The sequence below is a fragment of the Liolophura sinensis genome, chromosome 10 (genome assembly GCF_032854445.1).
Source record: "Liolophura sinensis isolate JHLJ2023 chromosome 10, CUHK_Ljap_v2, whole genome shotgun sequence".
Taxonomy (NCBI): Eukaryota; Metazoa; Mollusca; class Polyplacophora; order Chitonida; family Chitonidae; genus Liolophura; species Liolophura sinensis.
In genome coordinates, this window is record NC_088304.1 from 31,463,647 (window position 1) to 31,535,735 (window position 72,089).

The 72,089-nt window shown below is 39.5% G+C and overlaps 5 protein-coding genes across 6 annotated transcripts in view; 1 reads left to right on the forward strand and 4 right to left on the reverse strand.

Moving 5' to 3' along the window:
* Window positions 1-1,664: 1,664 nt before the first annotated feature.
* On the reverse strand, window positions 1,665-9,469 carry LOC135476579 (meiotic nuclear division protein 1 homolog). Its single transcript, XM_064756651.1, has 6 exons — window positions 9,429-9,469; window positions 8,901-8,966; window positions 7,977-8,150; window positions 6,641-6,748; window positions 3,602-3,761; window positions 1,665-2,116 (listed from the first exon to the last, which is right to left on the reverse strand). The coding sequence occupies exons 1-6, from the start codon at window positions 9,429-9,431 to the stop codon at window positions 2,010-2,012; spliced, it is 618 nt and encodes a 205-aa protein (XP_064612721.1). The 5' UTR covers window positions 9,432-9,469; the 3' UTR covers window positions 1,665-2,009.
* Window positions 9,470-9,790: 321 nt separating this feature from the next.
* Window positions 9,791-28,686, forward strand: LOC135476260 (uncharacterized). Of its 2 annotated transcripts, none has more exons than XM_064756231.1 (13): window positions 9,791-9,943; window positions 12,046-12,140; window positions 13,556-13,668; window positions 16,434-16,617; window positions 19,549-19,653; window positions 19,949-20,025; window positions 20,895-21,011; window positions 21,338-21,434; window positions 23,031-23,199; window positions 23,588-23,679; window positions 24,307-24,474; window positions 25,051-25,284; window positions 26,244-28,686. In XM_064756231.1, exons 1-12 carry the CDS (start codon window positions 9,859-9,861, stop codon window positions 25,273-25,275), a joined length of 1,527 nt encoding a protein of 508 aa, XP_064612301.1. In that variant the 5' UTR covers window positions 9,791-9,858; the 3' UTR covers window positions 25,276-25,284; window positions 26,244-28,686. The 2 variants fall into 2 exon arrangements, with proteins under 2 accessions (XP_064612301.1, XP_064612302.1); XM_064756232.1 differs by having other exon boundaries at window positions 26,249-28,686.
* Window positions 28,687-29,502: 816 nt separating this feature from the next.
* On the reverse strand, window positions 29,503-34,117 carry LOC135477113 (protein ANKUB1-like). Its single transcript, XM_064757267.1, has 2 exons — window positions 34,077-34,117; window positions 29,503-32,349 (listed from the first exon to the last, which is right to left on the reverse strand). Exon 2 carries the CDS (start codon window positions 32,268-32,270, stop codon window positions 30,177-30,179), a length of 2,094 nt encoding a protein of 697 aa, XP_064613337.1. The 5' UTR covers window positions 32,271-32,349; window positions 34,077-34,117; the 3' UTR covers window positions 29,503-30,176.
* A 7,445-nt stretch (window positions 34,118-41,562) lies between these two features.
* Window positions 41,563-57,132, reverse strand: LOC135476098 (polymerase delta-interacting protein 2-like). Its single transcript, XM_064755995.1, has 11 exons — window positions 57,033-57,132; window positions 56,646-56,706; window positions 56,069-56,169; window positions 54,861-54,963; window positions 53,045-53,114; window positions 50,870-50,977; window positions 49,796-49,932; window positions 47,530-47,556; window positions 46,792-46,917; window positions 46,304-46,383; window positions 41,563-45,530 (listed from the first exon to the last, which is right to left on the reverse strand). Exons 1-11 carry the CDS (start codon window positions 57,128-57,130, stop codon window positions 45,413-45,415), a joined length of 1,029 nt encoding a protein of 342 aa, XP_064612065.1. The 5' UTR covers window positions 57,131-57,132; the 3' UTR covers window positions 41,563-45,412.
* Window positions 57,133-68,946: 11,814 nt separating this feature from the next.
* Window positions 68,947-72,089, reverse strand: part of LOC135477114 (cyclic nucleotide-gated channel rod photoreceptor subunit alpha-like) — a 45,938-nt gene continuing 42,795 nt past the window's right edge. The window contains exons 9-12 of the mRNA XM_064757268.1: window positions 71,748-71,929; window positions 70,615-70,846; window positions 69,930-70,037; window positions 68,947-69,129 (exon numbers count right to left, since the gene is read on the reverse strand). Coding sequence (XP_064613338.1) covers window positions 68,947-69,129; window positions 69,930-70,037; window positions 70,615-70,846; window positions 71,748-71,929 — 705 coding nt within the window. The remainder of the gene's footprint in view (window positions 69,130-69,929; window positions 70,038-70,614; window positions 70,847-71,747; window positions 71,930-72,089) is intronic.

The following is a 72,089-nucleotide window of genomic DNA, read 5'->3' on the forward strand; positions in this document are numbered from 1 at the left end:
GCCAGGAACTACCAAGACTGCGAACTTTCCTGTACTGGGCCAGAGCCCGAGCCGACTTGAAATAATGACTGTAGTTTAAAGGAATAGATCTCTACAAAATCGAAGTAGGCATCACTAAATAGACCACTTTAAACTATGCATAAATATATTTTTATTTATTTTTTGTAGATTTTTGTGAAAACAGTTTAAGGCACTCAAACATTTGAATACTGAGGTGGGCTTTATGAACCATACTGTCAGAGGTTAGGAACTCTGGCTTCACAGGAAGTTTAGCCAACTCTAATCACGACAATGAATGTTGGAGCAAATGTATTTAGCCATGAGTAAAAAATTACTGAAATAATCTTCCCAAAAATTCCTTCCTTCTGGTGATCAGGAAAAAAAGGCGATGTGAAGTTTTTAGATATCGTCAGTGTATCTAATAATGCCCAACATAGTATTCAAATATCTGAATGCCTTTCAACACTCTGCAAAAATAAATGAAAGTATTTTTAGGCACAGTTTTCAGCTGTCTGTATGATGAATCTTACTTCATATTTTAGCTTCTTTTGCTGAAAGTTACTTCTTACAGGGCCAACAGAGACAACTGAAGTCATAGTTTTCAATAGCATTTGATTAATATCGCCTCATGAAGTGATACAACTGCCACATCCTCAGGATAGAAAACTTTGATCTTAACAGGTAGAAAAGATGTCTAATGTCAAATCTGAAAACAAATTTTTTTTTGGACAGGGTCTCTACCCATGAGAGAAAAAGTTTTGCAGGGACTAAGAACCCAGTATCCTGGTAAGTCCAAAACCAGATGTTGTGGGGATCCATAATTTACACATGCTGTGCATTTTGTTCTGTTATCTAACATACTGTAATTTCCGTTTATTATCAGTTCTCAGAATATTGTCTAATATTGTTCATTTCTCTATACCTTCCGACGATATTTTTTATAATTGCCGTTTGCTGGCGTTGTCGTATGTGATTGATGTACTGGGATGTGTGCGTGTATGAACAAGCACATCCATTAACAATGACATGCCCGAAGTACAAACCTTCATGAGGAATGAAAGTTATGGATACTATTTTGGTAGTTCACTTATCCCTTCATTTTAATCGCAGCACGATATGCTACTTAACACTGAAAAAACTAATACTTTCAAGGATCTATCCCAAAGTACAATTTTCAAGTACTTTGCAGGATTTTAAGGATTGGTGGACACCCTGTTACATAAGATACCATGAGAACATATCAATTTATTTATTTATTTCATTGGAGTTTTACCCGGTATTCAAGAATATTTCACTTATATGATGGCGGTTAGCATTATGGTGGGAGGACAACCACAGCCATGCAGGTAGCTGGCCGACCTTCCCATGTACATGTAGAATCGGAGAGGAAGCCACTTAACATGAGCTGGAGGTGAACTCACAGAAATTGGTATGAGAATCCTGGGTCATTGTGCTGCGCTAACATATTAACCACTATTCCACGGAGACCACTGAGAATACGTTGCAAATGTAATTCTACTACACTGCTCATTCAACAGAAGGTCCCCTCAAAATGAATGCAGGTAAATTTACATAGGTTTTTGACATTTTTGAATGTTTATGGACTATACACGTAACAAGAAGCCTTCTTAAAGTTCTTACCACCTCTAGAAGACACATAAAAATCACAAATCGTGTTGCTTTCGCACGTCTTAATTCCTCAACCATTTCACATATGAAATTTATGCAAGTTGCGGACAACTTGAGGATGAAACTACATTGGTTGGATTGGTCATTTTCAGGGATCTACAAAAAGTACAATTTTATCAGTCAACACTGACTAATTCACTCAGCAAATGCTTAAATAAACACCTTGCAAATATACGAAATGGTTGAAGAATACAGTACATATGTACTAATAAAGTTATAGCATGGCTAAGAAGAGTTCACCATGCACCAATGCACTATACACTAGTATACCAGTATCCATAGCACTGTCAGGTTGGTGAACACATATGTCCTCTACAAACTTAATCAAGGTAATCAAAGGTTTCAGGGATACCGAACTGTTTGTCTATCACTGATTCCTCAAATGCGAATTTCTGTTTGATCCACGATTTTATGGAGAACACATTATCTGAAATGGAAGAAAACATTGACATGAAATTATTGCAAAACTTATATTTGTGCATCGATTTATGTTTCAAGACACAATCAAGACTCTTTGGATTGGACCTGCTGCTACAGCCATATTGATGAGAGGCTCCTGAGACACTGTGCTGCGCTAGCACGCTAACAGCTTGGCCACAGAGTCCCTCATCAAGTCTACAGTCTAGGTACTGTTCAAAACTTTTACAGCACAACACTACTCAGCTTATACTGCCATCTGACCTGAACTTACACTTCTTTATCCACATGATCCACAGAGAAAAATAATTTGACTCATAAAAGTTAAATTTGAGATGGAGAATGACTAGAGTTCTGCACAAACTGCCCTTCAAGGAGGAGAACAACTGGAGCTCTGAACAAACTGCCCTTCAAGTTGGAGAAGGAGAATGACTAGAGCCCTGAACAAACTGCCCTTCAAGTTGGAGAAGGAGAATGACCAGAGCTCTGAACAATCTGCCCTTCAAGTCGGAGAAGGAGAATGACCAGAGCTCTGAACAATCTGCCCTTCAAGTTGGAGAAGGAGAATGACCAGAGCGCTGAACAAACTGCCCTTCAAGTTGGAGAAGGAGAATGACCAGAGCTCTGAACAAACTGCCCTTCAAGTTGGCGAAGGAGAACCACTAGAGCACTGAACAAACTGCCCTTCAAGTTGGAGAAGGAGAATGACTAGAGCGCTGAACAATCTGCCCTTCAAGTTGGAGAAGGAGAATGACCAGAGCTCTGAACAAACTGCCCTTCAAGTTGGCAAAGGAGAACCACTAGAGCACTGAACAAACTGCCCTTCAAGTTGGAGAAGGAGAATGACTAGAGCGCTAAACAATCTGCCCTTCAAGTTGGAGAAGGAGAATGACCAGAGCGCTGAACAAACTGCCCTTCGAGCTGGAGAAGGAGAACGACTAAAGCACTGAACAAACTGCCCTTCAAGTTGGAGAAGGAGAACCACTAGAGCGCTGAACAAACTGCCCTTCAAGTTGGAGAAGGAGAATGACCAGAGCTCTGAACAAACTGCCCTTCAAGTCGGCGAAGATCCACAGACTGCTTGACATGAAGCCATAGCTGACAAACTGCTTGACATGAAGCCATAGCTGACAAACTGCTTAACACAAAGCCATAGCTGACAAACTGCTTGACATGAAGCCATAGCTGACAAACTGCTTGATGTAAGCCACAGCTCACAAACACCTTGACGTAAGCCATAGCTGACAAACTGCTTGATGAAGTCATGGCCGACAAACTGCCTCAAATGAAGACATACAATGAAGTTCACAAGTTGCGTGACACAAAGCTATAGCTGACAAACTGCTTAACACGAAGCCATAGCTGACAAACTGCTTAACACGAAGCCATAGCTGACAAACTGCTTGACATGAAGCCATAGCTCCGCCAGTCTGTTATAACGACATAACTCATGAACCGTGCATTAAACGGTGTTTATCAATGCTTGAAAACTCACCTGTCCACCTGTTTGCAGCTTCCTTGGCTATCTTTGTTTCTTGTTTCATCTCTTCCAGCACCTCTGGATCACATTCCTTATACCTCTCTAATTCTGCTAAAAGCTGTTTTTTCTCATCTTCTCTTTTCCTCAACATAGATAAAACTTCTGATCGCTCCTCCTGTAAGTAAACAGTTGTTTCACTAGTCAGCGATGTTACCGTAATGCGTCAACCTTTTTGACCCGCAGGCGTCAAGCCACAGCTGTGTGCCAAACCATGAAATTTGCCACTTTTACTTCCCACGATCGAAAACGATGCCGAAGTGGTGGTGGGGGGGGGGGGGGGGGGGGTGATTGTTTTCTTGCCTTGACTAATGGCTAGACAAACATCGCCATAGAAGTGCAGTGCACATGCTTGGCGAGATGAAAGTAGTCCAGTGGATACAGGCTTGAAGAATCCCAGACAACACCTTTATTCATATCCCTGAATTAGAAGAAAGTATCAAGCCACAGTTGTTTAGAAGCCTGTTAATTCTGAAAGTGTCTCAAGGCATATTCTTGTCAAACTGGCAAGCTTATAGCTTATGGCTGCTTCTCCAGGTGTCAGTCACACTGCATCAGTGAATGCATTATACAGAGAACAGTGTTGTCTCTTCACAGTTCCATAAATAAATGTAACAAATCAGCATGCAGATGTGTTTCAGCAATAAAAACCTGACTGACTAAAAACCTCACATAAAATACAGGGGGAAGCCTCATGCACGTTGTGTTTTGCCACCCCATTTTATAAATGTTCTATGTTCCCGCCATTTCACACGTAAACATACTCGAGACAAGGCTTCCTAAACTGACACATGTTCAACACATCATCCTCGCATTATTGTGACAGCCAATTGCCATGTCTGTACATCAGTAAATTTGCATTGAGCCCATATAGGTAGACAAGGACAATCTCCAGACATTCCTCATTTCATAAAATGGTGATCATAAACTCAACATGTATGGACTGAACATTGTGTTCGCATATGTGGAAATGGATGCCCATTAACAGCTTCATATTGCGAACAATTGCAAGACTATTTCTATTCCTACTCACATTTTTGCAGAATTCAGTCACTGCATAAGTCTCACAGATAACTGACAGCTTACAGAATTCAACATTGACCAATTAGAGAAACTTATTTTCATTGACCCGCCCCTTGAAAAAAAAAAAGGTTAACACGCTTGTGAAATCTCCCACCAAATCTAGACCAGCAGACGGAGGTTCAAATTTTACATACTGTCACCTGCCTAGTGAAGAGCCTGTACATCTTAATTTGGACTTTGTTACTAGACCATTTCAGTAAAATCATCATAAAGTCATGTGCCTGTATAGATGTAATAAAGATATTCATACCACTTACATACAGTCTTTTTACCCCGGGTGGAAGTCAAAACAATTACCAAAACAGCAGGTGATCGGATCAGATCTTTGCCGTGATTGACTAGTCCTACAAACAATATTGGGTATTCAAAGGCTATACCCAGAGCTGGGCGAAGTTGCTATTTGCATATCAAGACAACTCGGCTGTTTATATTTGAATTTCCTGTCAGTTTTAGATTGATCCTTCCTCCCTAAGATTTTCACACAAAGAATGATATTGTTAGATAATGAAAGCCTCCATTGGTAAGGTGTGAAGACATGTATGTCCTGATGCAAACAAAGTGGGTGAAAACAGATTTTCTTATGAGACGAATCATGTAATGCTAAGTGTAATTTCTGTATTTAAAGGCGAAGCAGCGCAGAGGCTCATTTTCAACAACGTTGTATTCAACCTACTGAAAAAAATAAATGCTTGAGTTGGACCGATTATGGCGGGTTGATCAGATTACATGCAACAGACAACTAATTTTCACCTCATGTTGCATCAGCTCACGGTATTGAGAACGACCAAGGTCTGAGTAGAAATCTGGTGTCTGACTAACACGTTCGCTGTACCATGCACGTGTGTTGTTGGTTTGCCTCACAAACTCTTACAGATGAGCTTATATAATAAATTAAGTAGAAATCTGGTGTCTGACTAACACATTTGCTGTGCCATGCACGTGTGTTGTTGGTTTGCCTCACAAACTCTTACAGATGAGCTTATATAATAAATTAAGTAGAAATCTGGTGTCTGACTAACATGTTTGCTGTACATGCACGTGTGTTGTTGGTTTGCCTCACAAACTCTTACAGATGAGCTTATATAATAAATTACGTTGTGTAATAGGCTATTAAACAGTTTGGCATCCGTCATTGTTTGTAGTGAACAAATGATAGTACACAAGAGACAATGTGGCTCAGGAAATCACCTGAGGGAGGGGGCCTACATTTTCGCCTCGTGTGTTTGACTAATACTGACCACCCACAGATTTCGCCGCCGCTTCACTGGTGAGAGTGTATGCATGCACATCGCTGGCCAGTTGACACGTGCAGACTTTCTATATTGTCTCTCGCCACATGAGTGAGAACCATCAGCCGCCCGCGGTGCACTATTCAACTTATTTGATCAGATTTTCCTACATCCCCAGACCCTGTTTTGTTAACTTTCCCTCAAGCATTCCGACCATCAGTGCTGCTCAGCTGGTTGAAAAGGTCAACGATTTACGGTAAATTCTCTATTCCTAATCAAATAATACAAAACTGCTTAAAACAGATCTTTACAATGCAAAAGTATTCAACCAATTTAATTTAAAAATACTTTCAAACTGAATGTAAATCTCACTGTGCAATGCAAATAAAACCATAAAAATGTTAAATCTATTAATTGTCTTTCTTCAAACTTAAACGCTACTACAACGCATGGTAGAGAGTGCAAATATTTTATATAAAATGTTCAAACCAGACTCCTAGTGCAGTTATATTGGCAAGTAAGAAATATCCATGAGTTTCTACAAGAATTTTAGGATTTGTGATTACTGAAACCATGGCAACTAACCTGATTATGGTATTGAAATTAAGTAAAAAAAAATGAACGAATCGTACGGTGCTGTAAAGCATTTAACCAGACAATATAATATCTGATCATAGTAACTTACATTTTCCTCTCTTCCAACTTTTGCTTTGGCAACCATTTCAGTCACAGATTTTTGCTTCTTTTTGCTTTCTTCGATCTTTTGACTTAGATCGTCTATTTTTCTTTTTCGCTGAAACAAAATATGATGTAAATGAATCAGAGATTTAATATTAAGTTATTTATTTATTTATTTGATTCATGTTTTATGCCATACTCAAGAATATTTCACTTATATGACGGCAACCAACATTATGTTGGGAGGAAACTGGGCAGAGCATTGGAGAAATCCATGACCATCTGCAGGTTCCTGACAGACCTTCTCACATACCGCTGGAGAGGGACTCAGTATGAGCTGGACTTGAACTCACAATGATCAAACTGATGAGAGGTTCCAGGGTCATTGCGCCAAGGTGGCGTGATAACCCCCTCAACCAGGTAGGTCCTTTTTCTCACATTAGCTTTGCCTGTTGTGTATTCATCACACAGTATATCACAATTAAAATCTGACACACACATAAACGTGTTGTGACCCTCCCGCCTTGACTAAAGTCAGATCAATACAAGTCAGCTACTGGCTATACAGACTCGATTTTATTTATTTATTTGATTGGTGTTTTACGTCGCACTCAAGAATATTTCACTTATACGACAGCAGCTAGCATTATGGTAGGAGAAAACCAGGCAGAGCCTGGGGGAAACCCACGACCATTCGCAGGTTGCTGGCAGACCTTCCCACTTACAACCGGAGAGGAAGCCAGTATGAGCTGGACTTACACTCCCAGAGACTGCAATACAGACTTGATGCTAACAAAATGATGTATAACTTATTCCCAGTTATCTGCCGTTTGTCTATTTTTTGGTGTATTTTGAGATGTGAACATGCATGTTCCTTTCAAATGTTTTTGTTCTTTTAATGATATACCAGTAAGCATTATTGGTAGTGAAGGCATTAAGTTGCTGAGGTGAGGAGACCTAGGATCAAATCCGGGTCATACCAAAGACTTTCAAAAATGGTGCTTGTTGCTCTCATTACTGAGAAGTTAAAGCAAGGAATAGGAATGGTTGGCCCCGTGTCAGTTTAATGTGATGGGTGGGGTGCCACGTCTGGGGATTTGGGCATGATACATCACATGACTGAAAAATTGTTACAGACGACATAAGACTCAAAGCATACATATATACACTGAAACACCTCTGCAAGGGAGGGAACTCTGTCATGTGCCTTTGTGCATCATGCAATTACATGTATAATAACGACAGCGGTTAATCTTATAAGAGACAACTGTAAAACAAATTTGGACAGAACTTAGTCAGTGTAACAAAGCTTTGACTTTTAAAGCAAATGGGTAGAGGTTTACATTTTGACTGGCCTTGCTTGGGAAGGCCCAGAAATAGACACAGGTGCCAATCTTGTCCGTATCCAACATTCCATCATCGACAAGACTTGTCAGTATCTCTTTCACTGACATTGATGTGATCCCTTTCTCCTTCTGACACTGCTTTTCCAGCTCTTTCAGCTGGAAAAAGTCTTTCTGAAAATAGTCCACAAGCAATCCAAGCACATTTCATTCACCATCAATTTCTTAACAGGGCAAGTAAAGTGAGACTGTCGATGTCTGACACAAATGCCTTTGAAAGCAAAAATTTCTTAACACTTTGAGGAGATTAGAACTGTGCCAGAGTGAAATCCAGAAATAATCTTCTGGTTGTTACGTGTGTGATTAGAAAACCAGCGCGGCGCACTCACTCAATGAGGTCGTTGTGAGTAAAAAGTCCAGCTTATGCTGGCTTCCTCTCCGGCAATACGTGGGAAGATATGGCAGCAACCTGTGGATGGCTGTGGGTTTTCTTCAGGCTGTGCCTGGTTTCCTCCCATCATAATGCTGGCTGCGTTGTATAAGTGAAATATTCTTGATTATGGTGTAAAATACCAATCAAATAAGTAAATAAATAAATTTATCTTCAAGAGTCCAATGAAGTAGCCCATATTAACACGGCTATTATGTCCTTGTTAAATTTCTAGCCATTCTTGTTTCACAAAATTATTATCAGATTTTCCAACCAAAAATTTAACCTATAGATATACAGATTTTCCTGATACAACTGCAATGTACAAAACTTGTTTCATCCACATGATACCTTGCCAACAACATTACCTACTGTTATATCTTTTTTAACACATGTGATTCTAATCACACTTATTTCACTTACATTCATACTGCTATAAGCATTGTGATGGACTTTCTTGAAATATCGAACTAAAATAAAAATAAAATTCAAACCTTCTCGTAGAAAAATTCCATCATTCGATTCCTTTTCTCTTCCACACTCAATCCCTTTTTCCTGGACTGAAAAAAGAGGTGAAAACATTCCTTAAATGATGAAACAGGAAAACAAGGAATCATGTCTCATTAGCCTAGGCTTAGTTTAGTTAAAAGCTTACATCTTTTCTTATTGTGATTTTGTGATCATATTATAACTGATAATAAACACTATATATACTACTGACAGTCAACCCACTCAGCTAGCCACATCCACTCCTTATGTTCAATTCTACGAACTTGACATCAAAGCGACCTTTCACATGAATCATTATTAATATAATTTTTTTATATATATTTTAGTTTTGTTTACAAACTGACAACAACAACAGCGCATCAGTCATCATGTGAGCACGTTCGTAGCTTCCATTTACTCATCAGCATTCTCACTGTCACTAATGACAAGATAAATAAATGTACACTTGGTGTTTATAGATGAATAAAACCAGGTAAAAACCCAACACTGTTTCAGTAATTTTAGTACTTTACCATTTTGTTCACGGTTTTGTTTTCGTTAGGGAACAACCATATCTGGCGCGAAAAGAGGGGAGGTAATCGGGAGCATAATTCGAGACATTGTGTTCTCACTCGGTATTTTCCGTAAACTAATCCTCTGCTGCCAATATGTACCCTTTGATGATTAAAAAATATTTATTTTCTGCTTTATATTATTCTTTTGAAACTAAGAGAACACATATTCATGGTTTTTTTCAGTATATATCACATATGCAGTATTCAATTATTTTTTTTTTTTTAACATTGAGGGCGAACAATGATTACCGGGAGACCTTTTTTTATTTTTCAGCGAAATTCCGACTTATCCCGATTGAGCACGCTTTCTTTAAAGTACACGACGCGAACCGCATGTAAATAAGCAAAGGGTTTTAAATCAGAAATTTTGTTTTACTGAAAAATCACAATGGAGATGGATCACAGAAAACAGTACAAACACAAAGCTAGTGATGTTAACAAAATAAGAGACAGACGCCGACAGCAGGATTCGGGTAAGACAGCTGAAAAAATAATAAACGGGATGCTTGTGTGTTTACCGCTATGATAAACTGGCGCGCATGTTGCCCTAATTAATGGTCTACTACAACAACAACAACATCAGCATGTTTGGAGAATGGTTTTGCGAGGACTCAGTCTTTAATTGGGATATTCTGACTGTAACTCATGGCAAAAGAATTAACACAGATCTGGGCTGATAAAATATTACTAAGGCCCTCTCTCCCTGTTCTTTTTTCTCTCTTTATATCCCGTAGAAACAATAAACAACACTAGCTCTCCTGGTGTAGTAGTGGGAAGTTGTAAAGACTAGGTTGATGTTGTTGTCGGTCGTTGACCCACTTCCAGCTGTTCAATTTTGAAAATGAGATTCTTCAATAAAATGTTGGTATAAATGAAAAGCACTAACCCTCCCGTCGCGTTTAGCAACATTTGAAAAAGGGAGTCTGCTTGGATATGCCCATTTTCAAATGTGGCTGGCCCTACTTGAGGACCTGCAGCTAGGGCCTTTTCAAATGTATTCATAGCTTAGGCACTTATGCTACCCCACCCACCTTACCAGTGAAGCCACATTTGACAATACTCCTGTGCCACTCCTTCAATGACAGTTACATGCGCTATATATTACTCGTGAAATAATACCCCAGGTCCCCACAGCTATGCATGTTTCTTTTGTGTATCACCAAAAACATAACCATGCCCCTTTTTATGCGTCCTCATATCCCCAAAATAAGTCCCTTTTGAAGAATGAATACAGTTTCTGAGGTCAGGGACACACTATATATTACTTGTGAAATAGTACTTAAAGTCCAAAGAATGGTGCATATGTTTTTTTTTGTATACCTCCGAAAAACCAACCATGCCCCTTTTCATGCCCTCATCTCCCTAAAAGAATTCCCTTTTGAAGAATGAATACAGTTTCTGAGGTCAGGGACACATTACATATTAGTCATGAAATAGTACCCCAAGATAATGTATAAGCCTATTAAGCCTATACACTTTGACTTAGCGGGGATTTTGAGTGAGCACTGACCTCTGCAGCCTACAGGAGAGCCAGATATAGCTAATCGATAAAATTGGAGTGGGGTGCTATATCACAATATTGCCTGCAAAGATATTTTGAAATAGCCATGAAGAGACATAAATGGCCCCAGCCATTTTGATCTTAGTTGCTTAGTAACTGTGTATATCAGCTGTTGATCAAGAATTCCCACAAGGCCATGGGATGCACAATCTTAGAGAATCCGGAAACATGACGTTTTGTCACTCACACCTTGCGCTCATATAACTAAGGATCAAAACAGGGTTTGTTTGACAGTTGCATTCTTCAGTTATAAAAATAACTCACACCAGTAGTGTTAAGATTGGTCAGTTGTAGAAAAGGCAGATAGCAAAAGCATCACATGCAAGATAAAATAATTTATTAATAATTTATTTGTGTTACTGCAAACAGTATATCCTTTAGAAAACAGTACTTGTTGATGAATTTGACAAGACGAGCAAGTACAATTTTCTGCACTAAAGAGTACGTGTAAATGTACAAATTTTAAACTCCCTAGAGCAAAATTGTTTAGTTGTGAATGTGTTTGACTGCGGCGTCTTGTCCAGTATGGATTTTCAACACAACATGGGCTCTTACAGTACCACTCCATAATGTACAAACAATAACCTACTAATATTTTTACATAAAAAAAACCATTACTAGATAAGTAGAGGAGGCTTGCTGGTTCATATACCTGAAGTGCTGGCTCGCATTAGCTTACTATCAGACCCTGGACCAGTGAGGTCACATGTTTAAATCCAGCTCTCACTATTTTGGCTATGACGTTGTCAAGAGGTTTTGTTGTGTAAGCGAAATATTCTTGAGTATGGCATAAAACACCAATTAAATAAAAAAGTCAAGATGTATGTCAGGTACGTAGCAAAGATCATCAGTTAACACCTGACATTATGCTTTCCTCCACCCATGAATCTGACCACTTCATTATAGATGAATCCTCAGCAAACCCTCAATCAATCAATCAATCAGTATATAGTACATAAATGTATATTTTTCATTTATCATGCTCAACATCATGTTTTCATGTTTGTTTGACAGAGGCGCGTAGGGAAAAGCGCGAGAAGGTGCTTAGTGCGAAGAGATTCCGTTTCGGCAGTGGAGGGGAAGACAGTGATGAGATCACAGAGGCAGAGGTTGGTACTTGGTTGCCTTGGTTACTCGCTCTCCACAATCAGACATCCCCTTTCCCAACATAACAACAACCTACACACACTTGTACATGACATAAATTTTCAGGACAGTACGTAAACTTCAACTTACCACAACAATCAGCAACAATTATGTATGGCTATAAATAGTTGTAGAATCCTGATGATTACCAGGGGTTTCACTTAGAATTCGAAGAGAAGGAGGTCAGAGCCTAAAAGCAGGTGTCTGAATTGAAAGCAGTTATGTCATGATTACTTCATTACAAAACTATCAATAATTACTCGATTTTACTGGACAAAATATCCAAAGTAGACCTCAGTAGACCGCTTACTACAGTGTACAGCCTGCTTCTTTCCCATTTTTTTTTGGCCACATTAGCTTCACTGCGCCCACCTTTAAAAAAAAAAAGATAAATAAATAATAATAATATAACACTTCAGCGAACACTATTGCAAGTTGATGAAGTTTTGTGAAACTTTTCCCACTATCGGTTTCTCCTGAGGCATTTGCTCAGTTTCCTCTTCAGCTCTGCCTTGTTTTAACTCCACAGATAAATCTGGTCATTGTCTGGTATGTGTACATGACAGTTTCATGTGTATCCCATTGACATAAACAGATGAATCTGGTCATTGTCAGGCATGTGTACATGGCAGTTTCATGTGTACCACGTTCACATAAACAGATGAATCTGGTCATTGTCAGGCATATGTACATGGCAGTTTCATTTGTACCACATTCACATAAACAGATGAATCTGGTCATTGTCAGGCTTGTGTACATGACAGTTTCATTTGTATCCCATTCACATAAACAAACAGATAAATCTGGTCATTGTCTGGTATGTGTACATGGCAGTTTCATTTGTACCACATTCACATAAACAGATGAATCTGGTCATTGTCAGGCTTGTGTACATGACAGTTTCATTTGTATCCCATTCACATAAACAAACAGATAAATCTGGTCATTGTCTGGTATGTGTACATGGCAGTTTCATTTGTACCACATTCACATAAACAGATGAATCTGGTCATTGTCAGGCATATGTACATGGCAGTTTCATGTGTACCACGTTCACATAAACAGATGAATCTGGTCATTGTCAGGCATATGTACATGGCAGTTTCATGTGTACCACGTTCACATAAACAGATGAATCTGGTCATTGTCAGGCATATGTACATGGCAGTTTCATGTGTACCACATTCACATAAACAAACAGATAAATCTGGTCATTGTCTAATATGCTTACAATCACATGACAGTTTCATGTGTACCACATTCACATAAACAAACAGATAAATCTGGTCATTATCAGGCATATGTACATGACAGTTTCATGTGTACCACTTTCACATGTATAAACAAACAGATAAATCTGGTGGTAATGTTTGTTCAGGTTGTTGCGTCCACCAAGGAGCTGATGAAGAGTGGTGAGCATAGGAAGGGCTGTCTCCGATGTCTGAGGAAAGCTTTCGCTCAAGGAACAGTCTACATTGACGCATTCTTAGGGTGAGTTAAGGGGGGATAACTCCATTTGTTTTATATTAGGATGAGACCTGATGACACTAGTATAAAGATTTAAGTATGATTTCAGTTCAGTACTCTTTTGACCAACTTGCTGCGTGGACCACACCCTGAAGTTGTCCAAATGGTTTTGTGCTTTGTGGTCAAATCTCATGACTGCCTTCAGGACAAAGAAGATATGGAAAACCAAGAATGTTGGTTTGCAATTATCATTCAGTAATGGTTGATCTGAGAAACAGCGTACATATGCATGTTGAGCCTGATTTGTGTTAAACATAGAATTATAAAACTATTATTTGGCATATTGAATTACAGTGTAGCCTCGCTATAAGGTGCCTCTGTGTAGCGCAAAATCAAGTATAACACAAAATCAAGTATAAGACAACGCAGATGTTGCCCCCCAAATTTCTTAGTATGCTTCCATGTCAGAAGGCTTAAAGGGGAAATCACCACAGCTAAAACTTCAGACGGATAACAATTTTAACAAGAAATGTACGTAAATATCACGCCATCATGAGACTGTTCACATGTAAAATGGATCATGACATTTTAGGTCAAAAAGTTGAATATCATGGCAGTACGGGTAAAAAATAAGGGACTTTTTATGGATTATGAAGAGTGTGTTAATATTTGGTACGTTTTCTTGTGGGCAAGTCCAGTTTCCAACGTACAGAGATGACAGCGTTGTTGTTGCAATATCACTTCCGCGTCAGTGCATGGCTGCGTCACGAGCACAGATTATAAGTGGCTGTGCTTCACTCCTCATAAAAGGATCCAAACTTGTACAGTTTCAGTTAATCTGTATAACTTTAATCAGATTATTGAATGGCTATAAAGCGAGGTGTGGAACTACAAGGGTAACACAAGATAATCCCATACGTCGAGATGTGACTTACTGTCAGTTTGACGTCTCTTGAGTTGACATGAACTCAATTTAAACATCTGAGAATGGCTTCTTAGTCACCACAAAATTCCCGGTTCCAAGCGGAAATCGTACACAATTGCTGACAAGCTGTCGACAATTTCCCGTGTTAATGCCACGTGCTAAATTGCGGGAAGATATGGTGTGTCAGAATCCACTTCAAGAGCTTGGTTGAAGAGTGAGGAGGATCTGAAAGCATTGGTCGACACCTAAGATGAGTTCAGTGATTTGTCCAGGAAAAAAAAAACAGACAGCCTGACGACATGTTTACCTCTGCTCAAGGCAAGGAATCCTCTACATTTAAAGCCAGAGCTTTATTTGACGATTTCAGAAACAGCAGTTCGCCAAGTCTGCATTGCCTGGGAAAGTCGCTCTACACACTGGGAATCAGCAACCTAATATCCTGCCGTCCTGAATTTAATCTCCTAAGAGATTTAATAATAATAAGAGATGGGGCATTACGATTAGCACCAAATCTTCAACTGCTGTATGCTGTAAGGTGTTACCAGACCAGTAACTTGCAACCAAATCTTATTCTAACAAGACTGCTGGGTTTAAGGCCCTGAAAAATCGCATCACAGTGTTATCTTGCGTGAACAAGACCGGTGATGTAAAGCTAAAACCGCTGTGCATGGGCATGTCCAAGTCTCCAAGATGTTTCAAGAACATAAATATGAACAGCCTCTCCATGACGTATGCAAACAGCCAGAAGGTTTGGATGACCAGTACATTGTTTGAGGAGTGGTTTTTCAACAGTTATGTGCCAGAGGAGAGGAATTACCTGAAAGCTCAACACATGCTACCCAAAGCCATGCTGCTCCTAGACCAGTGTAAAAAACCAGAGTATATAACCATCGTAACTTATATTAAAACATCAAATATTCTTTCCTGTTCCGTGACACGGTCAGATGATTGGGTTAGCAACAGTCTGCAACTTTTACTGTGAGGAAAAATTTCGTGATCTGAAGGAAACTGATATGGAGTGCATTGCAGAACAGAGTTTTTAGTGGGTGAAGTATTTCATGGATGCGAGATTGTACATTCAGCTTGTGCATCAAGCATTCGACAAGATAAGTGGCACTGTTTTGACCCGTGGTTGAGCAGATAGGCAGCTAGCTTCATGGGGTGATTACGACATACGTACTTATTTTGATCGTACTTGTCCATTAAGACATAGAGGTACTTACGTGTACATTTACCCTGCGTTGAGACTCAGGTGAGAAAAATCTCATGTATTTATGAAAAAGGGGCAATGGAAACACAGTTGACTAGCCACATTTTGCATGGACGAAGCGTAGTTAGAAGTCAAAGTCATGACTCGTAAACCCATACCATTTGTCATTTCATTATGGCTCGAAGTAGCGTATGAAGCGCACCAAAAGCTCTCCCCGAATGGGCGCTTTATAGCGAGGCTACCCTGTATCACAATGTATGTTTAGGAATGATATAATTGATTTTGAGAAATATTTTAGTAAACACTTTAGGTATACTTACTTTGTTGTTTGAGAAACAGATTTTCTGGAACAATTCAGAAAAATCAGATGAATAAAGATGAAAGAAAATGAATTGCAGAAATAATACGGCATATTCCTTCAGAAATAACTGGAACAACTTTTGGAAGAAATTTAGAAAATGTTTATTTTCCTTCTTAATGTAGAAGTTAATAAGAATTTATATGTCTTTGTTAAAAAACTGATTGAATAACTTGAGTAGAAATGTTGGGAAAAAATATTTAGACATGGAAATAAAGACACATTTTGCAGAACAGATGAATAGTAATATTTGAAAATAGCGTAGAAAAGTTTTTTTTTTTTATTTGGCTTTACAGCGTAGAGAACAGCCTGCAGTGTTTGGTGGGGATATTGTCCGGTAGTGACAGCGACCTGCAGTTGGAGGCCGTCTGGTGCGTGACAAACATCGCGGCAGGAATGCACGACCATGCCATGTTGATCATCAAAAACGCAGCGCCCTACCTCATCACATTCCTCAGCAGTAATAGTCCCGAGCTTCAGGTATCTCGTTAGTGTTAGTCCCCAACTTCATGTACATGTATCTCAGCAGTAATAGTCCTGAGTTTCAGGTGTCTCCACAGTAATAGTCCCCAGCTTCAGGTGTCTCAGCAGTAATAGTCCCGAGCTTCAGGTATCCCAGCAGTAATAGTCCCTAGCTTCAGATGTCTCAGCAGTAATAATCCCAAGCTTCAGGTATCTCAGCAGTAATAGTCCCCAGCTTCAGGTATCTCAGCAGTAATAGTCCCCAGCTTCAGGTATCTCAGCAGTAATAGTCCCCAGCTTCAAATATCTTAGCAGTAATAGTCTCGAGTTTCAGATGTCTCAGCAGTAATAGTCCCCAGCTTCAGGTATCTCAGCAGTAATAGTCCCCAGCTTCAGGTATCTCAGCAGTAATAGTCACGAGCTTCAGGTATCCCAGCAGTAATAGCCCCTAGCTTCAGATGTCTCAGCAGTAATAATCCCCAGCTTCAAATATCTCAGCAGTAATAGTCCCCAGCTTCAGGTATCTCAGCAGTAATAGTCCCCAGCTTCAGGTATACCAGCAGTAATAGTCCCCAGCTTCAGGTATCTCAGCAGTAATAATCCCTAGCTTCAGATGTCTCAGCAGTAATAATCCCAAGCTTCAGTTATCTCAGCAGTAATAGTCCCCAGCTTCAGGTATCTCAGCAGTAATAGTCCCCAGCTTCAGGTATCTCAGCAGTAATAGTGCCCAGCTTCAGGTATCTCAGCAGTAATAGTCCCCAGCTTCAGGTATTTCAGCAGTAATAGTCCCCAGCTTCAAATATCTCAGCAGTAATAGTCCCAAGCTTCAGGTATCTCAGCAGTAATAGTCCCCAGCTTCAGGTATCTCAGCAGTAATAGTCCCCAGCTTCAGGTATCTCAGCAGTAATAGTGCCCAGCTTCAGGTATCTCAGCAGTAATAGTCCCAAGCTTCAGTTATCTCAGCAGTAATAGTGCCCAGCTTCAGTTATCTCAGCAGTAATAGTGCCCAGCTTCAGGTATCTCAGCAGTAATAGTCCCCAGCTTCAGGTATACCAGCAGTAATAGTCCCCAGCTTCAGGTATCTCAGCAGTAATAATCCCTAGCTTCAGATGTCTCAGCAGTAATAATCCCAAGCTTCAGGTATCTCAGCAGTAATAGTCCCCAGCTTCAGGTATCTCAGCAGTAATAGTCCCCAGCTTCAGGTATCTCAGCAGTAATAGTCCCCAGCTTCAGGTATCTCAGCAGTAATAGTGCCCAGCTTCAGTTATCTCAGCAGTAATAGTGCCCAGCTTCAGGTATCTCAGCAGTAATAGTCCCCAGCTTCAGGTATCTCAGCAGTAATAGTCCCCAGCTTCAGGTATCTCAGCAGTAATAGTGCCCAGCTTCAGGTATCTCAGCAGTAATAGTCCCCAGCTTCAGGTATTTCAGCAGTAATAGTCCCCAGCTTCAAATATCTCAGCAGTAATAGTCCCAAGCTTCAGATATCTCAGCAGTAATAGTCCCCAGCTTCAGGTATCTCAGCAGTAATAGTCCCCAGCTTCAGGTATCTCAGCAGTAATAGTCCCCAGCTTCAGGTATCTCAGCAGTAATAGTCCCAAGCTTCAGGTATCTCAGCAGTAATAGTGCCCAGCTTCAGTTATCTCAGCAGTAATAGTGCCCAGCTTCAGGTATCTCAGCAGTAATAGTCCCCAGCTTCAGGTATACCAGCAGTAATAGTCCCCAGCTTCAGGTATCTCAGCAGTAATAATCCCTAGCTTCAGGTATCTCAGCAGTAATAGTCCCAAGCTTCAGGTATTTCAGCAGTAATAGTCCCCAGCTTCAGGTATCTCAGCAGTAATAGTCCCCAGCTTCAGGTATCTCAGCAGTAATAGTCCCCAGCTTCAGGTATCTCAGCAGTAATAGTGCCCAGCTTCAGTTATCTCAGCAGTAATAGTGCCCAGCTTCAGGTATACCAGCAGTAATAGTCCCCAGCTTCAGGTATCTCAGCAGTAATAGTCCCCAGCTTCAGGTATCTCAGCAGTAATAATCCCCAGCTTCAGGTATCTCAGCAGTAATAGTCCCCAGCTTCAGGTATCTCAGCAGTAATAGTCCCCAGCTTCAGGTATCTCAGCAGTAATAGTCCCAAGCTTCAGGTATCTCAGCAGTAATAGTCCCCAGCTTCAGGTATCTCAGCAGTAATAGTCCCAAGCTTCAGGTATCTCAGCAGTAATAGTCCCCAGCTTCAGGTATCTCAGCAGTAATAGTCCCCAGCTTCAGGTATCTCAGCAGTAATAGTCCCCAGCTTCAGGTATCTCAGCAGTAATAATCCCAAGCTTCAGGTATCTCAGCAGTAATAGTCCCCAGCTTCAGGTATCTCAGCAGTAATGGTCCCCAGCTTCAAATATCTCAGCAGTAATAGTCCCCAGCTTCAGGTATCTCAGCAGTAATAATCCCAAGCTTCAGGTATCTCAGCAGTAATGGTCACCAGCTTCAGGTATCTCAGCAGTAATAGTCCCCAGCTTCAGGTATCTCAGCAGTAATAGTCCCCAGCTTCAGGTATCTCAGCAGTAATAGTCCCCAGCTTCAGGTATCTCAGCAGTAATAGTCCCAAGCAATTCATACAGAGAATATGTAGACCGGTTTTGTTCAGCCGTGTTGCTGCAAATATGCTATAAAGACAAATGGTGTTTTTGCCTTAATATGCAGTTTACAATATGTTCTTACTTATAAAAAGTTATCACAGTTGACGTCAAAACACTGTTTGGTAAAGACTACATAATTTCCAGACTGACTGCTTGGGCCCTTAGCAAAACTGTAGTTTAACACCATTTTTAGCTTTGAAGAAAAATGCTGAGAAGCACTCTAAGCTTAATGTGATGAAATGAAAAACATACTTTTCATTAAACCTGTAGAAGTTATTACTTATTTTTCGTTTGGTTTTGGATTGAAGATGTTAAATTCATGTTTCAGGGTCAGAGTGCCTGGGCCCTAGGGAACTTAGCTGGAGACAGTCTGGAGTGTCGGGAAATCTTACAGGCTCAGGGTGTGATACAGCCACTGGTGAGACTGCTCAAGGTAAGCAGGAAGAACTCAGCTTTTCAAGGTGAAGGGAATAACTGCTAAGAAAGGCAAATTACCACAAAATGACTTGTAAAGGTGTATGGAGCGTTATTTTCAAGATAGTTTAATGTAATCTTGAGACGAATGAAAATGGCTGGGTTGAACAATATTAATTTATCTACTTGATTTGCCTTTTGTGTCTGAAATTGTGTAAAACTTGATGTATTTCAGTATGATAATTGTGTACTTTTGTACAGAAAGAAATGAAAATATGTCATCTTTTGAAATTCTTCATTTTGTCTTCATCTAGTCTTCTATGGAAAGTACAGTACAATCTGCAGCATTTGCACTGGCCAACATCGCCAAAGACTCTGCCAAGGATATCAGGTAAGGAGACAAATGACAAGTGTGAAATACCACTCATAATAAGAGTGTTTTAACCTGAAATAGACCACACTAGTCTGCTGTGCTGATCATGTGTTCAGAATGCTGTGGCTTGTTCCCCTTGGATTCTTGAATGTCGTGACATCTGAGAGGCCAGATTCATTCATTTGAGTGTCACTGATGTCAAAAGTATTGTTACATTATTATTTAAAATGTAAATAGGTAATAGCCTGTTCACAACAGTTTCTGTGAAAATTGAAAGCCATAGGTTCACCTTTAGTCAACAGTGTCAGGTAATTGTGGCTTAAATTGAAGTGATGGTATTCATCATTGTGGTGGTTTGTGATGGTATTCATCATTGTGGTGGTTTGTGATGGTATTCATCATTGTAGTGGTTTGTGATGGTATTCATTGTGGTGGTTTGTGATGGTATTCATCATTGTAGTGGTTTGTGATGGTATTCATCATGGTGGTGGTTTGTGATGGTATTCATCGTTATGGTGGTTTGTGGTGGTATTCATCGTTATGGTGGTTTGTGATGGTATTCATTATTGTGGTGGTTTGTGATGGTATTCATCATTGTGGTGGTTTGCGATGGTATTCATCGTTATGGTGGTTTGTGATGATATTCATCATTGTGGTGGTTTGTGATGGTATTCATCATTATGGTGGTTTGTGATGGTATTCATCATTGTGGTGGTTTGTGATGGTATTCATCATTGTGGTGGTTTGTGATGGTATTCATCATTGTGGTGGTTTGTGATGGTATTCATCATTGTGGTTTGTGATGGTATTCATCATTGTGGTGGTTTGTGCTGGTATTCAACATTGTGGCGCTTTATAATGGTACTTGTGACATTGTTTGTCCACAGCTCCATGGTAGAGGTTGGAATCATCCCCGAGATTGTGGCACATCTCAAGCCTGATCCTCACAACACACACAAGGTTCTGCAGGAGGTCGGGTGGATACTCACCTACATCTCAGCAAGGTATGAATCAGGTTACTGCGGTATTTGGGAAATGCCAATTCTGCTCTAACTGGGCCACTCTGATGCTCAGGTGCCCTTAAGCAGAAGCTAACGACTTTAGAACTGGCACAGGGTGAGGCAAAAAGACATCTGGCGTAGAATTAGGGTGGGGGCGAAGAATGGGGTTTTGCAGATTTGTGCTCAATTTCTAACTGCCACAGCTCGAAGTGCTAGTTCAACATTGGCCTAAAGCATGGAATGTCTAGATTCAGCCACTCTCACGGTTTATCACAATGCCGAAGTCATACAAATAAATGAAAATCAGTCCAACATGTTTCCATTGTCAGTGGTGACCACACAGAGGCTCTGATGAGTGCCGGGATCATGGACGTCCTCGTCCAACAGTTAATTCCCCTGACGACCGAAGAGCCCCACGATGCTGAGGTAAACATCCGTCATCGGAATGAGTATGGCTTAATGTTACATTATGCGTGTCTTTAAGGTTTCAATGAAACAGTTATCAGATATGGTCAACGTCAACAATATAACAGTTCACTCGAAGTATCTATACTATGATAGGCTTATGGGTGGATGAGAAGGTTTAACATACGTTGCAGCTGTTCTTAGTGTTGACTCCAATGTAAACATCTGGTATTGTTCTAATCAGTGACTGAGTATGGCTTAATGCTACATTATGCGTGTCTTTAAGGTTTCAATGAAACAGTTATCAGATATGGTCAACGTCAACAATGTAACAGTTCACTCGAAGTATCTATACTATGATAGGCTTATGGGTGGATGAGAAGGTTTAACATACGTTGCAGCTGTTCTTAGTGTTGACTCCAATGTAAACATCTGGTATTGTTCTAATCAGTGACTGAGTATGGCTTAATGCTACATTATGTGTGTCTTTAAGGTTTCAATGAAACAGTTATCAGATATTGTCAACGTCAACAATATAACAGTTCACTCGAAGTATCTATACTATGATAGGCTTATGGGTGGATGAGAAGGTTTAACATACGTTGCAGCTGTTCTAAGTGTTGACTCCAATGTAAACATCTGTTATTGTTCTAATCAGTGACTGAGTATGGCTTAATGCTACATTATGCATGTCTTTAAGGTTTAAATAAAACAGTTATCAGATATTGTCAACGTCAACAATGTATCAGTTCACTCGAAGTATCTATACTATGATAGGCTTATGGGTGGATGAGAAGGTTTAACATACGTTGCAGTTGTTCTAAGTGTTGACTCCAATGTAAACATGTGTTGTTGTTCTAATCAGTGACTCACATGTTAACATTGGTTGATTTAGGCAATCACTGTAATGATAACATCTGTTGTTGTAGACGATGACTCCACAGTTAACATCTATTGTTGTAGACAATGACTACACAGTTAACATCTGTTGTTGAAGGCGATGACTCCACAGTTAAAGGCAATGACTCCACAGTTAACATCTTTTGTTGTAGACGATGACTCCGCAGTTATCATCTGTTGTAGATGAATACACCTGAGGCCATAACTCCACTGTTCTGATTATGATTCTCATTAACATTCTCATGCAAACATCTGATGTTGTTGTACGTGTGGGTAATGACTCCGCTGTTAACATCTGTTGTTGTTGTAGGCGATGACTCTGCTGTTAAATCTGTTGTTGTTGTGCATGTGGGTGATGACTCGGCTGTTAACATCTGTTGTTGTTGTAGGCGATGACTCCGCTGTTGACATCTTGCTGTTGTACATGTGGGTGATGACTCCACTGTTAACATCTTTTGTTGTTGTACATGTGGGTAATGACTCCGCTGTTAACATCTGTTGTTGTTGTAGGCGATGACTCCGCTGTTGACATCTTGCTGTTGTACATGTGGGTGATGGCTCCACTGTTAACATCTTTTGTTGTTGTACATGTGGGTGATGACTCCACTGTTAACATCTGTTGTTGTTGTGCATGTGGGTGATGACTCCACTGTTGACATCTATTGTTGTACATGTGGGGTATGACTCCACTGTATGCACCTGTCGTTTTTGCTGTAGGCGATGACTCCATTGCTAAGATCCCTGGGAAATCTCTGTGGGGGTCCAGATGAGATCAGTAACAAGGCGTGTGAGAATGAAGCCCTGATCCCCGCCCTGGGGCGTTGTCTCAAATCCACACACAGACACATTAGACTGGAAACCCTCTGGGTGCTCTCCAACATGGCAGGTAAAGATTTACCTGTAGATGATATATACACCTTTTCTCTCCCCTCACCCCGAATGGCTTCATTTATTAAGATTGTGGAGCTTTTCTTTGGGTGAAATTGGTTGAGTGTTTTTAAGTATCTTTACAATTGTCGAGGAAACATTGTCCAGAAAATGTCCATTTCGGATCCCCCTTGTTTTTTTTAAAACGGTGTGATGTCATTGGTGGTACCTATTATTCATGTTTTAAAAAATGTAGCAGTTGACACTCAGATACCTGTATATGAGCCAGGACCACTTTGATATCAACCTAATGAAACCATAAATTTAATCAGCAAATGTGCGATTACAGCGGTAAATGAGTTGCTGTTTAATGAACCAAGTAATCAGTAAATTAACTTTTTTTACAGGTGCTGTTCAGGTGTCTGAGGCCGTGATGGGGGGAGATTTGCTGCAGAGTGGAGTGGAGCAGTTGTCAGCTGCATACGATATCAAGTCAGAGGTAAGCAAAAGGGCAAAAATTCTTGTTACTCAAAGGCAAAGAACACACTAACATGAAGAACGTGTTGGTTGAAAGCCCATTAAATATTGTCCAGGAGAATAGTTTGATTTTTTCTTTTTTAATATTTTTTGACCTGGTATAGTGCATTTAAAACTTTGGATTCTGCTGTGGGCTTTTCTAACCATACTGGGACTAGTGATGTTACTTCAGCTATTTGCCACTTGAGACACATAGATTACTATATTTCATCATTCAAAATGCATCTGCGTTTGGAGGATGGTGTTTCAAAAAGCTATTGTATGTGTTGAGCTCAGGGTTTGCATGCATGTACGCGTAAAGCACAATGACACAATGTCATCCTTGTGACCGTAAATTACGAAATTCCTGACTTCACGCCTCTTTTTTTGTTTTAGAATCTATGTAAGTTTAAATATTAACTTCATGTAATGAGCTGAAATTGCACCCATGTGCCCTCTACATGCTTTTGTATGCACCGCTTTACAGATTCATACAGTGCTTTTTTTTTTGGTTCATACCTTAATGTTTCAATGTTTTCGTATAGCCAATGTTTTAGTATAGCCAATCCTCAAAAAAAAAAAAAAAAAATTTCTTTTGTCTTTTTCACAGGCAATGTACTTCCTGTGTAATGTTGCACATCATGGCGCCCAGTTCTGCGAGGAACTGGTGAACCTCGGGGCGGTACCGAAGGTGATTCCCCTCCTCAAGTCACATGACGCAGAGCTCGTACACCTGGCTCTGGCGTTCTGCGAGATGATACTCAGGCTCACTAAGGAGGTAAACACAACTTTTGATTCCAAACCAGTCTGTAGAAAATCAGCGGAGATATTTGGTGATATCAGGTGACTATCCCAGTGTTGTCACTTCCTTTATTATCTAATGAAGGGAAATGCAGAGGACAGCTTCAGTTCTGATAGACGATCTATCTGATAGTCAGAGCGTCATGACATAGCAAAGATTTTCCAAATGGTACTTGTTTGCTGCCTCACATGGCACTCAGCACTGAGAGGGTAGAGCAAGGACTGGTTAGCCTGCTGTCAGTATAATGTGACTGGGTGGAGTGTCATGTCTGGTGTCTACGGCATGATACTTCAGTGGCGGCAGCACTTAGGCAGCATGGAAGAAGACACAGTATATGTACACACCTACTGATTCCTTGTTGTTATATTGACTGAAAAATCGTTAAGTACGACGCTAAACCCCAAAGATTCGTACATACATAGAATGCAGAGTATTTACACTTTCTATTCAAATGAGTAAAGTAATAGGAAAGATTCATTGTGCAGAGCAATTGGACAATTTCCGTTATTGTTTCACGTTAAAGCTTATTTGTGTTATTTTATTTTATCTTAGGGTAAGAGCATCTTTGAGGCGTCTGGCGGGCTGACTGCTCTAGAAGCTCTGGAATACCATAGCAATGAGAAGTTGCGTCAGGAAACGTGTGAGCTTCTGGAGAATTATTTCTATCAGGAGGATAAAGAGTTGGAGAACAAAGATGGAGAGGATAAGAAAGATGAAGACAATCAGGATCAGGAGGAAAAGATGGAGGGAGATAACAAAGAGGAGAAGGCTGAATAAGGCTGAAAGGTGAGGGGTAAAGTGTAGCTGGAGAGAAAATGGTGGGGGGTTGAATAAACTATGGAGAATGTGGCGTATTTTTCAATCCTGTGAGGTGCCAGTAGTGTGCAGGAGGAGGACCTCGACCCATGTAAATCATGGATTGTAGCATAACATTCACAGTGTTACAGTGTGTCAGTTTCCACTGTAAGGTTGTCCTGTGTTTAACATGACGCCATAATGATGACCCGGGAAAGGAACATTTGACCTCAATAAAATGGTTGACAGGCCCCCATTTTACTGACATGTATCAAATCGGTGGTTGTTCGTATCCAGCTTATGCTGGCCAGTTGTACACGGGAAGGTCAGAAAGCAACCTGCTCTGCTCGGTTTCCACAATAAGTAACCTGACCGCCACAGCATACATGAAATATCCTTGAGTATGGTGTAAAACTCCAGTCAAGTGAATTTATAAATGTGATCACTGAAAGCTGCTCCTGTTGCTGCGTGTGGTCTCATTGTATACAGCCTTATGTGAAAATGATGCAGAGAAAAGACTAAAGCTCCAGCAGTAAGGTTCAGGCTGTTGCCACAATAAGGCATCATATTCAGTTGAAATATCTTTTCAATGTTACCAGTACCCAAATTCCTCTATCTTTGTGAATATGAAAGTACTTCACAAAAAGTACAATTTTAACAGTCAGCACTGAAAAATGCCTTCTGAATATGCTTGAATAAACACTTTGGAAACATGCAAGAAGGTTGAAGAATTACAGCGCCGCAGAAATGCTATGTTAAAACTGCTCAAAGCTTAAACCAGGTCTTTGCATATTCAATTTTAAAATGTACCCAAATTTTAATGCTTATTTGCCATGTTTGTTGGGATAAAACTTTTTTTCATTGCTGGCTTTCCGACAGTCTGGGATTATGAGGAGGAGTGGTTCATGTTAGCCAATCAAATCCAAGACACAAACATTTTGTATTTTCAGTTCAGTCTTTGGACACGAACACGGATTATGAAAACGAGCTGCCTGTCTCAAGAAGAGCAGTTACAAGTCTGCAGATTTTTAGTGGCACCTGGAATCAAAGAAGCTAATCTAAATGAGTTTCTATGCAGACAAGAAAAACGGATGATGAAAATTTGGGAATTGATGGTTTGGTGTTGAACATGAATGGAGACCAATATGTCTAGAAACATTATCTACCTGTAAATAACCCAATCACAAGCTGAGTGCTGTTTTGTTCTGTTAGATTGTGCGAAAATTCTTCTAGACAAAAATTTCATTAAGAGAAATGTTGCATGGAACATGTGTCACAATCCAGAACAAAAACTATAAACTCAGCTTGATATAGGGATGTATGACGAGACGCTTCCTGTGTGACAATTTTTGACAAGAATGCGAGAAAGGTGTGCAATTGAAGTCTAGGCTTGTTAAAAGAGGGCTCCAGAAACTGTTACGGTGAACTTTGTAGATGTTTTCTGAATGTATAGGAAATACCATTAGTGTTTATTAACCATGTGGTTGAAATATATCCTTAGAATCATTCTTTTTTTTTTACCACAATGCTCTGCTAAAGCAGAAAATTCTAAGTGTCTTTTTACGTGTAGAATTGCTCGACAAACCAACAATTCATTAATCTCTGCTTTGATGCTAAAACGCTTGTGTACGTGTTTGCTGTAGTACAAACACAGCATAGAATATCTAAATGCTCATTTCGTCTTTTCTGTTTGGACTGTTAAAGTATTTTTTATGAAAGAGGCTATGCCGGAGATGTTGGGCTAAAAATCAATCAGTGCAAAACCAATCTAAGTTTTGATGTTAGTTTAGAATACCACAAAAATAATTAACTGTCACAAAAAATACCCGGTCTGAACACGAGTTACCATTCAAAATCAGTACCGTAATAAAGCTCCTAATCTTAATAATAATTAATAATTAGTTCAATAATTTGAACTTTGTAAATACAGAAATGTTATTTCGTCAGCGAGATGGATTTTTTATTAAAAATCGCCGGCGTACCCTCTTTAAGGAAATGCATATAATTGAAATAAAGGGAAAAAAATGTTTAAAAATTGTAGTACAGATCTTTCTGATAGACATGTGTTATTGGTTATCTTGTGGATAAATCTATGTACGTATGGTTACCACCAGCAGAGATTCGCCGTGTTACATGTCCTCAACCAGTGGGCCACATAGTTTTGAGATTTCTGAGACGACTAAAAGTCATGTTTGTCTGTACAATTTTTCAAAGCAGATGTGGTACAGGTATGTTTTGTACGAAACTGCTCTGTTGATTTTGCTTTACTAATTTCCGTTTTGACGTAATACGTGGCTCTTTCTGATTGGTGGTGCCCATGTAGCAAAGACGTAGTACACAAAGACTGCAACGTAACGGCAAGGAATGACGTGTTGTTATACGGCTTGGAACCGATTTGTTTTAGGCGGCAAATGGTCCCTGTCAGGTGCAGAACATCTGGTATGAAATGGAGGAAAGTATCAAATAATTTAAATGTGCTACTGATAATATGACCCTCTGTCAATCTACAGCCATTTTGTTACGTTGCATTCATCTTGCAGTTTATTAGCAGTATTATTGTACTATGTACAGATTGTCCTAAAAATCATTGCAATTAAATTTTAGTTTAGACGGTACACGTGCTTTTTCTCAATATTTTTAATGGACGTGATACCACTAATCAACTGAATAAATAAATCTGATGGCAATGCACAATAGGCATGTGTATAAGCATTACCCAAACATTAAAATCTTCGATTTCAAGTCTGATTTTTGACATTTTTTTTAGGATTCAAAACATTCAGCTTTGTAAGAAAACGCCGAAAGTTTAAAATTACCGAAAAAAAAAATTCTTGTCTTGTGTTTTCAATCGATCGCTATCAATCTTATACTTGTGTAAAGACCGTGATTGACCGCTGTCAAATTGGAATCATCAATCATTTACGCATCGGTTAATTGCATTTCAGCATTCCCTTCTTAACATGTTGTTCGTTGTTGCTGTTTTTTGTTGTTGTTTTTGCGTGAAACTACATGTAAAAGAGCGAATCTATGGACATATGTGTGAAAGTGGAATTGTATGGATCAGACGTCGCAGTTTTCATTCCTTATCTCCAAAAGTCGATTCCACAAACCAATTTTTGGTTGATGTAACAAATTACAATAAACATGATTAGTTTATGTTATTAGAAGTCCGTATTGTTCTAAATTTGTCTTAATGACATTCCTCCAGTTTAGGGTTTCCAGTTTTAATGATATGGGTCCGGAAGTAAATACTGGAATTACATTTGCACTAAAATCAAAACTTGCTTCGTGAAATCGACCATAGCTCCTGCATATACATGAACACTACGCCTAACTTCATCATCGTTTTTGTTTTGTAATATTGAACTGAATAAACATGGAGTAAAAACTCTCGGTCGAGCGTTTTGTGTTTTTTTTTTTTTTTTTTTCACAGCATACATTTGTGAAACGCACATTTGCAAAAAAAAAGTCGCTATTGTCTTCCATAGAAAATTGAAAGTTACGCGATCGCTTTGAGTTCAAGTCCAGCCCACGCTGGCTTTCTCTCGAACGTGAGAAGGTCTGCCAGTAAACTGCGTTTCCCCGAGTGCCGGTTTTCAACCAGCCATAATGCTTTCCGCCGTTGCATAGGTGAAATATTCTTGTGTACGGCTTATAATTCCAATAAAATAAATAAACATCTTTATTAGTTTAATACTTATTACACTTATTAAATACTGTTTGACTTTACTAGAACATTTTTTTTTTTGTTTCTTTTTAGAGAAACACTTCGTACTACACTTGGGAGAAAGCCATAGACTTTTTGCTAAACTTTCAGTCACACTGGTGAAACAGGTTTGTGGACAGCCTGAATCAGTCGTACACACAAAGTTAGTATATACATGTACGAACATGGAAGGACAACACTCCGCACTCGGCTGCGTTTAACCTGATTGCTCTTCACACATAAACAAAAACCATGTTTAGATAGCGGTTGACATTGCATTTAATCACGTACAATTTCTCAGTAGTATATGGTGCACGCCGTCAATTGTCATTGGCTAAATTTTTCTCTTCAAAAATTCCAAATTTCAATTCCAGACAAAAGAAATCTTGACATGAGGATCCAGAACAAGAAGCTAAGACCCTCCAGAAAATACTCGAGATCTTTATATAGCATTAGGCCAATGACCTTTTCGAATTGTCAATCAAGAACATACATTTCACCCATCATAATTAATATTGTTGCAAGTATGTCAACCTGATGTTCCACACATTAGTTACTAATTCTTCTATGACGTCACAATGTCTTTCACAGGAATGGAATGAAAAGTAACGTTGTTGGTGGGACATCGGATGTGGTTGATCAATCCATTCCCCCTAGAACAAAAATTGGCGAGCTGTAGAAATGGGGTGAGCTTGCCCGCACAATGGCGCCTCGGGTCCAAGGTGGTACATGTGTAATCTACTAAAATCATTACCAGTTTTACCACAAAGCATCGCAAAAACAGAAATGAATTTTGGAGTACACAGCTTCGGTCCGAATTTCTTTAGGAAAGTTTACCCTATTGATCGAAGAGCCTGTGCCATTCGTAGACAGAGCACGATAAACACTTGTTGCCAGGGAAGAGAGCTTGGTCACATGGTTAATCTAGTCATGTGGATGAAAACTTATCCATAGAGAAAATCCGGATACATGTATGTGTATTCCCATGATTCAGAATTGTGCGAGGAGAACGCAAGAACCCTGACCCCAGAGCAGTGTGCTTAGTGTCACTAGAATCCACGTCGAAAATTGTCCACCCATCCGAACGGAAGTTCCACATTTGAGCGTCCAATGAGCGTCAAACAAAATACTTCCCTCCCACCAATTAAACCAATCTAGTACAAAACCCTTCACCCAGTCAAGATCTGGTTGTCAGGGCACCCGTGCTTTTGTGCGTTTTAAGCGTTGTGTTGTTGTGCGAACTGTCCCAATATCGCTTTTTGACCGTTTTGGAGGTCAAATTGAGGGCGATTCGGACCCGCTCTAACCACGGTTTCTCCTTGAAGCTGTTCGCGATGGTCATACAGTGTATGGCATAGTCTCTGGAATTCATACCGCGGTATTTTTCGTACAGGTCTAACGTGGAGGTCACGATATTGCCTTCGGTTGAGTTGTAGTAGAATTTAGGATGAGCTGTGTCATCGTACTGTACGACCGGCAGAGGCAGAGCGCTGTTTGTCGTGTTGGAGTCGGACAGCAACATAGAGGAAGCGATTTTGCGTCGCCTTTTTCCGCGGTTCATCTTCGTGGCCTCTGCTGTGCTTCCTCCGACCCCTGACTTGGACTCGTCGCCGTCCGCCTGGGCCGACACAAAAGTAGAACGGCTTCCCAGGAACGTTTTGGACACGGTTGGGAAAGAGTCATTGTCCACTTTAATATTGGGCACAGATATACTTAGAGCAGACTTCAGTGCTTTCTTCTTGGGTTTCGGCAGCTGCTTGGTAAGGTTTTTTAAGGGAGAAGAGCGCAAGTTAGGTTCCGGTGACTGGGATTCTGCCAGTGAAAATACATCCGAAGCTCTCGCGGAGCCCAGATTCTGATGAGACAAACTCTTCCTAGCCTGGATTGGCGGCAGCTTGAATCGACCGGCGTCCAGAGTGTCCAATCGAGAGTTGTCAGAGGAAGGGGTCACGGGACTTTCCGAAAGACCGTCCAAAGAAACTGAAAACGGATTGATGTTCAACATGGCCTTGTCCATCATCTTTCCCCATTTCGAGGCCCGCTTGGTTTTCAGCGCACCTAGTGTCTTGTCGAACATTTGAATACGTCGAAAATATAGTTCGGGATCGTCGCCTCCCATTTGCCAAACCTCGAAATTTCTTCTTTTCCCGTCTTCCCGAGGTAAGGCCTTCGGTTTGGCGTTCATTTGACTAGGTGAGAATCCATCCACAATGACTCCGTTGGAAACCAGGGCTCCTCGTGGCGGTCTCCTCTTCAGAGAAGACTTCCCCGGTCCACGCATGAGGAAGACCCGTTCTTTGGCGCGCTCGCACCAGTTTATGGTAGAAAAGAAAATCGTCAAAGGAATCGATTGGTTTTTACCCACGGGGAATTTGGTCCATTGTTTGGTGACGAGGAACTGGACGATGTTTTTGAACTTGTTCCGGAGTGCCACGGATATGGGAGTCAACCCTCGGCCATCCTTGACCAAAACGCAGCGGATATCGTGGTTGACGAAAGCTCTGATCACGCCGAGGTGCCCATTCTCCGTGGCTTCATGAACTGGTGTCTTCATGCTGTCGATGTGACTGTCTTCAGAGCACCACTGCCGGGCAGGATGATCCCCGACGGGATCGTTGGGCCGGATCCCATTTCGAAGAAGAGTCACAGCCAAGTCGACATGACCGAAATGGGCGGCAATAAAGAGTGCCACCTTCATCTGGTACCGGGCTACAGCCTCATCCGAGAAAAGATGGGCCATGACGTTGCTGGTGTAGCCCATAACGGAAAGTTTGAGGAAGTCGTTCCAGCCGTCCCACGTTTCCATATGCACCGTGTGTCCGACGTCAACGCTGTACTTCTCCAACGTAAATGCGTCAAACATCTCTCTGCCGTCTCGTGTCACCAGACGGAACACTCCCACAGGGATGCCGGTTTTCTTGGCCGCGAACGTCTTCAGTTCAGCGACAGTCATGTGTCCCACCTGCATGTTGTGATACATGTTAATAGTTCTCCGATCAAACACGCAGAAGATGAAGAGAACCGGTTTGACCTCTTCCTGGAGACTGACCTTGACGGTGACCCCTGGCCGGATACCAAGGTCAGAGAAGATCCAGGAGTCCTCTAGATCGGAACCCCCGTAGGTCAGCACAATGACCTTCTTGTCCTGGTTTCCAGACTCCTCTGGGATGTTCAGCAGTTTCCAGATCCGCTCTTTGATCTCGCTCACAGGGACTCCCTCCGGAAGCTCCAGAGGGACCCTCTCCCCCTCAAACAGCCCAAAGATCCTCATGGCTTGTTACCAACTGTTAACAAGTGCAGTTGTCAGTCAATTTCAACCGTCAGAGAGGAAGAGCATCAGTTCTCAGCATCTGAAGGGCATAAAAACAATGACTGAATAAATGATTGATTGATTGATTTATTATGTCTTAACACCACATCATAGCAAACGAAACATTAGAGATTTTTAGTTAGAAATTACAAGTTCAACTTGTGGCTTGAATCAAGAATAGATATACTAATTCTGTTTTGAGCTTGTTCTTGTTACTTCCAAAGAAAGGTCTCTAGTATTTTTTGGGTTTCTTCAAATCTAAGGATGGATTGTTTACATTTCGAATGTTTTGAATATTCAGGAGAACGTCAAAATTAGACATGCCACATTATATGTGTAATACCAGAGAAAAAGCATGTAGAAGTAAGATGAACCATCCATCTGGTCGCATGTAATCGATGAAGATCATGTACGTGTATTCATACACGTTTGAATACACGTATACGTGGATTTGACATGTAATATACAATTGCTGAAGGGAAAAAAACGTTCTAGTGTACATGTGCACCTATCCGAAATGTTAGTCAGTTACTTTTAATTTTATTTACTATAACATGGGTGACTGATAAAAAGTTTCACAAAAAGTCATTTAAACTGAGGTGCTTAACATTTGTGAACTTATGAAGCTCCTGAAGGCATGCGATGTCATTACTGTCAAGTGGCAAATGTTCGTGTGGATGGGTGAGAGACTACAAGTTAGCGTATATAGCCCGTGAAGTGCTATGGTATACTTAGCCGTCATAATAGCAAAGTGAAATCTCGTGTTACTTCAGAGGTCATAAAGGTCACACAGTGTCACCGCAGTGAATGGTACAAATTGAATCATGGCTAAATGGATTTGTGTTTGCTTTCAAGTGGTTTAGGTATACAAACACAAGACTCAGAGATCGGTGTTAACACAAATATGACTACGGGTGCTACTGGACAAGTGTATCCGTGGAATTAACAATGTATAGCCTGTAGGTATAGGCTTACAATGGTATGCGTGTGTGTGTGTGGCGAAGGGGGGTGGGGGGGGGGGGGGGGCGTTATTCAAGTAGGCAATCATAAAGTTATAACCCCAGAAACATTGGCTATTTTTTCCGAGACCAGAACTTCCTTCCCAACAACGTGCGGGTTTTTTAATTCAGAAGTTTCCCAAAAATATGTCATTTAGCCCAATCATTGTTTTTAGATAAGTTGAAAAATCACGACCGATCTATTTATTGATGTCAGAGCTGGATACAATTTTGTATAATGTGTCTTGAAATGTACGCTGCTTCTATAGGTTCTAAATGTAGTGACTGAGTATGTACACGTGCAGTGTGTTCATAGTAAAAGAAACATCTATGCTCTGTATTAATGTACACGTTAGAAATGGATAAACTTTTACGGTGTCTGAATATGCAGAAGGAAGGAAAAATTCTATATTATTAATATTTAAAACGATGAGCGAGAAACATATTTAGTCGTGCCTGAGATCATTTTATCAAAGATTTCCATGTGAACATAATAATTCTCTCAAAGTGACTTACTAGTTAAATCAAATGTTATTAAAAGTAGTCTATCTATGTAAACTATACTTAGTGGTCATTCGTTGTACTTCTAAACACAGTGTAAAGACAAACGGCACTGAAAAAGACATGCGATAACTGTTAAACATAATTATGCTACCTATGACATACGAATCGGTTAACATTTCCCCATAACCACCAATGACGGTATGTCATGTATGTAGGCCTACAATCTAGCTTAAACTAAACCTCGTGGTTATAGAAATAAACTTACCGCACAAAAAATACAAAAGACGATATCCACGTACAATTGCGTTGTCCATTTTTGTTCTGAGCTGAATCCAATGCCACACTCTAATCAAAGTGTATATAAAAGCAGCAGCAGATGTAAATCTTTAACTCCAGTGGCAAAAAAAAAGATCTGTAACAGACAACTTGTATGTGGACAACTTTCATTCATTTTCACACTGGAAATATAAACCACGGTCCTATGTTCGGCATACGAAGACAACTTCGGCCTATGGAAAGTGCGAAGGCAATTTGTTCAGCGATCTGTTTCGCTCACCGATCGTTGCCAAGTGGATAGCTTTCACAACCTAAAAACGCGCGTGGCTTTAGCGGATCTCGAACAGGGGTATAGCCTTCCCTGCAAATGCCCCTTTCTTTCTGGGTACCGGGCCGTGGCCAAGGTCTTCATAACAAAGGCGAAGTTTTGCTAAATACTTGGACTTTAATACCATGCAGGCGACATATAATGCGGGGAATTATGAGCCAGCTGTGCGATCCTGGCATGATAATGTTAGGCTAGGGGTTTATATATAGGCTATTACTTAGGCAATACGCGTAAAAGTAATCTAAGGACAACGTTAAGCTGCGATTGTGTTCTGGTTTCTACAAAGAGCTTAATTTCCTTGTGGAATATAAACTGAAGAAAACAGATTCGTTTTATTCTAAAACTGGAAATCCATTATACTACTGAATGTTTGGTCGGGGACCCTTGTCTTGATCTATTATTCACACCAAAAACGTAATTATGAAACATTTTCGAAACATCCTTCGACTCTATAGTTTGCATCCAGAGAGAAAAAAGTGAATAGGCGTGTATCAGTGCTGGTTTCTTCACCAAACAAGCTGTAAAGGGCCTACTTTCCCTGTCGTGTGTACATGTACACTAGAGAAAACAGATTCGTTTGATTTCAAAATTGGAAGTCCATTAAAATTGAACGTATGCTGGGGCACCTTCGGTCTATAATTTACATCAAAGGTACATATTATAAATATTTATGAAACATCCTTCGACTCTGTATATAATTTGAATCAAGAGAGAAAGAAGTAAGCAGACCTACATCAGTCATGGTTTGATGAAGTACGACCATATTCAGCACCTAATTGGAACCATGTATATAATGGGACCCTTGCTGAAATTATATTTAATTAATTTTTGGAAAAGAATTAAAGAAGTAACATTTTCCCTTGAACTAAAAATGTGTAGACCTGTATCTTGTTCCCTGACTTTTTTTTAAAATGGTTGTCTTTTAATTCTGTCCATTGAAACATGTCAAAATCGACAAACATGGAAGGGAATTGTAATAACAGTGCATGGTTTCGCTTTACATGTATACAGACCATTTTCAACATAGGGGCTTCCGTGGCCGCGGGGTCTAACACGAGAGCACGTCGCAATGACCCAGGAGCTTCCCACCAATGCGATCATGCTGGCTTTCTCTCTGGCCGTACGTAGGAAGGTCTGTCACTAATATGCAGACGATCGTGGGTTTCCATCAAGCTCTGTTCGGTTTGCTCCCGCCATATTGCTGGCCGCTGTCGTATAAGTGAAATAATCTTGAGTGCAGCGTAAAACACCGATCAAGTAAATTATTAAATAAATTTTTAACATTGGATCAACTCTGTATTTAAACCCACAGGATTATTTATTTATTTAATTGGTATTTAAGCGCATCCCAAAGACTATTTCTTTTATATAGGACATGGACCAGTTTGTTAGAGAAACCAGAGTGCATGGCCTGAGATAAAACGGCGTAAACAAGTACGTACCGTCTTAATGAGATGCAATGATTTATGCAATGAGGTTTATGGATTGAGAAACCGGTTTGCCCAGAGTAAACAATCTCCCTGTGCAATTCAGCTGACAAGCCTTCTGATTCAAAATCGCATGCAATGGAATGATCGAAAGCTGGATTCGAACACGCGACCCCTTAATGGTTAAGGTGCTGTCGGTCGCGGCGAGATCAAAGCTTACCAGCTAGCGGCCTTCTGTTGTACCTTACTAACATTTCTGTTCTCTCCAACCGTTCAGAGAACTTTTAACCTCTGGCATGCACGACAATAAGAGGCTTTCTCAATAGTAAACCATAAACACCTATGCACTGGATGGGATATCAGCGTCAGGGTATAACCGAAGACTGAATAGACTCAGTTTTACTGGACAAAACGAAGCCTACTCGAACGTTACAGTACCGTCGAGAGTATATACAAAGGAGTATGCACTATATACAGCAGTGATAGGACTTTATACCGGTACCCCAAGAATACAGGACTTCGTAGGAAAACAATCATGATGTGAAGCGTAACATTGATGAAAAACTCATAAACAATCGTCACGTATAAACTAAAGCATTAGAGACGTTTAGTTTTGGAACTTCAAACTAGAATAGCTAAAATTATTGTACTTTAAAGTTAGAAGTTACAAGCTACAACTTGTAGCTTCTAACAAAAGGTCTCCAGTGTGTTCTATGTCACAACTTTAATCGCGTGGTGTTTCCTCCCACCATAATGCTGGCCGCCGTCGTATAAATGAAGCATTCTTGCGTTGTTCAACATAAAAACAGCAATCAAGTAAATAAATCAAACAATCGCATGGTAGATTCCCCATTATCACTACTAACAGGCTGTCTGAATATAAAAGGCCCGTGGTAACGGCGCTCGTATATGGCCGTTTGTGGAGATTTGCTTTCATTGACGACCACGTGTCTCCCATCAATTTGGCCCACAAGTCTGCATGTCAAACGTGGATAAGTTCGTTAGTAACTTGCCAAAGGACAGTGGTTTACCCCAGGCACCCAGGTTTCCTCCACACAATAAAAAAATATCTCTGTTCTGAAAAAGTTCACAATTGTTGAGTAAACATGATATGGCCTTTTATAGAAAAAAAAACCCTGATATAATACAACCGATTCGTTCACAAGTCCGGTTAGCGTATATATATACACATGTAGTATATACGGAACTAAGCCAACAGATCAGGGTGCCGTATGTATTAAGTTGACTTAGTTGCCGGCAATATGCCGCTCGCTTGCATCAAAACTTTGGACTTATTATATGTTATATGTATTTACATAAGCGAGAGTTAATTCATTAAGCCTTTGTAAGAAGGCATATACGTCTCAGACAACATGTCTGTTGGAGAGAAAAACTTATGTAAGTTTTATTATATATGTTCGTTTTTTTTGACCCCTACAAATCACATAACATACAGATTGCATCGGTGTCTAACATATCATATATATTAGAGATCAAAGCGCAAGACTCGGTCAATAATGACCTTACCCCATGTAGTGTTAACCAATCCGGTATATTACATTTCAAACGGTTTATTACCCAGACTTATTGCCAACGCAACTCAATAGTCTTTGAAGTCATATACAGATCGATATCATTGTCTATATTGTTAATATATATTCAGAACAACTGCGAGGCTTTATTGAATAAGTGGTTCGTATTACCCATTTTGAAAGGAGACACAAGGGTGTTGTTTATATACAGGTTAAATTTCAAAAAGACAATTTGGTTGAAACGGGGATTAAATCGTCTTACTTTTAGGTGATTATGACTGATACTGATAATATATGTATACTGAAATGGGAATTTCTTATATGCCCGTTTTGAAATGAGACATAAAGATGTCATTATAAGGGCCAAAATTTCACAGAACACGATTGGGTTGAAAACTGACGTTTGTATGTGACACAGTCTTTTGAGTAATTTAATATCAACGACGTCTAATCAATTGCAATTAACATCGCTGCATTTTTTCTACCTAATTATGCTTCAGTCATGGGGCTAGGGGGCGTCTACGCTTCTTTTTACGCTCTATGTTGTTGTCTTTCTTATAAATCCCAGGTTGAATCTACAGGGCTTAAAAATTAGAAATGAAAAATCCAATCATTGGAATGACTCAGAAAATCTGATTCACATGCCAGTATGCATGACTTCAACCATTACGTCATTTGGCTAAAGCGTTGTTCTCACCGCAGACTATCAGCCGCGGAAACAGTAAGGTCGTGAGCTCGAATCCCGCGCTCGTCGGTGCGGTTACAGCTTTACATGAAGACATCTGTAAGCTTTACTTGGTGAAGGGTGACCTAGTTTACATCAGGGATTATAGTTTCCGTTCGAAACCAGTAAACCTGATCACGCTCACATAAGTAAAAAGAATCTTCCGAGTCCATCAATGAAATATATAAACTTTAAATAAGTGAAACATAATGCTATAATGTTTTATAGATATATAAACCACATAAAGAATGTCCTAAACCAGAGACCATGATCGTTTTAAAATTCAAAATCTTACACATTTAAAATGTACTAAAACGACTAGATTAAAAAAAATATTTCTTACACCGTGTTTTATAGTAACTAAGAGCTGTAGGGCCTGTATTCTCCCAACAGGGTAAAACAGGGTCCGTGTGATGTCAGCGAAAACAGATTCTAGAAATATCTCGCGCCGAATTGGATGAAGGGTGCTTGTCTCCATGTGCGCAATTTAGCTTACTTTTAACCTCCATATCTCGGTTGTGCAACATTTTGCTATGCTTTTTAAACTACCCGAGGGATACTTTATCGAAGAACAAAGACATTTTGTCTAGAGTAACCACTCAGTCACGATTACGGGCCACCCCGATGTCTCTCCGGTTATCTCTAACCATAATGCTCACCACCGTCGTGTAATTGAAATACTCTTGAGTACGGCGTGAAACATCAAACATGTATATAAATAAACGCATGTCCCACTCTCCGGACATATTTGACTGGCCTTGAACTACACCTCATCACGCACGATTGACATCCACTCAAAACTTCATTGTTAACCTTCCTAACGGCTAGATTACACTCAGACATTTGCCTTAACGAGTACTCACTGATATTTTGAATATCCCGATGATTGTTGCCAATCCATCCCTGGGACTAATTTTCTGAAATCCAATAACATCTTTAAATTTGGACAAAAGTGCTTTACAACAATCTGTTTGATAAATAACCTTGAAGGCCTAATTGTACGTGAAGGCTTTGCATTTTATCGCCCGTTAAGCTAAATATAAACACTGTGAGCCTGGTTAATTGGAAAACTGTCACATTTGTGCTTACGATAAGACTTCGGGAAATATAAATCGCTCCAATTACAGGCATAGTGGATTCCATGAAACTTCAATAAAATAATACCTTGGATTTTGTCTACTTATTACAAACTAGCTAAAGGCAGCGATAATCGCTCTCAGGCGAAACAGTATATGAAATAAATTAAACCTAATTTTTCCAATATTTGGAGCTATGCAGTTTATTGTACCTTTTACCAACACTCTCTTTCCTAACCACAGATAAAAGGAGCCATTCTAACTTTTAGCGATAGACAATGTGTGCTTTCTTTAAGTACACCAAAAAAATAATAAAGGTTAAATTTGGCAGAAAGTCTGAGTGATGCGAGAATGTATTCGAACAGTATATTCTGTCATTGCAGCAGGTTATTCTGTGAAATATTGCACCTATACTCTATTAATTCAACATATAGAATGCAACTGAGTAACGACATATGTCGAATATGATACGATAGCCCCGTATCATTATATTATTATAAGAGAATTTATTCTATTATCACTCGGAGAATAGACTTTCTGTTAAAATTAACAGATTATGGTTTTTGAGCATATAACAGAAAGCCATAATTATTTATTCATTTCTTTAACTATGATAGATGTGATTCTAAGGTTTGGATGGCAAATGAAGTTAGAAACGAAGAGACGGAAACAAAGCAATAAAGTAGCCTTACCTGCATAGCGGGCGTATTAAGTATACATAATTACGTATATGCCATACGATTTTCTATCACAAATTCCAGGAAATTCTTGTCCAAGAAACATCAACAGAAATCCTGTGTTTGGCTTCCACATACAAGAAGTTTTCACTCGAATCTCACCCTTGCACATTTGATTCATAAATAATGTTAATACGATATGAAATGTTAAACTGACTAAACCATCGAATACGAACATGTGCAGAAGATTCCTCCACTGTCTCGTCGTTTTGGCCCGGGCTCCATATATACGTTATTAACTATCTCAACGGTCTGAGATGCGATTTATCCATTTTAAGTCAGTTTCCATGACGACCTCACCATGCAAACGTATAAGTACCATGAAAAAGATACCTTCACACACTATACAGGTCTATGCAGCCGTCATCAGCAAGATAAAAAACGCCAATAATCGTCCGCAAGGTGTTAAGCACGTGCCAGTTAACACAGACGATCTGTATAGTTCTTTCCTCCTTTATTTATTTATTTAATTGATTGGTGTTATACGTCGTACTCAAGATTATTTCACTTACATACGACATCGGCTAGCATTGTTGTGGGAGGAAACAGCCAGAGCCCTGGGGAAACCCACAACTAACTATCCGCAGGAGGATGGCAGACCTTACGATATACGCATTGGTGAGATGCCCCACCTAGGGTTGTCGTGCAGCGCTGGCGCGCTGACCATCAGACCAAAGGGACCACGACTGTCTGCATATAAAGGCGCCTCAACTGTTTTTTTTCCTAATCGTTTGTCAGAACGTTTAGCCTTTGTTCAGAACTACATTCAGAGGCCTCTATGTCAAAATTTGCGTGCACAACCTTCGGTACATGATTATAACGGATCTGGATAACGATTAAAAGCATTTACCTGGAAGATCATTTGCGTCTTTCTGGACGGCTTTTACGACGCTTACAGATTTAAATACCTTTAACATGTCTTTTCTCAGGAGAAATCTAGTTAAGATTGACTAAATGCCTGACGTTTTACGTTGTGCTTTTTACAACATTTCCCTAATACCACTACTCTCAGTTTCATAACTGGAAGAAACAGGAATGTTTGGAGGAAACCAAGTCACAGAGAACGGGTCCCACATACGTGGCGAATACAATCTGACATGCAGGACGATCCTTAAGTGTACATATGCCGTACGTGATTTTTATACGGTGCTAAATAATATTTCACTTATACGACGGCGGCCAGCATTATGATGGGAGGAAACCAAACAGAGCTCGGGGAAGCCCACGACCATCCACAGCTTGCTAGCAGACCTTCCGACATGCGACCTGAGAGGAATCCAGAATGAGCTGGACAGCGATCGCATTTGTGAGATGTCTCTGGGTCACTGTGCTGCGTTAGCATGCTAACAACTCGGACACGGGGGTCCCCAGCAAGTGAATGACCATCTTTACGGAAGATATTACGGTCACATACGTCGACCCCTATTTGCAACCAATGCCATGCATTTGCAAACCAAACTTTTAAGTGAAAACAAAGAAGGTTATTTTGAGCAAAATATGCAGGATATAACCTCCGGTAAAATCCAAAGAGTTTTGAAGTCAAATAAGAAACTTTACTTAAAGACAGTTATATGTAATTACTATGCTTAATTACCAGAATAATAAACAAGTATATTATCACTGACAATGCATCAACAACATAACACTGCAACAAAGCAATGACTCCGGATGTGTTTATTCCAAAATCGTCTCTGTACACTACATGTACCAGTGCGTTTATACAACAGTTAATCCGAATGAATCCTCGATAAAAAAAAAATGTTACTGATGTCAAATAACTCGAATATCAATGCAGTGAACATAGATAATGCACAATTTTCCCAGAACAGTTTTGCCTGCACAGTTACATTAGGTAGAATGTGAACAATTTGTCACATAGGCCTACGTAAACCACATTCGCCAAAAGCATTGAAATGGTACAAATTCCCATCAACCAAATGTCACTGTATAACAAGTTGATAACCAGGAACCCGACATTACCAGTACGTTCCACTTCTTATCTCACTGTACTGATTTCTCGGTAAATAAATGAAATACCTACTCTTAGCTCGTCTACGACAACCGAATGTCAGAAATGAAATCTTAATTACGGTTTAAACCAATTGGGCCTGGTAACATCATAATATTGTTTCCAAGCCATCTTCTACAGAAACCCTGTTTGGTTGTGTACTCCAAAAACAATTTATTCAGTAACATTTCGTGCTCAGATTTCAAGAAAGAATGTTATAAGGATTTAGAGGTGTACAAATATAACTTATTTCGGTCCTCTGCCGGTCGGTACGAGTGAACTGCCAATATGAAACGTTATAAGACCACTCGAGTCGCCGATCATCCGCAGAGTGCATACGCACCTAAAGCCTGCTTCTCGTACACCTGACGGGTGACCGCCGGGGCCAGTAGTTCAGTTAGCCAGGATCGGCGGTTCGAGTGTTCGCCGACGCTCACCGGGAAATTGGAACTCAACTGGTTGTGGATTCCCGAAGATAGAGTATCGCCAATGGTCATAATCCCAAACAGCCGACTTAAGTCGTTAGGGGTTGATCCCACAGAGTCACTCTTGATTTCAACTCCAAAATGTAAAATTTCAAACAGTGATTTTTAAACTCCAGGATATATTGGAATCATCTTACAAACGCAATGTAAGGATAAATCAATCACAGTTTGAATTTCTAAAATGTCAATTGTGCATTACAAGGATGCTTTTAATGTCACTGAAATCAAAATTGCCTTTCTGGAATCAGCAATAGAATTCTAAAGACTTAATTGGCAGCGTTACCGATAACTGATCATGAAAATGTACCTTAAACAAAATCCAGTATTTAATAAAAGGGTTTTGACTGATCAACACATCAACAACAACACTTCAGGTCAACATCCGCCTGATGCTCGTTGACGACTCCTCAAACCTCTCGACTTCAGTGAAAAACATATTGATAACACATGATGCGTAGGATTTTAAACACAGATGTTAGATATATTCACGTAACATGATACATTATTGATACCACTTAGTATCATTAACGGGAAATATAAAGATAAGACTATGAGACACCTTGCGCAGTTAAGTGCGCACAGACGTGTATTGAACACCCGAGTAATCTCGAGCAAAATGTAAAGAATAGGTTGATGCCTTTGTTGGTCTCAGTTGTGCATTGCAGGAAGTAGATTCTTCAATGAAATGACGTCACTCTACCACGTGACAGCAGCCTCACCTTTACAATCCTGCACAGAGTCCATGATTTTTTTTTTTTTTTTTGATTGGTGTTTTACACTGTACTCAAGAATATTTCACTTATACGACGGCGGCCAGCATTATGGTGGGTGGAAACCGGGCAGAACCCGGGGGAAACCCACGACCATCCGCAGGTAGCTGAAAGACCTTCCCACAAACGGCTGGAGAGAAAGCCAGCATGAGCTGGACTTGAAATCACAGCGACCGCATTGGTGAGAGACTCCATGAAATGGATGAGTTGGTTTTAAAGAAACAAAGTGGGTGAGAATAATTCCAAGATTTCTACCAAACAAAATTCTACAAGGAAACCTTCAAACTCAATACTGTTTCAGGGCCGCAAAAAGCCACCTGATGCCTGACTGATTTTGACAAAGAACAAGACTGAAATTTAACTTACTTCACTTTAAAAGATTGCTTCATCTTGCACCCTGAATAAACTGTTTTACATGTTTCACCTGCAAAATGACCCCCCCAAAATTTCTGTTTCAGTTATCCACTGCACAAAATATATAAATACCCAATGCACATACATTTAGATCACATGTATCGGCTGTCTCAAAACAAACTGTTGGCAGCAAGGCACCAATTACAATCACCATTCACATGTATAAATGTATAGCACTATCTGATGCTTTTAACAAAAAAGGGAAAAACACACAAATAACGCAAAAGTTGCAACAGGGAAAATCTAGCATAATGACTTTGATTGAAATTGTGAACAATGTATATTTACTTATTTGTTTGTAGTTTAATGCCCTACTCGAGAAAGCCTCACTGATATGATGATACCAAGTGTTATGGGTGGACAAGTACCCAGCATACATTAACCCACAAACGTTTTGCAAGTTACAAACTTTGCCGCATGTAACATACAGATAGGCACACCATACTGGTGGAAGGCAAGTAGTCTTCAATAAACATTCACATGTGCGCTGCTGCTTAGGTCATCAAGAACCCAGACACACTAAGAACTGGGGTAGTCTATAAGGGGGTCTTGGCTTTAGCTTAAGGTTTAAGTGACCTGGTATAACATTTGGACACATACTGGTATGCCAAACCAAGTATATATAATTAACACCAAGAAAAAGTGCTTTTTATTGCCACTTTTATACATGTTTACCTCAATTATCACCACTTCCTATGGCACTTCAGACAAACCACTCCAAGGCCCTTATTATCCATGTAGAAGTTTATACTGACACATCCACAAAAATATTTACATGTCTGCTGCAAAGGGAAGCAACTCTTGTAAATGGAGGCAGAGGAAACCTCTCTAAGTATTTGGTTAGTCCATAAAACATATAAATATAATTTGTCCACTCATTGATTGCCATATAGGACACCAGTCAATGGGGGGAGGGGCGGCGGTGGTGGTGGTGGGGGGAGGGGGGCAGGACCGAATCTCACCAAAGGAACCCCTTTCCAGGTGAGCAAATTTATTGGGATAAATATGTCTGGTTCACCACTGCATGGAAGATTTGCTTCCCTTTACAGCGGACTGGCATAAGTCTTAATGTACAAAAGTGATGTCAACACACAATTGATTGTTTTGTCACGACTTTACATCATTTTCTCAACACACATAACCAAACCCAAATATCTAAAATACGTCCCGACAACTCTGTACACAACACATAACACAGTCAGTGTCATAAATGCTATTTACATGTCTCTTTGATTACATAGAAAGTACACATACTTGGCTTAAGAGTACACTCAAGTTATTTTGTACAGAAAAATACATGTAAATATATACAAGGTCTTGTTATTCCATAATAAGAATTATGTAACTACATGTGCAGTCAATGGCACAGCTGCCATCAGTTATACATAACCATACATTCACGCAGCCTTCCAAAAAACTTCTCACCCAATCGGAAAGAGAAATATGACTAACTCATAATTAATATTTTCAAGTTAGATTTTCGAATGTCTTTGGTTTAGCTAGCAACCACTACTTTGTTCGTTTTGACGATCTGCTACCTAAGGATAGAAAAATGCCATCTTGATAACATTCACAAGTCTGTAATATTCTAAAAGGGCATACATGTTTATAGCCCATTCCTTTTTCATCGATATGATTTCACAAAAGTGTCTCAATCATTCTGAAGCCAAAATGAAGCCAAAAACCTTTCAGTGCCTGTCAGTAAACAAATATGCCAAAAGAAAATAAAACTGAGTTTTCTAACCACATTGTGGCTACTGTTTTTCAGAATTTCAAAAACCTGTCAACGCCCTTAAGTTCTAAAAATAAGTTTCCTGTAAAAAGTTAATTGCCTGCAAATCCGTGTGGGCTGTTTTTATCTTCATATTTACTCTCCAGAGAGAAAGGTGGAATGCGGCAGTCATAAGAGCTCCCATCTCGTCTCTCCATTTTGTATGTGCCCCTGTACAAACAAGACAATAAGCCACATTAATGTTTCACACCTTCAGATTTTTCCCTTTCCTGTAGCACACTCAACTTTCAAGCAACTTTCAGTTTAGGATTTTATGCCCGAGATACAGTTATGATGTGACCCAAAAAAAAATGGTACTACAAAACAGATCCCTGTGGTCTTAATCTCACCCAATGTTTTAAACCTTGGAAATCTGCCAACGAAATCTTCACATGAGTACTGATTTTTAAACAGAAAAAAAACCAATGATACATCAAATTTCAATGGTAAAGTTGTTTTTATCTGTTGCTCGGTAAAAGATCTGTTTATCAACACAACTGATGAGAGAAGGGTGAACTACAGACTCTGTATGATCTTCTTCATGTTTACATGCATGTTTGGTCTCATTACTTATTAGTGACATAACAACAGTGTTTCCATTTAGCAGGATGTTTTCTATAATGAACTAGAACACCTGAACAGATTGTGAGGTTGGAGTTGTGCAATCCGCTCAAACTTCATCAACAGGTAAGCTACCTAAGAACATAAAGATTTTGAGCGCGCTGTTACCGTAAATTACCTAAAACTTCCTCAAATAACAACGTCCCACCTGTAACCTGATTGTGACAATTCTGCTTATCTTAGAAAAGTGTTGAGAGGTTAGTTAGGAAGCTAGGATTATGTCCTAGAGGACAAATGTAAAATTCTGCACAAAAAGGTAATATTTTATGACATTTATTCGTCATTTTTAGGGTGAAATGTTAGGTAATTTACGGCAATCTTACCACATGTGTCCACTAGGAGCTTGTAATGAGACATGACTGCTGTACTGAAATGCTGGTAACTCTTTAGACAACACTGGTTCCTGGAATCAAACAAAGTTTTTTCTGTGACACTTACTCTTACACCTATTTATGCACTTTGAATATCGACACCGCAAATGTACAAGTAAGAGTATTTTGAGAGAAATCCTCTCTCAACACATTATAATTCATAAAACTGGTCAGACAATGATTTATTTATTTGATTGGTGTTTGATGCCGTACTCAAGAATATTTCACTTATACAACAGTGATCGGCATTGTAGTGGAAGGAAACTGAGCAAGTTGCTGGCAGCCATACGGCTACGAGGAATTCAGCATGAGCTGGACTTAAACTCACAGTGACCGCATTGGTGAGAGGCTCTTGGGTCATAGCACCATACTGGTACACTAACCAACTTGGCCGCAGAGGCCCCCTGTGATGTATTTAGGGCCAATGGTATTTGACTAACCTGACCTACGACCCCACGACCTCTGACTGTTTCCAGGGTTCCTGACAGACTGAAGATCCTCCAGTGTCTCTCCCTCAGCTGTACTGTCTCCTCTCCCAGGTTCTCCAGTCTCACACAGTATCGCCACTGATCATCACAACGACAAAAACAATTAAGTCAACAATCATAAGAGTAACTCATGTGAAAATTCAGGGTAAACAATCATACGAACAAGGATAACAATGGAATGAACAATTATAATGCAAGATGCCCACAAAATATAAATGAATTTTTAATGACTGTCCATCAAAGTACTTTTATTTTGTTTCTGTAACATTGTATTTCATACAATCTTCAAAGAAATCTATTAAGACGGAGCTGCAGCAGGTCGTGAGTTTCCTCCTACAATGATGTTGACAACTGTCGTGTAAGCGAAATATTCCTGAGTTTGGCGTAAAACACCAATAAAATAAATAAATAAATGTTAAGACAGAGTTTCACAATCACACTTTCAGAAGTCTTCACAGAAATATCTTGACAAATAAACCCATTACCACTGTTACTTGGTATATGCATCAATAAATTCATATACATGTACAGCTGTTAATTTATAGGTTTTGGTTTCTTTATGATCTACAAAATCTCCAAACTGAACTTCACACACACAGGTCACAAATTCAGGTGTTTAAAATCTATAGTGACTGATACCAAAATGTATTGAACCTGTTACCCAGGACAACTATCTGTTGAGTCACTTACCCAATATACATGTGTCTGTTGAGATTCCTGTAAAAGACGAAAACAATCATTTTACAATGTACGTGTACTTTTGTGTTTTACTTTCCACAGTAATTAATGTAAGAAAGCCAACAAGCTAGAGTTGAAAGTATTTAAAACTGTCACAAACATTCCTTACAGAACAGTATCACACTCACCCTACTCCCCATATAGAACAGTGTCACATTCTACGCTCCTTGTAGAACGGTACCACACTCACCATACTCTCCTTGCAGAACGTTATCACACTCAACCTACTCCCCATATAGAATGGTATCACACTCACCCTACTCCCCATATAGAATGGTATCACACTCAACCTACTCCCCATATAGAATGGTATCACACTCATCACACTCACCCTACTCCCCATATAGAATGGTATCACACTCACTCTACTCCCCAACAGAATGGTATCACATTCATCACTCAACCTACTCCCCATATAGAATGGTATCACACTCACCCTACTCCTCACACAGAATGGTATCACATTCATCACTTACCCTACTCCCCATACAGAATGGTATCACATTCATCACTCAACCTACTCCCCATATAGAATGGTATCACAGTCACCCTCCTCCCCATATAGAATGGTATCACATTCATCACTCAACCTACTCCCCATACAGAATGGTATCACATTCATCACTCAACCTACTCCCTATATAGAATGGTATCACAGTCACCCTACTCCTCACACAGAATGGTATCACATTCATCACTTACCCTCCTCCCCATATAGAATGGTATCACACTCATCACACCCACCCTACTCCCCATATAGAATGGTATCACATTCACCCTACTCCCCAACAGAATGGTATCACATTCATCACTCAACCTACTCCCCATATAGAATGGTATCACACTCACCCTACTCCTCACACAGAATGGTATCACATTCATCACTTACCCTACTCCCCATATAGAATGGTATCACATTCATCACTCAACCTACTCCCCATATAGAATGGCATCACAGTCACCCTACTCCCCATATAGAATGGTATCACATTCATCACTCACCCTACTCCCCATATAGAATGGTATCACTCAACCTACTCCCCATACAGAATGGTATCACACTCACCCTACTCCCCACACAGAATGGTATCACATTCATCACTTACCCTACTCCCCATATAGAATGGTATCACACTCATCACACCCACCCTACTCCCCATATAGAATGGTATCACATTCATCACTTACCCTACTCCCCATATAGAATGGTATCACACTCATCACACCCACCCTACTCCCCATACAGAATGGTATCACATTCATCACTCAACCTACTCCCTATATAGAATGGTATCACAGTCACCCTACTCCCCACACAGAATGGTATCACACTCATCACTTACCCTCCTCCCCATATAGAATGGTATCACACTCATCACACCCACCCTACTCCCCATATAGAATGGTATCACACTCACCCTACTCCCCAACAGAATGGTATCACATTCATCACTCAACCTACTCCCCATATAGAATGGTATCACACTCACCCTACTCCTCACACAGAATGGTATCACATTCATCACTTACCCTACTCCCCATATAGAATGGTATCACATTCATCACTCACCCTACTCCCCATATAGAATGGTATCACTCACCCTACTCCCCATACAGAATGGTATCACATTCATCACTCAACCTACTCCCCATACAGAATGGTATCACATTCATCACTCAACCTACTCCCCATATAGAATGGTATCACACTCACCCTACTCCTCACACAGAATGGTATCACATTCATCACTTACCCTCCTCCCCGTATAGAATGGTATCACACTCACCCTACTCCCCACACAGAATGGTATCACATTCATCACTTACCCTCCTCCCCATATAGAATGGTATCACACTCATCACACTCACCCTACTCCCCATATAGAGTTGAAAGTATTTAAAACTGTCACATTCCTTACAGAGCAGTATCACACTCACCCTACTCCCCATATAGAACAGTGTCACACTCACTCTACGCTCCTTGTAGAACGGTACCACACTCACCTTACTCTCCTTGCAGAACGTTATCACACTCAACCTCCTCCCCATATAGAATGGTATCACACTCAACCTACTCCCCATATAGAATGGTATCACACTCAACCTACTCCCCATATAGAATGGTATCACACTCACCCTACTCCTCACACAGAATGGTACCACATTCATCACTTACCCTCCTCCCCATATAGAATGGTATCACACTCATCACACTCACCCTACTCCCCATATAGAATGGTATCACAGTCACTCTAATCCCCTCCGTCGTCTCTCGGTGAACATCTGACAACTCTAACCAGGGGTGATTCTTCTCTTGCCAAGCCCGTAATGTTTCTCTTGGTATGAACTGTGGTGCTGCAAGATTAAACATGTCAAACACGGCTCAATTAGACTGTAGGGAGTGTGGCGACATCCACTTAACAGGAGCTGGGCCAATGCCATTACACTGTAGGATGTGTGCTAACATCCACTTAACAGGAGCTGGACCAATGCCATTACACTGTAGGATGTGTGCTAACATCCAATTCACAGGAGCTGGGCCAATGCCATTACACTGTAGGATGTGTGGTAACATCCACTTAACAGGAGTTGGGCCAATGCCATTACACTGTAGGGAGTGTGGCAACATCCACTTAACAGGAGCTGGACCAATGCCATTACACTGTAGGATGTGTGCTAGCATCCACTTAACAGGAGCTGGGCCAATGCCATTACACTGTAGGATGTGTGGTAACATCCACTTAACAGGAGCTGGACCAATGCCATTACACTGTACATGTACATCAAGCATCAAACAACAAAGTGATGCCTCAGCTATAAGGATTTGACCAGAAATCTGACAAGTGGACACACTAACTACTAGTAGCACACTGTTTTATTCCTGTGGCACTAGTGTGAAGCAGGACCATACTCTACTATTACATCCAAATTTATTGTTGCACAACAGTGTATTAGTTTCTACTGTACCATTATTCTGTCTTTATTGTGATGCCATAATGAGCTGAGAAATGAACGTCTGACGTCAACAAAATGGCATCAAGGTCGTACTGCTAGGGTGTGACAGGTCCCCCATAGGTAAATACAGACTGGGCAGCATATATCCACAGAAAGCATGATATGTTAACTGTTGGAATAATTTAGAGCAGAAAATAGAAAACAGTATTTGACCTAAACTTTGATAAATAACGTATCATGACTGGTGCTCAAATAGCTGCAATTTTTACCCAGTAATAAGAGGAACCATTCTCACTTTGTTCACATCAGTTTTTCATGAACAGAAAAGAGAACTTACTACTGCCTGGATCATGCAGTAAAAACTTGTCAAAGAGTTCATGGTGTATGGGGTGTCGCTCTGTACTGGCATATGGCAAAATGTCCTCATGTGATACATAGTCTAAACCTGTAACATAGAGTGAATCAAAGCTCAGATCAAACTACTATCAATACACACTGTTCTCCTAAACCTGTAACACAGAATGAATCAAAGCTCAGATCAAACTACTATCAATGTACACTGTTCTCCTAAACCTGTAACATAGAGTGAATCAAAGCTCAGATCAAACTACTATCAATATACACTGTGCTCCTAAACCTGTAACATAGAATGAATCAAAGCTCAGATCAAACTACTATCAATATACACTGTTCTCCTAAACCTGTAACATAGAGTGAATCAAAGCTCAGATCAAACTACTATCAATACACACTGTGCTCCTAAACCTGTAACATAGAATGAATCAAAGCTCAGATCAAACTACTATCAATATACACTGTGCTCCTAAACATGTAACATAGAATGAATCAAAGCTCAGATCAATCTACTATCAATGTACACTGTGCTCCTAAACCTGTAACATAGAGTGAATCAAAGCTCAGATCAAACTACTATCAATATACATTGTGCTCCTAAACCTGTAACATAGAATGAATCAAAGCTCAGATCAAACTACTATCAATATACACTGTGCTCCTAAACCTGTAACATAGAATGAATCAAAGCTCAGATCAAACTACTATCAATGTACACTGTTCTCCTAAACCTGTAACATAGAATGAATCAAAGCTCAGATCAAACTACTATCGATTATAAACTGTGCTCCTAAACCTGTAACATAGAATGAATCAAAGCTCAGATCAAACTACTATCAATATACACTGTGCTCCTAAACCTGTAACATAGAATGAATCAAAGCTCAGATCAAACTACTATCAATATACACTGTGCTCCTAAACCTGTAACATAGAATGAGTGAGTGAGTGAGTGCTTGGGGTTTAACGTCGTACTCAACAATTTTTCAGTCATATGACGACGAAGGAATCATTAGGGTGCATGCACGTGTAATGTGCCTCCTTGTTGCAGGACGGATTTCCACTGCTCTTTTATTTAGTGCTGCATCACTGAGACGACTTACCGAAGGCAAGTAAGCCGCCCCGCCCGAGCCATTATACTGATACGGGTCAACCAGTCGTTGCACTATCCCCTTCATGCTGAACGCCAAGCGAGGAAGTTACAACTTCCTCTTTTAAAGTCTTAGGTGTGACTCGACCAAGGATTGATCCTGGATCTACCGGTCCCGAAGCGGACGCTCTACCAACTGTGCTATCCGGGCCGGTGTTGTAACATAGAATGAATCAAAGCTCAGATCAAACTACTATCGATTATAAACTGTGCTCCTAAACCTGTAACATAGAATGAATCAAAGCTCAGATCAAACTACTATCAATATACGCTGTGCTCTTATGTTATTTTTGTTATTTCTCATGTGTTGTATAGATATGGGCAATCTAGTTACCATGGCAAATGCAGAAAGACTTGACCCATCTTTAACTCTGTATGTCTGACAAACAGACGGATTTACGGACAAAAAATATACCAGAATGTTCTGATTGTAACTGACCCTCCAAAAATATGCAGAGGGTTGACAGAGGGGAGGGGGAGATAAGGAAAGAGAGGATGGAAGAGAGGGAGGGAGTGGAGAGGGGAGCAACTGGAGAGGAGGGAGAGAGGAGAGAGGAGGGGGAGAGGAGGGAGAGATGGAGGGATGGGGAAAGAGGAGGTTGGGAGGGAGGGGAGAGGAAGAGAGAGGGGAAAGAGGGGAGGACCAGGAGGGGAGAGGAGAGGAGGAGCAGAGAGAGATGGGGGAGAGGGGAATGGAGGGAGGAGAAGAGGGGTAATGGGGAGGGAGGAGAAGAGGGGCAAGCGGGATGGAGGAGAAGAGGGGCAAGGGGGAGGGAAGAGAGGGGCAAGTATGGTATTAAGCTTCTCTGGCTTAACTTAAAACTTAACTCTGGCTTTAAATGAAAAAGGCTGTCATGCCTTGCTGTTTCTCATGTGGCCGCCCTGGTTTTACTCTCTCTGCTGTTCATCTATACTTATATTATATTTCAATGTTTAAACATAGAGTTTTGTTGAATATGAAATGGATTTAAGGCGTCAGATATTACACACACTAAAGCACATACTAACCTGGTATTGCATACAATGCACGACTGTTGTCTTGGTTACCTAAGAATGTCACAGCTTCTGTTTGCGCTCTCTGTCAGAAAAGATAAACATGTGAACGAACTGTCTGATACGGCCACACAAATAACATGGATCTGAAACATGTAAAATTCCACTCAGACGTCAGAAAAACACCTAACCATCCCTACCCCAAGCAATGATTTATCAAAATGTCGGATCTACTTACCATATAAGCCCAATCCCACTCATCTATCAACACATCTACTTACAATATAAGGACAATGTCACTTGTCTATCAACACATCTACTTACAACATAAGGACACTCTCATTCATCTATCAACACATCTACTTACAATATAAGGGCACTCTCACTTGTCTATCAACACATCTACTTAAAATATAAGGACAATGTCACTCGTCTATCAACACATCTACTTACAATATAAGGGCACTCTCACTCGTCTATCAACACATCTACTTACAACATAAGGACAATCTCACTCGTCTATCAACACATCTTCTTACAATATAAGGACAATGTCACTTGTCTATCAACACATCTACTTACAATATAAGGACAATCTCACTCGTCACACATCTACTTACAATATAAGGACAGTCTTACTCGTCTATCAACACATCTACTTACAATATAAGGACAATGTCACTTGTCTATCAACACATCTACTTACAATATAAGGACACTCTCACTCATCTATCAACACATCTACTTACAATATAAGGACACTCTCACTCATCTATCAACACATCTACTTACAATATAAGGACAATCTCACTCGTCACACATCTACTTACAATATAAGGACACTCTCACTCATCTATCAACACATCTACTTACAATATAAGGACAATCTCACTCGTCACACATCTACTTACAATATAAGGACACTCTCACTCATCTATCAACACATCTACTTACAATATAAGGACAATCTCACTCGTCACACATCTACTTACAATATAAGGGCACTCTCACTCATCTATCAACACATCCACTTACAACATAAGGACAATCTCACTCGTCACACATCTACTTACAATATAAGGACACTCTCACTCATCTATCAACACATCTACTTACAATATAAGGACACTCTCACTCATCTATCAACACATCTACTTACAATATAAGGACACTCTCACTCGTCTATCAACACATCTGCTTACAACATAAGGACAATCTCACTCGTCCCACATCTACTTACAATATAAGGGCACTCTCACTCATCTATCAACACATCTACTTACAATATAAGGACAATCTCACTCGTCTATCAACACATCTACTTACAATATAAGGGCACTCTCACTCGTCTATCAACGCATCTGCTTACAACATAAGGACACTCTCACTCGTCACACATCTACTTACAATATAAGGACAGTCTTACTCGTCTATCAACACATCTACTTACAATATAAGGACACTCTCACTCATCTATCAACACATCTACTTACAATATAAGGACAATCTCACTCATCTATCAACACATCTACTTACAATATAAGGACAATGTCACTTGTCTATCAACACATCTACTTACAATATAAGGATATCTCACTCATCTATCAACACATCTACTTACAATATAAGGACACTCTCACTCCGATATCAACACATCTACTTACAACATAAGGACAATCTCACTTGTCACACATCTACTTTCAATATAAGGACACTCTCACTCCTCTATCAACAAATCTACTTACAATATAAGGACACTCTCACTCATCTATCAAAACATTTACTTACAATATAAGGACAATGTCACTTGTCTATCAACACATCTACTTACAATATAAGGACAATCTCTCCCGTCTATCAACACCTGATAGTAGGTATGTGTTTTTCCCTTCACTTCCTTGCCCACAACTGTCGCATGGTCATCCAAATTTGTTCTGAAAACAAACAGAGAACCAAACTCTCTTTACATAAAAAAACATTTAATAATAGCTACTTTTTTTTAAACCCAATGTGATGTTGCAGGTAACAGAAATTATAAGGAGTGGGTGGATTGTTGTTAAATCCAATGAAAATTTTCAACTCATAATAATATACAATTTTATGAATGGAGGAGACTGTCCAGAGTAAACTTCTCATCTGTCATTGTCTAGGGCATGTTAAGTGAGATGTACACACTTCCATGCCCATCATCCCAGACTGGTGGAGGATAAGTGGCTTCCATCAAAGTATTTTTTCTTCATTTTCTTTCTCTTAGCTACTTTTTGATCCATACATGTATATTTCATGGAGACAAGATTAACAGAAAATCAGAACTACATACATGTAGATAACTTACTTATCAACTGTTAAGGCCATTGTCTCTAAGCTTAGCATTGTATTTATTAGGCCTTTTTAAGTAAACTTTTGTATGCACTGGTAGCTTAACTTTCACCGGCTACACCCACAAGCCACTAATAAAGGCTCTGGCCCTGGAATCACGAAGCAATCCGAGACAAAATCAAAGTTAAAATTTCAAATCACTTTAAAATTGTTATTTCTTTCATAACAAGGGCAAAATATTGCACGACAGCATAAATCCTGGGTAAGTGATTGTACAACAAACCAAATTTAGTAAGTGAAACTTGGATTTACGCCTCAGATTGCTTCTTGATCCCGAGGCCTGATAAGCAATAGGGGAGTTTTGAGCTAGAACTCTTTGTTTGCTTATGGTAAAAAAGTCCTACTGTCATATGACTGTCAAAATTATTAGGCAACTATTACTGATCACAAATACTACGAGACGGCCATCTGAAAAAACTTCACAAAAAGAACAGATGAACAATGAAGAAAATTAAGGAACTGAGTGCTTGTGAACTTGAAAAGTTTCTCAAGAAATGAGATCAAACTTCTGCCTCTGGAACCAGTTGTGACATGTGATTGGAAAATTTTTTTCATAAGTCACAAGATACACCTGGACTATTTTAGCATTAACAATAAAAGGATTGAAATTCGAAACTCTTCAGCTGACCTTGTGCAGTGTACATATTAGACATTGCTTACTTGTCTTCATCAGGTTTATTAGCAATGTCTCGATCATAGACGCGAGCCATCCAGGGGAAGAGAATGATACCACGATACCCGAACACACGGTGGAGAAATAACTGAAAGATAAAAAGGTAAGATTACGTGATTAATATATATTTAATCATATACCCGGTATTTATTACTGTGCACCTTTCAAAGGCCAGTATTATATCGTAAACACTGAAAATATGCTTCAGCCTCTAGCTTTATTTTAGTCTGAATTTGTCACAGCAAAATCTGCCCTTCATTCCCACAGAGTTTCACTTTTACCTGTGTATCTAGCACTGTGTGCACATGAAGTGATTGCATCCCAAGCATCACACACATAGAAACTCTTGATCATTCCATATGGAGTGACTTCTGACTAGAACAACAGCATGCCTTTAACTTTAAAGGTTATCGCAATATCTGCTGTAAGTTCTATAGTCAGAAAATTAGGACTAGTTTCATTCATACAAGACAGGAATGTTAACACATCACAAAGAAATCAATAAATTTCCATATTTCAATTCCTTGCACGTGGTACTAATACACTGATTCTGAGTTAACTAACCTGGCCTGTGTCATATTGACCCTGAATTCGGGGTGTCTCTAAAACACCCACTTCTGACAACCTGCAACAAGAATAAAGAATGCAAACATGTCAGAACGGAATGCAAAATTCAATACATAAGGTTTCAATTTAACATGTGTCAAATTATTAACTAAGCATTTATAATAACGCCAGACTTATTTTTAAGCCAAAATACTAACATCTTGTGAGATAAAAATGGCACAACCAAAAATCGCCATATCGTACATTTTTCGACGGAAAATTGGACCCCCTATGGTACATCGTCTACATTATGTCTTCTCGAATTTCAAGGACACGTAATTCTGGCATGTTTTAACTTATTACAAGGTGCCAATGTAGTTTCGTCCATTAATCCGAAAGCCTTACCTAGTAGACAAACTTTCATGACGAAACCGTCTGACTGCGACAGAGGGAGAAATCAGACGAATGAAAAGAACTCGAAAAGTTCCCCTGAAGGCCGCCATGTTTGTTGACGAGGTTGCATTAGAGTTACCCCCCTTGAATATGATCAACTTGGATTAGATTTGGCTTAAAGTCAATGTCAAAAAAATTCAGAAGTAAAAAAATAAAATGCAGTTTTTCCGATTCAGTTGAGATGTTACCACAATATTTTCGTTATGTGCAGCTGTTGGAATTGCTTCTTGTTTTTCTTCGTCACAGGAGGTTAAGTCATTCAATTAATCCAATAATCCATACCTAAGGCTTTAAAATAGGAAGTTGTAACTTCCTCGCTTGGCGTTCAGCATGAAGGGGACAGTGCAACGACTGGTTGACCCGTATCAGTGTTATGGCTTGGGCGGGGCGGCTTACTTGCCTTCGATAAGTCGTCTCAGTGAAGCAGCACTAGATAAAAGAGTGGTGGAAATCCGTCCTGCAACAAGGAGGCACATTACATGCACTCTACGAATTCCTTCGTCGTCATATGACTGAAAAATTGTTAAGTACGACGTTAAACCCCAAGCACTCACTCATTCACTCACTCATCCAATAATCCGTAGGCCTATGTGCTGACTTGCAAACATGTATGTCACGATTGGACGATGCAATACGTAACAGGGAGCATTTCTTAACCTTAGTTCATGTAGGGATTTTGAAAGGACAACATCGGTCTTGAGTAATTTTTGTCTGAAAAAAGGGGAAGGAAAATACAACAACAACAACAAACGAAAGGAAACAAACGAAAGGAAACAAACAAAAAACAAAAAAAACAAAAAAACAAAAATTAAAATAAAATAAAGGAACAAATTTGCATAAACCCAAAGAAAATAAGAGTTATAGGGTAACACAAGGCAGGCCTACAAGTAGGCCCAGTCAGTGTTGCGGAAGCAACTGCCATCATCATCATCATCATCATCATCAGATACATCAATACATATTGAATTTCCCATACTAATATATTGACCTGTCGGTCTATCAGTCGGTCTGTTGGTGAGTCAATCAGTCGGTCTGTTGATCGGTCAATCAGTCGGTCTGTCAATCAGTCGGTCTGTCAGTCAGTAGGTCTGTCAATCAGTCGGTCTGTGGGTCGGTCAATGTCCGTTAATCAGTCGGTTTGTCGGTCTGTCAGTCTGTTTATTGGTCTGTCAATCAGTGGATCTGTTGGTCTGTCAATCTGTGGGTCTGTCAATCAGTCGTTTTATCCGGCGGTCAATCAGTCGCTCTGTTGATCTGTGAATGAGGCGGTTTGTCTGTCTGTCTGTCGGTCGCCTAATCAGCCGGCCTGTCCGTGTGTCAATCAGTCGGTCTGTCAATCAGTCTGTGTGTCAGTTAGCTGGTCTGTCAACCAGTCGGTCAATCCATCAGCCGGTCTGTTCGTCCTTCAATCAGTCGGTCTGTCGATTAACCGATCTAATGGTAAAGATAATTTGAATGGCATATCTAGATTACATGCAATTTCTCTGATTTCAGTGTTTATTTTGCTTGTCATTTCCAAATAATTATATTGTACCCTAAAAATCATGCCGCCCAGCAACGACAAATGTTAGCAGTTTTTAGCTCATAGCTAGTAAAATTGCTTGTCCTGGGATCAGAGGGGATACGCTAAATAGCAGGGTGTGCTATGTAGCACACAACTGACAAGTTTTCCATCAGTTTATTTATTTATTTGATTGGTGTTTTAGGCTGTACTCACGAATATTTCACTTGCTTACGGCGGCCAGCATTATAGTGGGAGGAAACCAGGCACAGCCTGGGGGAAACCTACGACCATCTGCAGGTTGTTGCCAGACCTTCTCACGTACGGCCGGAGAGGAAGCCAGCATGAGCTGGACTTCAACTCACAGTGACCGCATTGGTAGTTTTCCATCAAGTGAAGCACGGATTTTCGCATATTGCTGAAGGGCATCTCTAGTCAACACCCGCTTATACCACTTAAATAAACCTTGAATACGATTGTTGATGATGGTGTATTGCAAGGCTCCCAGGACAGCGGAGGCAAAAAACATTTTCATGTCGGAAACAGGGACTGAACCAACACCTATTGTGTCGGGGCGAGTGAAAAACAAGCCTCTTAAATCTCTTAAATCTTAAAAAACATAAGTCGTGACTTTGAATCCAGCTATTTTTCTTTTGACTGGGGCTTTACATCATGGTGATTCTCAGGTTCCAGACAAAAAGGTCGGTGGTTTGCCACGGGTTTCGTAGAACCAAAAACCTCATCACCTGTTACCGGTCAACTCTGACATTTGTCAGGCACAACCGAATTATTCAACAGACGCCACAGACATGGCAATGATGTTCTAGTGGCTTACTGCTCGATGACCTTTTCTCTGGCTTGTCATTTGTTTAAAAGCTTGGCATGCTTTTCTTTTCACGCTTTGTAGCACTCGCTACCTCACAAGACCATTTAAAGGTTAAGTATTACCGGACACCGTGCGCGCTTTCCACCGTTTAACGTGTACATTTAATACTGGTCTACTTCCCAAAATGCTTGGGCAGTGTAGATTTATTAATTGATTAATTTATTTACATGATATTTTACGACGTACTTTATTTCAAACCTCGTGACTTCCTCCATCCAGAAACATGATCGGCGTCCTACAAGAGGAAACTTCTTGAGGACCATAGCGATGGCCTATAAACACCAATCAAATATAAATATCTTCAACTTTGGCAGGCTTTTAAAACTTTAGCAATTTTCTTACGCGACATGTTGTCCTCATTCGCTCACATTCCAGCCTACATACAACAATTTACTTTTCTTCGAAAGCTTAAATTTAGTTGTTTAATAAATTTAAAACAGCGTATAATTTATTTATTTGGATGTCGTGAATATTTCACTTATATGACGGCGGCCAGCATTATGGTGAGATGAAACCGGGCATGAAACCCACCATGACCTACAAGCTGCTGGCAGACAACCATTGTTTGCTTGTAATGAGCCAATCTCAAACTAGGAAAAATAATTGTCTATACCTACAAAAGTCCACCCCAAAGGAAAAACGGCGGATCTTGTCTGCCCATAAGGTCCCCCAAACCCAACCCTAGAATGTCCAAACTTCCTTGCATGTCCTCGACGATTAACTACGTTTGTAATATCTATAAATGGAAGCCAGCATGAGCTGGACTTGAACGCACAGCGACGGCACAGTTAAAAGGCTCTTGGGCCACTGTACTGTACCACACCAGCACGCTAACCACTACCCCACTGAGACTCCCATAATGAATGATAAGACAATTAATAAAATTATATAATAAATAAATTGTATAGTAGTTAATATCTCAATAGTAATAATAATTTAAGCTCCAAATATCGTTTAAATATGGAATTTACATTTATCTAATTATTTAGTTATCTGATAGGTGTTCAATGACAAGCTCAAATTTTATTTCTGGGTATGAATTAGTCATAGATGGACAAAGCAAAACTTTAAACATAGATAAAAAAAATCTGACATAAATCCAGCTATGTTGGAATATTTATTTTAATAAACAACAAAAACTGGTAATATTTAATACAAGAATGCCTATATATATATATATATATATATATTTGTTAACATGGAACTTTAAAATAACAGTTGTCAAGAACTTATAATGCCACATACATGTACAAATACGAGACCACATACATACATCATGAGATCGCTGGTACTCCGTGGAACACACTTGTCTTATCACATCATACGAAGAAAAACGTTCACTTACATGACATTTATATCAAGTGTAACTTGCAACACGACTGAAATGCTGGGGCATGTAGAAGGTACACTACACAAATGACCAATATCACACACAGATTCAAGGGTCAATTGTGCACGTGGGCTGTAAAACAGTTATCAAGATCATTTTGGTGTAATCTGTTAAGAGTGCAAAAGGTGTACATTTAAGAAATAATTATATTATTATAATCATTAGTATTATTATATTATTATGAAATATATTTGATAAAATATTTAACTGCAACTGGAAATCGTCTGAATAGATCTCAGTTGTGCAACATTATATGGAAGGCGTATATATCTTTAGTATTAGAGAAACATCACCATTTCATAAACGTATTCAACAGATTCACACAAACATACACTCTGCTAAACCTAAACATTTGTCCAGTACAGTGCCTTGTTAGAGGCAAATACTGTAGAAAAGGTCATAAAATATTACATTTGGGGTTGAAACTTGTTGACCTTTGTTCAGTAGGACACCGTACCCTACCACACCTCAAAACACATTTTGAAGATTAACAGAATTCTCAAAATCAGGCAAAATCAGTGAGTTAGTCCTAGATGAAATCAGTAACTTAGTCCTGAATGAAATCAGTAACTTAGTCCTGAATGAAATCAGTAACTTAGTCCTGAAAGAAATCTGTAACTTAGTCCCGAATGAAATCAGTAACTTAGTCCTGAATGAAATCAGTAACTTAGTCCTGAATGAAATCAATAACTTAGTCCTGAACGAAATCAGTAACTTAGTCCTGAATGAAATCAGTAACTTAGTCCTGAATGAAATCAGTAACTTAGTCCTGGACGAAATCAGTAACTTAGTCCTGAATGAAATCAGTAACTTAGTCCTGAACAAAATCAGTAACTTAGTCCTGAACAAAATCAGTAACTTAGTCCTGAGTGAAATCAGTAACTTAAATATTAATACGAAATATTAAAGTCAAATACAGTACCATATATTATTATTATTATGGAATATTTCATAACTATATGTAAAGCAGCAATAATTGGCTTATCCGCTAAGAACACAGAATACTGAAGACAACATTATCGGCATAATTAAAATATACTGAAATTCACAGAAAACAACAGGGGTGTATTAAATAATTTCTGTATAAAAACAGAAGAAGTAATTAAATTTTATACAATGTAACAGCAGGAGTGCATAACAATCCATAACAAATAACAGCAGAAGTGTTATAATTACTATCAAATAACAGTATAAGAAGGAGTAGGGGATATTACCATAAGTGCATGTTGAGCTTTCTGTAGGAAATAATACATGGTGTGTATATAAAGCAATCCACAGGTAACAACAGCAGGAATATTAAAACAATCCATAGCAAATAACAGCAGAAGTGTTAAAACAATATGCGAGGACAGCAGCAGAGGTGTATAAAAATCAGTATGGAATAACAGCAGAAGTGTATAAAAATCAATAGGGAATAACAGCAGAAGTGTAAAAAACAATCATTAGGGAATAACAGCAGGGGTGTAAAAACAATCAGTGGGGAATAACAGCAGAGGTGTAAAAACAACATATAGAGCAACGGCAGAAGTGTATAAAAATCAATAGGGAATAACAGCAGAAGTGTAAAAACAATCAACAGGGAATAACAGCAGAAGTGTAAAAAACAATCAGTAGGGATTAACAGCAGAAGCATATAATAAACAATAGGGAATAAGACTTAAAACTTGTGGAAAATAACAGAAGTATAAGCAACTCAATTAGGAATAACTGCAGACGTGTATAGACAATCCATGGAAGAATGGAAGAAGTCTTCAATGGACGAGATATATATAAATATAAACATACACCTTTAACTTCCTTTATGGTAGAACAGCACCTAGGTAATAAGGAGTCTTAACAGTTATGTCCCTTGGATTTTCCTAGTAAAAAGACAGTGAAATCTTTCAGGGCTATATACTTGTACTGGAATATTAATGTTCAAGTCAACGGTGTTTTCTGCTTGTGATTTTTAATGGTTGGATTCAGTCATACTCCAAACATAGTGTCCAATTTCACAGTATCATTATTATTATGTAAACAGGATAGGAGATATAACACACACACACAAAAAACTGAACACAAATACATCAAAACATGACTTAAAATATCATCAATATTAATCATATAAACCTAACTATCAAAATGCACAGGTAGGTATATTATGTAAGCCAATATGTGCAAAGTGCATTTGTATGTATGACCAAACAAAAGAACTGAAGTTATGTAGTATAAATGTGGAATATTTTGACCGAGGGTGCCACAATTATGCCGATGGAATTTAAAGTTTCAATAAGGCCACACCGATTAAAATTTTTGTTTATTGGGCGGGATGAGTCTTTTTTTTTTTTTGAATATCGGAGGAGGGTATATAAATCAAAATAAATACCTGACAAATCATCCGATTTCCGGGAAAATGTGAGATGTCTAATTTGTTAAAATTAGTATAATAATTTGTGTTAAAAACACATTTACATGATTGGAGATCCTTGGAAAACAGAAAAATCATAAATACAGGTATACTGAGAATTGGCTAAAATAAAAAGACATTTTTTAAAATATTATCTTTATTCAAGTTTGGTATTTTGTATTCATTTATTAATTTGATCGTTGTTTTATGCTGTACTCTACAATATATCACTTATCCACGACAACCAGCAATATGGTGGGAGCGACCATCCACAGGTTGCTGTCAGACATTTCCATGTACAACCAGAGAGAAAACTAGTATTAGCTGGGCTTGATTCCAAGAGTCAGCTGGAACATGCGGTCTAAAAAAAAACCATCAGAACAAATGTATTTGAAGTGCACATGTATATGTGGAATAGTCCAATTAATTAATTAATAACCTTAATTAATTCTATATGACATAATGTTTGTGTATTTAACTGCCGAATATCATGTGTCCTGTAATTAGCATGGAATTTCAAATTGAACAATGGGATAATGCCATAATGCTTTCAATCCAATGGTATTTGAAATACACCGATTCCTGAATTACTTCACTGTTCAGTATTCCAGTGTGTCATACCACCAGAGTTTTCAAAGATATTCTGTGGTTGTGTATGAGATCATTCTGTAATATCATATAACATAATTACCACTCTTATTCATTTTGCTGACAACGCTTCCTACATACAACCACAGAGAAAGCCAGCATGAACTGGACTTGAATTCACAGCAACAGCATTGATGAGAGGCTCCTGAGTCATTGCACCGCGCTAACATGCTAACCATCTTGGCCCCCTTACCACTCTTAAAAAACACCACTGGAGCTTTTCTATCATTCCTGTATAAACAATATTTCAGACAATATTGTTTCGATCGTTTCATGCTAAATATAAGAAGTAACTTCAAATGCAATATTGGCTAAGCAAGTCAATATGCAGTTTTGGGCTTGTCCAACTTGAAATCACAAAATTAAAAACGTAATTATGCTAACAGCATGAATATTTATCTCATAAACAGAATAGACAGGAAAAGGTGAGGAAAATAAGGAATTTTTCTACAGTATTTGTTATTAAAATGAAATTTCCTGTGATCAAATATTTTGAAGTCACATTCATGACATTATGGTTTTAGTATTGAATAGTAAGGAATTCTTTGATACGACATGACAGTGCACTGTTTGAAACTTCTGGAATATGTTTTGTAGAAAACTAGGAGATGAATATTTCCTTGTTCTTATCACAGCACTTGGCTGTATAAAATGCAAGCAATGTAATCTTGTTTGGTGTACATATAATGTAATCTTAATGATGTTATAGTAGAGGCTTTTGGCAAAAACAAAGTTATCAGCACATATCCAATCAAATTTTGGCTATTTTTTGTTTGTAATAGCCTTGTTTGAGCACGTCTTACTATTTAAAGTTGATACTAAAGTTTCCAAAATGTATAAAATGCATTGCGTCACAGTCTTGTCCAACTTTAGAATCACTACAAACAGTTCAGGAATTCTACATTTCATAAAAGGCAATAATTTGAGCTATTCTTGGTATGTGCACCAAATTTGATTTTATTTGTGAATATTAATGTCTATGCAAAATATCTCTGGTACAGTTAGGTGATGTAAGAGAGGCTGGCAAAAATGAAAGAATTTGTAAATGTAGGTGATGTAGGAGAGGCAGGCAAAGATGGAAGAGTTTGCAAAGACAGGTGATGTAGGAGAGGCAGGCAAAGATGGAAGAGTTTGAAAAGGTAGGTGATGTTGGAGAGGCAGGCAAAGATGGAAGAGTTTGTAAAGACAGGTGATGTAGGAGAGGCAGGCAAAGATGGAAGAATTTGTAAATGTAGGTGATGTAGGAGAGGCAGGCAAAGATGGAAGAGTTTGTAAAGACAGGTGATGTAGGAGAGGCAGGCAAAGATGGAAGAGTTTGTAAAGGTTTGTGATGTAGGAGAGGCAGGCAAAGATGGAAGAGTTTGTAAAGACAGGTGATGTAGGAGAGGCAGGCAAAGATGGAAGAGTTTGCAAAGGTAGGTGATGTAAGAGAGGCAGGCAAAGATGGAAGAATTTGTAAATGTAGGTGATGTAGGAGAGGCAGGCAAAGATGGAAGAGTTTGCAAAGGTAGGTGATGTAAGAGAGGCAGGCAAAGATGGAAGAATTTGTAAATGTAGGTGATGTAGGAGAGGCAGGCAAAGATGGAAGAGTTTGTAAAGGTAGGTGATGTAAGAGAGGCAGGCAAAAATGGAAGAGTTTGTAAATGTAGGTGATGTAGGAGAGGCAGGCAAAGATGGAAGAGTTTGCAAAGGTAGGGGATGTAACAGAGGCAGGCAAAGATGGAAGAGTTTGAAAAGGTAGGTGATGTAAGAGAGGCTGGCAAAGATGGAAGAGTTTGTAAAGGTAGGTGATGTAGGAGAGGCAGGCAAAGATGGAAGAGTTTGTAAAGGTAGGTGATGTAAGAGAGGCAGGCAAAGATGGAAGAGTTTGTAAAGGTAGGTGATGTAAGAGAGGCAGGCAAAGATGGAAGAATTTGTAAAGGTAGGTGATGTAAGAGAGGCAGGCAAAAATGGAAGAGTTTGTAAAGGTAGGTGATGTAGGAGAGGCAGGCAAAGATGGAAGAGTTTGTAAAGGTAGGTGATGTAGGAGAGGCAGGCAAAGATGGAAGAGTTTGTAAAGGTAGGTGATGTAAGAGAGGCTGGCAAAGATGGAAGAATTTGTAAAGGTAGGTGATGTAAGAGAGGCAGGCAAATATGGAAGAGTTTGTAAAGGTAGGTGATGTAAGAGAGGCTGGCAAAGATGGAAGAGTTTGTAAATGTAGGTGATGTAGGAGAGGCAGGCAAAGATGGAAGAGTTTGTAAAGGTAGGTGATGTAAGAGAGGCTGGCAAAAATGGAAGAGTTTGTAAAGGTTTGTGATGTTGGAGAGGCAGGCAAAGATGGAAGAATTTGTAAAGGTAGGTGATGTAAGAGAGGCAGGCAAAAATGGAAGAATTTGTAAATGTAGGTGATGTAGGAGAGGCAGGCAAAGATGGAAGAGTTTGTAAAGGTAGGTGATGTAAGAGAGGCTGGCAAAAATGGAAGAATTTGTAAATGTAGGTGATGTAGGAGAGGCAGGCAAAGATGGAAGAGTTTATAAGAATAGGTGATGTACATGTCTGAGGACAGACAGACACAGACGGAAGAGTTTATAAGATTGGTGATGTAAGTGTGTGAGGACAGACAAAGGTGGAAGAGTTTATAAGATTGGTGCTGTAGGTGTGTATGAGAGGCAGACAAAGATGGAAGAGTTTGTAAGGGTAGGTCATATAGGTGTGAAGGAGAGGCAGACAAAGATGGAAGAGTTTATAAGAGTAGATGATGTACGCGTGAGGACAGACAAAGATGGAAGAGTTTGTAATGGTAGGAGATGTATGTGTGTGAGGATGGACGAAGATGGAAGAGTTTGTAAGGGTAGGTCATGTAGGTGTGTAGGAGAGGCAGACAAAGATGGAAGAGTTTATAAGAGTAGGTAATTTACATGTGTGAGGACAGACAAAGATGGAAGAGTTTGTAATGGTAGGCAATGTAAGTGTGTGAGGATGGATGAAGACGGAAGAGTTTGTAAGGGTAGGTCATGTAGGTGTGAAGGAGAGGCAGACAAAGATGGAAGAGTTTATAAGAGTAGATGATGTACGCGTGAGGACAGACAAAGATGGAAGAGTTTGTAATGGTAGGAGATGTATGTGTGTGAGGATGGATGAAGATGGAAGAGTTTGTAAGGGTAGGTAATGTAGGTGTGAAGGAGAGGCAGACAAAGATGGAAGAGTTTATGAGAGTAGGTGATGTACATGTGTGAGGAGAGACAAAGATGGAAGAGTTTATAAGACTGGTGATGTAGGTGTGTGAGGACAGACAGACACAGATGGAAGAGTTTGTAAGGGTAGGTCATGTAGATGTGTAGGAGAGGCAGACAAAAGTGGAAGATTTTGTAAGGGTAGGTCATGTAGGAGAGGCAGGCAATGGTGGAAGAGTTTGTAATGGTTGGTAATGTGTGCAAGGACAAAGATGGAAGAGTTTGTAATGGTAGGTGATGTATGTGTGTAGGAGAGGCAGGCAAAGGTGAAAGAGTTTGTAAGGGTAGGTCATGTAGATGTGTAGGAGAGGCAGACAAAAGTGGAAGAGTTTGTAAGGGTAGGTTATGTAGGTGTGTGGGAGAGGCAGACAAAAGTGGAAGAGTTTGTAAGGGTAGGTCATGTAGGAGAGGCAGGCAAAGGTGGAAGAGTTTGTAAGGGTAGGTGATGTGTGTGAGGACAAAGATGGAAGAGTTTGTCATGGTTGGTGATGTGTGCGAGGACAAAGAGTTTGTAAGGGTAGGTTATGTAGGTGTGTAAGAGAGGCAGGCAAAGGTGGAAGAGTTTGTAAGGGTAGGTCATGTATGTGTGTAGGAGAGGCAGACAAAAGTTGAAGAGTTTGTAAGGGTAGGTTATGTAGGTGTGTGGGAGAGGCAGACAAAAGTTGAAGGGTTTGTAAGGGTAGGTTATGTAGGTGTGTAGGAGAGGCTTACAAAAGTTGAAGAGTTTGTAAGGGTAGGTGATGTACGTGTGAAGGAGAGGCAGACAAAAGTTGAAAAGTTTGTAAGGGTAGGTTATGTAGGTGTGTGGGAGAGGCAGACAAAAGTAGAAGAGCAGAGACAAGGTAATATCAGTAACAAAACCTTCATTTATTTGATCTGTGTTTCAAACTGCACTGCAAGATGGGACACAGTCTGCGTGAGAAAACACCTGTGACAATGTGTCTTGTCCATGAACATCAAGGAAAATAAAACTCATGACGGCTTACTTGATGGTTTACAGAGATCATGAATGGGTCCACAGGAGGGTTACAAGGAAAGCTTTACTTGAGTGCCTGCAGCTTGATTGAAGTTGAAAACTGATGAATAACGCTGAACAAATTTTCAATAGCAGTTTCAAACATTTATTTCCATTTTAAAAATCAGATCATTCCTCCGTGACTTGAAGCGTGGATTTTTTTTCAAATTTACAATTAAACTGTGAAATTGAACACTGATATATTGAGATATTTATTAAAATAAATAAAGTAACAGAAACAGAACTCCAGAGAAGTTGTGCATTGGTTGTGGTGTGGTTGTGGCGTGGTGTGGTGGGGTGGGGAGATAATAAACCGGTGGTGAAATTATAATAGGGGAGTTTCAAGTTGGAACTCTTTTGTCGTCAAAGGTAAAAAAAAGTCCCACTGTGTGATGTAAATGGTGAAAAATATTTGGTAGCCTTTGTTGAAATTGATTTACTGATCACCTGTCTCACCCTTTTTCAAAGGCACAAATGACACCTCTTTCGATTAGGAACTCCTCAAATTCACCACTCTCTTTATCACTTTCAACTCTGACTTACTTTTCATGACACTTTTTTCAGACGTTCATGTTACAGTGAATGTGATCAAAAATAGTTGCCTAACATTTCTGACAGGTCACATGATATAGTTGAACTTTTTCTATCTTCAACAATGAGAGTTCGAACTTGAAAATCCCCTATTTGTGAGGAAAACAGTGAGTTGTGATGAAAGAGTTATTTAATGGATAATTAAATGTAAGTAAATCACTTTTGATTTATCTTAAAAGTGTATATAGCTACCATGCAGGCTTGTACAAGTTTAATCATAAAATTATGACTCAGAATCAGACTGCTGTGCCTTTCTTGTCTCCAACAATATCCAAGGACAATCCCCGCATTTCTGATGACATCGGGGGAAAGGACTTCTCTGGCAGGGATCTCTGACGTGGGACTGGACTCTCCTTGGGCTGGGGATTGTCTACTTTCTTTTCTGCCATTATTCGACACTGCAGCTGGGCGATTTCAAACTGAGAGACAAAGAAAACATCAAAATGTCTTAAACTGAAAACAGAGTCAAAGGTGCAAGCACTGTCCACATTCAGAAACTCACGGTGACATGTGAACAAACTGATGTTACAGTACTAAAGACAGTTATCCTGAGTTTTTTAAGTACTGTATGACATGAAACTGGTTGCAAAAAGCAAATCAGGTTCAATTCTACCTGTATAAAGGCAACGGTTTTGAACCTATGTTCAACTTCATCTATAACTGCGTGCCTTACAATTGCTAGTCCATGCCAGACTTATCATCCCTGGCTCATCTTTACTTGTAACTGTGTGATTTCTGACTCCACGATAAACTTTTATCTTTGGTTGTGTGACTTTTGATTCCTAGATCAACTTTATCTGTAACTGTGTCATGTCTGATTCCATGATCATCTTACCTGTCACAGTGTGATTTCGTGACTCCAAGATCAACTTTACCTGTAACTGTGTCATGTCTGATTCCATGATCAGCTTACCTGTCACAGTGTGATTTTGAGACTCCAAGATCAACTTTACATGAAACTGTGTGATTTCTGGACGTTTACGGTTATGCAGAAACACGGGTTTTACCAGCTTATGAGGACCAATCAAATAACAATAACGGCAAATAACGTCGTGCGATTGGCTCAACTTTACATGAAACTGTGTGATTTCTGACTCTGGTACCAATTTTACCTGAGACTGTGTGATTTCTGACTTTGGGATCAACTTTACCTGTTACAGCAGTGTGTGATTTCTAACTCCAGGATCAGCTTTACCTGTAACTGCCTTGTGTGATTTACCTGTAACTGTGTAACCTTTGACTCCAGGTTTGTGATTGCCATATCTTTCAATCGGTTTTCTGACTCCAATGACCTGACAGTCTCCTTGTAATTTTTCTCTGTTTCTTGCTGTACATAAACAAATCAAGGTTACAGGTTTTTATTAAAAGAATTTCTTCTTTGTAAAATGCTAATTTCTGTAAATTATTCAACTTTTTCAATAATGAAGTCAACACTAAAAATTTGAACTTGAATAGTTCTGATACTCATCATTTATTTTTTTTCCACTTCAGATTCTTCACTGTTCATAATATTTCAAAATGTGCCAAAGTTGCTTCTTATTTTGAACTGCTACAACTGCTACAGTTGTGTAATGTTTCAAACGTTGCCACAGTTGCATAATGTTTCAAACTGTGCCACAATTGCATAATGTTTCAAACTGTACAACTGCATAATGTTTCAAACTGTACCACAACTGCATAATGTTTCAAACTATGCCACAGATGCTTCATACTTCAAACAATGCCATAATTGTTTCCAAATGTGCCACAGGAGTTTATTTGTCAAAATTTGGTGAATATGTATCAAATGGCTGCATCAAACATTTGCACAATATTTCAAAACTGTGTTTCTGTTACTTTAATTATGTTTCAAACTGTGTCTCTATGGTTTAATATTTCAGACGGTCCCACAGTTGCTTCCTTACCCAAAATTCTGTGAACATGGTCTCCACGAGGCTGACGGCCTTGTCCACAATGGGAATACCAGTCTGGGTGCGGCTGGGCGGGGTTGGCTTGTCAGGAGAGGCAGGTTCCACCACAATGTCAGGTACTGGCTTCTTACAAGTCTTCTTACAAGGGGCAACAACCTTCATCAAGCCTTTGAAATCTATTGCTGAACATGTGCTGTGTGATCTTGAACGTCTGCTTGTGCGAGGGCTGGAAAATATTAACATTGAAGTTGAAACTATAAAAGCTTTCTACTTTTAAGTCAGACAGATTTAAGCAAACAATGCAATGCAATTAGTGCAACAGATCATCTACCTGTCACACAAGAAACTTTAAAAAAGTTTCATGGCAAAGTTTTGGGTATCGTTTTGAAAATTTGCCAAATTGACGTAACCTTGATAAAACAAATTCCTCATTTAAAGGCAGATTAAATTTCATCACACACAAACTAAATTGCCATCACAGTGAATTAAGGAGAAGTTTCTTTTGACAAATTTCGCAACACATTTTCAGACTGATAATGTGGAAAAAGTTTCCACCGAAAACCTTGCAGTTGAAAACTGACTGACATTACTGAGACATGACCACAAATTTCGCCCACAAAAGTGCATTTTTAGCAACAAATAAATGTCACAAAATATTATATTTGGTGTCGTTTCTGAAACTTACAATTTTGTGGTAGAATATCATCCCATATTCCAAGCTTACCTCAAAATACCTTTCTAAACTCAATCTAACGCTCAAAATCAGGAAAAATGGGCAACATAGTCATGGACAAAATTTATGGTTATTCAGCATAAATGACAATGTTGGGAAATTTATAACAAAGCCACATGCACAGAATACTTCAACCTTTACAAATTTATGCTATGGTCATGGAAAATACACTTTTTTTGTCCAGTTTTTAAATTTGCCAAATCAGCTCTCAGAGAATGTCATCATCATACTTGATAAATTGCTGAAAAATGACATTCATCCTCAACCGACATAATTTCCACAGGCATGACAGAAAGGACAACTAAAAAGGTGGAATTGTTAATTAAGGTACAAGAACAATACCAAACACATCTACAACACGTAAACTTTTGGAAAATGTCCAAACCTTGCTAACCTGGGGACATGTATACTGAGCAAGTCCGTAACCGGGGAAGGGTTATCTTCCATGGGAACACGGAGGGAGGGGCTACTGTTGCTACGGACTTGGATGTCAGGTGGCCGATCATTGTCAAGGTCCATGTTGGCTAACCTTCTCACCACGCTAAGTCTCTGTCGGCCATAGTCCTTCAGCAATCTCTACATTTTCAAAAGAAAATAAATTTCTAAAGAGACAGTTTTCAAACATTCTGTTTATTGGTTTTTACCTCTGACCACTAGACGGCTACACAAAATTAAGCAGGAGTCAGGGTTTACAATTCAGGAAAACAGTGAGACTGCCTGCATGTTTCTTTGTCAT

Coding starts and splice junctions, on each gene's coding strand:
- LOC135476098 (XM_064755995.1), bottom strand. CDS start 57,130: ATGGCGGCCTTCAGGGGAACTTTTCGAGTTCTTTTCATTCGTCTGATT. Junction 49,933..50,869: donor ACTGCATGATCCAGGCAGTA/GTAAGTTCTCTT, acceptor TTAATCTTGCAG/CACCACAGTTCATACCAAGA. Junction 47,557..49,795: donor CATTCTATATGGGGAGTAGG/GTGAGTGTGATG, acceptor CGTCTTTTACAG/GAATCTCAACAGACACATGT.
- LOC135477113 (XM_064757267.1), bottom strand. CDS start 32,270: ATGAGGATCTTTGGGCTGTTTGAGGGGGAGAGGGTCCCTCTGGAGCTT.
- LOC135476579 (XM_064756651.1), bottom strand. Junction 8,151..8,900: donor TGGAATTTTTCTACGAGAAG/GTTTGAATTTTA, acceptor GACTATTTTCAG/AAAGACTTTTTCCAGCTGAA. Junction 2,117..3,601: donor AGCTGCAAACAGGTGGACAG/GTGAGTTTTCAA, acceptor CTTCCATTTCAG/ATAATGTGTTCTCCATAAAA.
- LOC135476260 (XM_064756231.1), top strand. CDS start 9,859: ATGGAGATGGATCACAGAAAACAGTACAAACACAAAGCTAGTGATGTT. Junction 21,435..23,030: donor AAGAGCCCCACGATGCTGAG/GTAAACATCCGT, acceptor TTTTTGCTGTAG/GCGATGACTCCATTGCTAAG. Junction 23,680..24,306: donor CATACGATATCAAGTCAGAG/GTAAGCAAAAGG, acceptor TCTTTTTCACAG/GCAATGTACTTCCTGTGTAA.